The sequence below is a fragment of the Crocodylus siamensis genome, chromosome 1 (assembly GCF_052110815.1).
Source record: "Crocodylus siamensis isolate JL-2025a chromosome 1, ASM5211081v1, whole genome shotgun sequence".
Classification (NCBI taxonomy): Eukaryota; Metazoa; Chordata; order Crocodylia; family Crocodylidae; genus Crocodylus; species Crocodylus siamensis.
Genome location: NC_143395.1, coordinates 184,828,394 through 184,900,482, shown reverse-complemented (window position 1 = coordinate 184,900,482; position 72,089 = coordinate 184,828,394). Strand labels below are relative to the sequence as shown.

At 43.2% G+C, this 72,089-nt stretch overlaps 1 long non-coding RNA gene across 1 annotated transcript; it reads left to right on the top strand.

The window, feature by feature from the left end:
* Nucleotides 1-28,442: 28,442 nt before the first annotated feature.
* Nucleotides 28,443-38,032, top strand: LOC149873764 (uncharacterized). Its single transcript, XR_016439881.1, has 3 exons — nucleotides 28,443-28,962; nucleotides 32,603-33,607; nucleotides 36,507-38,032. It is a non-coding gene; the product is annotated as an uncharacterized LOC149873764 (long non-coding RNA).
* Nucleotides 38,033-72,089: the final 34,057 nt, after the last annotated feature.

Below are 72,089 nucleotides of genomic sequence, written 5' to 3'. Positions count from 1 at the left end.
TACTTTCATACCAATAAAGTGGTTCTTAGACCAGAGTTCATCCTAATAAGCATCTTGAGAATTGCACCTGATCTGAGAAATATTTTTCCCCTCTGTGTGCCCTATGCTTCAGAATATCAAGCAGCCTATATGTTTTGAATCTAAGACAGAACTTACAGTCCAACAACTTTTTTATCACCTTCCATCAAGCAAAAAAGCCTCCAGGTGGATTAAGCTGTGCATGTAAGAAGCTTACAAGGTAGCAGGTGTCAAGTCTCAGTAAAGGTCATTCTGTTAGGGCTATTCTCTTCCAAGACACAGCTTTCCTTGTGGACTTTTGTAAGACTGCCATATAGAGGTTGGTGCACTCCTACCCAGTGAATGAATGTCCTGCCAAGTATTGAAGTGTGCATGGCATATTTGCCCTGGGATTACAGGCCCTAGCTTATCTTTAAAATGTACCACTATGGTAAGGTCACAGAGATAGAAGGGGAAAGGGAGTAGAGGAAGAGTCTTTCAACTCTACAGACTATAGGCACTTAAAAGGTGTCATTTCCAGACCAGACAGATGGGTGTAGGTGACTCACCACAAAAATTTAATACCATGATAATTTCCATTAATTGATGGTATTATTGCAGCTGAAGGACTCCATTGTTCCTGATTGAAAGAGAAAGGACTAATCAAAAAAATTATGCTGCTTCTCTTTCTGTTGGAGGCTGTTTGCAGACTTAGGCCACATGCAAACATTGGGTTTCTACCAGGACAATCCCCATTCTCCTGGTAGAAAGTACAAACAACAAGCATTTGTTAAATTTATCCCACAGAAAACATGCCTGATTTGGGAGGAAGGTCTTCCTCATTTAGTAAGAAAGATCTTGTTTGTAGAATAGTTTCTCTAGCAGAAATGAATGCCTGTAGAATAGTTTCTCTAGCAGAAGTGAATGCATCCCAGGCACTCCATTCCTTGCAGGCTAGGAGGAGTCGAGTGACAGGGAATGCTTTCCATGCCTTCCCAAAACTGGGGTCATCCGGATCTGGAGAAGCAGGACCAGGAGGAATCAAGGGGCTGAAGAACATTCCCTTTACATTTTCTGCTGGGGTATCTGCATATCATGAGGGCAAGGAACTCCTTTAAATGTCTGTATGCAGCTGGGGATGAGGGAACTTCTCACTTCCAACTGAATTTGACCATACTGCATACAGAGCTGGGGATAATGAAACTCACTGTGCCTCTTTAAATTGATGTGTGTAGCTGGAATATCCCTGCATCTCCCCACACTGCTGCCAGTCAGCCTGGAGCTGTGCAAGGCAATACACCTCAAACTTTGCTATCGCAGCAAAATGCCCCTCCCTCTCCCAGCGCTCTTCTGAGTTGGCCCAGAAGAGTCTGTTCTCCTGCAGCAGGAAGTGGGAGGTCCCTCTCTCCCCTCCTTCCCATCCCACCAATCAGCATTCTCCTGGGGCTGGAACTCTTCCTGGGCTGTCTGTGGCAGCTGCCCCCTTTCATTAGATGCCAATTGTCCAGCTTTCCCTCTACCTGTCTGCCCCACAGGATGTCAATAAATGGGCTCCCATTTGGACAGGGGTGACTCAAAAGTGAAATCAACAAGAGTTTTTGCCTTTTGACTTCCTGGGGGCCAAGATTTCATCCTCTCTCTCAAAAAATAATGTAACAAATGCTAACTAACTACTACTAACAAATTACTAAATTTGGAAAAAAGTCATACACTCAGAGTGCATTGACATGTCTGTTTACTGTAAGTAGATTAATTAGCTCTGCAGTAAAGCATCACTCTCTATATGTGTACCTGTATTAGGGCACAGTAAACTAATTAACTCTGCTGTTGTTAGACAGTAGTATCTTGTGGTGGAGTAATTAACTGTACTGATATGCATGTGTAGATGGTGACTGAGCAGGGGCCAGACTCCTACCTGCTGCCTAGCCACACAGCTGCTCAGGGTCAGCACACTTGTGACCTGGCCAGCCCCTCCACTGTCCAGTGCCACCACCTGGAGCCTGGGCACCCATGCCCTCTGCCAGGCTGAGCCTTCTCTGCCCTGGCTCAAATTGCTACTACCCCGGACAAACATGTAGACACTGCCTGGGAACAGTTTACTCTGGCTCGAACTGTTCCAAAGTTTATTGCTTCACCTTAATTTCATATGTAGATGCACCCAAAGAGACTATAAAGAATGTGCCTGTAAAGTGGAAACATAAATGGGAGGACATATAAATAGAGAGAAGGAATATAAATAAAACATTCCTGTTTATATTTCTTTTAACTATAGGGAACCAGAATGTATTCAATAATATTAAAATGCAGCAAATAAAAAAAAATCATCAAAGAACTTTTAAAACAATGCATAAACAAGCTTTTGAGCATACTGAATAAGTATTACTGAGGCAAAGAGCTTGACAGGATTCATAAAATTGTTTATATGGACATATAGACATTTATATAGATAATGAAGTCACATTAGATAGGGTTAAAACAAAGCTGAAGGCATATAAACCTTCATACGTGACATAAACTATCTTCTAACTGGCTGAGCAAGGAAAACATTTTCTCAGTGACACAGACCATGATTGTTCACTAGGTTATTTCTTCTTCCTGTGATGTTTGTGGAATTAGCCACTGTCAGAGACAGATTACTGGGCAGGATGCATCGCAGGTCTGATCCAGCATGACAATCCCGGTGTAACCTCCCTGCATGAAATAATCACTGTTATTTGGATCCTACTTTAGCTCATGGTGCCACGAAGTACTTGCTTTTACCGTTACTGAACTTGACATTTCAGTAGTTTCACTGGCTCCTGCAGTTGCTAAATTTCAAATTCCCAGCTGGTTTGATGGTGGAGTTTTCCATGTTTCCAATGATTATGCTTTTCATCCTGATCCTAGTTGGCAAACGGTAGTGAGCTTGTGAGCTTTGAAGGCTGGCTTAAAAACTGTGAACTCTGAGGATATTTTACCTTTTTTTGTTTTAAATATTTTATTTTCTAGCCTGGAATTATTCATTGGTTTAATGTACGCACAACTCCCTTTGGAAAGAGTCTGGCTGTGAGAGAACTTTTCCTGTGTTTCTTCTTGAAAGAAGATCATTTTTGCTAGGAAGTGGAAGGGCCGGGGGGGTGTCGGGGGTGGCACTCTTCTAGCAGCAAGGCTGGTTTTGAGAGAGCTTTTTCTCCTGAGAGACTCTTTGGTTGGGAGCAGCTGCTGGTGGCAAGCCCAGCAATAAGTGATCTTGTCCTGAGTGTTCAGACTGAGAAGGGACCCTGTTGCTGGGAACTGCCGCCGCTGGAATAGAGCCAGAGCAGAGAGAGAGAGAGACTCTTATAGTGTGAGCAGCTTCTGTGGCTATGGCTGGCTGACAGAGAACCCATCCTGAGTGTCTTTAATTGAGCAGGACTCCATTGCTGGGAGCTTATGCTCCTGGAGAGAGTGTGGCCAATGGCATCTCCCTGGAGAGGGATTTAATTGCTGGGATTTGCAATAAAGGCTTTGTGTGGCTTTGTGTGTGTTGAGTGTTTGTTTACACTGTCTAATGATGATTTGTATCACACTTAAATTATGTTTGATTTAGTTCAGCTTCTGTTATTGTGTTTAATATTTTAGCTTGTATTTAATAAACAGACTGAAACCTGCACTACAGGCCACCTCCGTTGGACAGCCCCTGTCTTAAGGAGCCACTTTAAGGGATCCCTAAGGTTTCCCATGCAGTTTTGTTTGACCTTTAGTTAAAGACAGTTTCAGCTAGGCTACTGATTTTTTTTTTTTCTGGTCCCTTGGGTGGGTTGCTTAAGACAAGTTTCAGTCTGTTTCACTAGTAATTGTCTGTCAATGGATTGTTTCCCTTTTCCTTGTGTGTGCATGATGTTTGTGGATATTGTCTCGCTATCTGAGGGGATTTGTTTTTCCTTGCTCATGTTTTGTTGCTGATGTTTGGGCATGTTGCCCTTTTTTGTTTTTAAATTCTATTTTTTTATCTTTGCTAAGACTTTCAGAGACCTTTGGGTATCTGGTGCTGACACATCAAAATGATATAACTACTAATTCTTATCATGCTTGTCACCCTTTTTGGGTAAAGGAATGATGTGAATCTCTTCAACGGTGTTCACTAATAGATATTTTATTTATTGTTATTAACACTATTATTTACATCAGCTTTATTCTAGTCCTTACAATTCTGCCTTCCATTGTAGCTTTTGCATTATTGCCCATGATAAATATCTAATATTCCCTTTGGACTTTACTCCTATGCAAAAAACTTCCTTTCTTCATATTTTTTTATTAACACAAGTAATGATAGCAACACAAACTGAGATTAGGGCCCCATTGTGCTTGGTCCTGTACGTATGCATAATAATATACTTACATTATACCCTATAACTATTTTAGCAAGTAAGGAGTTATTGTTATTGTTCTTCACATTTGATAGGGAAATTGAGCCAGAGAGTGATAGAGGGCATTTTTACATGTGCTCCAGGAGTTGCACTGGTAGGAGCACTTTAATTAGAGCAGCTCCAAAAGCCACTCTAATTAAAGTGCCTGCAGCATCTTGTGTATCAGCATCCCCATGCTTCAAAGTGGTAGTGGAGGCACTTTAACTAAAGCTCATCTGATGAACTTTAGTTAAAGAACCCTGTTTATAAAGCACAGAGACACTGATACACGAGACATGGAGGCTGCTGAAGCACACTAATTAGCACACTCCAGCTGACTTAATTAATTGAGTCTGCTCTGATGTGCTATAAATAGCATGTAGGATCAGCCTCCCTGCATATCTACAAGCACCCTAAGTGTCTTGTCTATAATCACCTAGCAGGTCTGGGTTGGAGGCAAGATTTGAACACAGATCCCCCAAGTGCTAGGACAAGGGCTTAATCACAAAGCCATGCTCATGTTTTTTTTGTGTTATGGCTGAGCAGCTTCATTTTAAACTTAGTTTTCATCTTGTTGCTCATGTCTGTTCTAACCAGTCCAGTTCTTCAGTTTTCAGGAGTCAGTTTTGCAAACTGAAAGCAAAGGGTGGGAACATGTAAAAATAATATTCAGACATAATATTTGTACATACATATATAAATTGAAAGTGTTGTATACAATACTGCAGACAATGAAATGGCAGCCACTTCACATTCTCTGTCTTATGTCAGTTGAGTTAAACTAACTGTTCATTGGACACTGAAAAAATCCCTCTTGTTATGTTTTTAAGCTTGAATCTGATTCAGTTTGTACATGGGTTTATTTAGGCTTTCCAGTGGCACTTCCCCTGGGGCATGATTATTGGGAAGTAATGAGCATCCACTGTCCAGGGGAGCTGCAGTTGTGCAGTATTTGAAAAATCAGACCATTTAAGTAAGTGCCGACTAGGTAGTTGGGTGTCTAAGTAACTACCCATTTAGGAAAATCTTGACTGCAACCTCTCGGAATTATATTATGGCTACAAATGTACCACTTATGTATATCTTTGAAAACCTTCCATGAAGTCCAAATGATAAAATGTAGAGGATGTTTCTGTATCCTCTAGAAAGTCACTGATTGAACACTCCACAGGTTCTACCCCTAAAGCAATAATAAGGCATATTTGGTCTCTACATGTATATGTATGTCTGCATACACTTCCTCATGGATGAAGAAATTGTTCTATTAAATATGAACCTATATATATATATATATATATATATATATATATATATATATATATATATATAAGAATATAAGAACTGGTTCACTTCAGAGAACAGGAGCAGATTATAGATAACGTGGGGTCCCTACAGGATAGGCTTAGCAATCTGGTGATTGCGGCAAACAAAAAAGCTGACCTCTTTAACAAATTCTTTGCCTCCATATTCCTGAAAAGGGACCAGGACATCTCCCCCACTAGAATTGCTGACAGACCCAGGGGAGGCACTGACATGGCTAGGGTCAGGGATGACCTTGTTCGGGAACTTTCGGAGGGGGCAGATGTGTTTAAATCAGTAGGTCCAGATACTCTTCACTCAAGGGTGCCGAGGGAGTTGGCGGGGGCCATAGTGGGGCCCCTGGCCTGGCTCTATGAGTGCTCATGGGGCACTGGCCAGGTACCAGAGGATTGGAAAAGGGCAAATATGGTCCTCATTTACAAGAAGGGGAGAAAGGAGGACCCCGGCAATTATAGGCCAGTCAGTCTTACCTCGGCCCTTGGGAAGACCTTTGAGAAAATTATCAAGGAGCGCATCGGCAAGGGCCTAGCAGGGGAGGTAATGCTCAGGGGAGGTGATCCTTCCCCTCTATACAGCATTGGTCAGGCCACAGTTGGAATATTGTGTCCAGTTCTGGGTGCTACACTTCAAGAGGGGTGTGGCTAGCATTGAGAAGGCCCAGAGGAAGGTCAAGGGGCAGTGGGACAGGCCCTGTGAAGAGAGGCTAAAGAGCCTGAACCTATTCAGCCTCCACAAGAGAAGGCTGAGAGAGGATCTGGTGGCCATTTACAAACTCACCAGGGGGGACCAGCTGGAATTGGGGGAGGCTCTGTTCCCTTGGGAACCACCCAGGGTTACTAGGAATAATGGCCACAAATTGTTAGAGAGAATGTTCAAGCTGGACATCAGGAGACATTACTTTACAGTTAGGTCTGCCATGTTCTGGAATGGGCTCCCAAGGGAGGTGGTGCTCTCTCCTACCTTGGGGGTCTTCAAGAGGAAGCTGGACAGATATTTGGCTCGGGTGATACGACCCTGGCACCTGTTCCTACCCCTAGCAGGGGATCAGACCTGGTGATCTGTTTAGGTCCCTTCCAACCCTAAGCACTATGATACTATGATAAGGGTTGGTTGCAAGTAAATCTATTTCCCCCCTGGTAAATCTCATTGTAAAATCATGGTCAAGGGCACGTTTTGCTGATTCACTAGAATTGAAACTAGAACTAGTGGCCATGTGCACATGAACATGAACATTTGGTTCCCCAGGAACAACTAGCAGCAGCACACTATGATACCCAGGGGTCAAAAAAACCCAAACCCTGCTCTGTTGCCTTGTGGAGTATAACTGAATGTGCAGTATGTGGCATGTCTGTGGTGCCACATACTGCATGGCTTAGCTTGTTTGAATGCAGCCAGTATGTGATCGCCATGTCTTTTAATATATGACCTACCATATCCAAATAGAAGAATGAATTGAAAAAAAGTCTTTAAAAGCATGCTAAAATTTATATCAAGCATGAAAGTTACAAAGAATTTAAATGAAGATGCCCCAATGTTAAAAATCTCTAACAAATCACTGCTAGCTTGCAGACATGCATTAACAGACTAAGCGTGCTTTTGAGTGCGCTCAAGGTTCAAGTCAAACCATTTGCATGTCTCCTGTTGCAACGCACATCACAATGTATAAATTATTCCTGCTTTTAGCAAGCCTAGAATGCACAAAGAAGCTATATCTCTGGTAAACTGCAGTGCATTGTTTTCTCTGCTTTGTTTCTTCATTAGAAGTAGCCAATATTTTATCCTACTTTGTGCACATTGTTTGTATATCATTTTAATTAAAAATAATCATTTGAGTCAAGACTTTCCAAAATGAACAATGATTGTGGAACCCTTCTTGAGACATCTTCAAGAAGCTTATTCTTAGGAAAGGTTGAGCCCCCATTGCTCAGCATGCTTCAAGCTAAGCACCTGACTTTTCTGATCATTTAGGCTAAGTACAGACAGTCAAAAAGCCTGAGGCTGAACTGATTCAGTCTTCACAGGTTAATCTAAGCTGCATAGATTGAACTGATAGGTAGGTGAACAGGCATTCACTTTTGATTCCAGAAATGGTGCCTGCAGTGGCCCAGGCCAGAAGCATGGGGGTGCTAAAGCATGCCTCCCTGCTCAGCTGGAGCACATGGCTTGTGCCAAGGCTAGCCCTCCCACCTTTCAAAACAGGGTTTACAGGGGAGGTGCATAGCATCTTGGGATGCTGGAGGACTGTGAGTTAACTTGAACCTAGAGAGGATCTGGGACAGAAGTTCAATAAACCAATTTACCCTATATCAGTTAGGCTGATACTGCATCTATCCAGGTTTATCTTTAACCACTTACAGCCATTTTGAAAGCATTTTACATGCATTGAACTTCTGTTGTGTTACAGCTTTGAACCAGGCTCCTATCACTTATGCTGGTTTATATGTAATTTCTGTGCATAACCTTAAAACAATCTACTTTTGTATTATGATTTTTTTAAATTAATTGCTTAAAGTGTCCTTGAAGACTTCATATAAGTGTGGAGGGAAATAATATTAATAAATGCTGATTGTTTTGGCTCCTAAAAATGCCTCTTCTCTGTGTTGCATAGTTGTACTAGAGGGGAGCTACCCTGCTCATAAAATAGCCAGGGGCCATTGAATTCTGTTAAGATTTAGGTCCAGCATTCTTTTGAGCATTAAAATAGGGGTATGGTTAATGCCCACTCTCTTGTTTCAATTGAATGTGGTCTGCCAGTTGGAAACATCAAGCTTCCAGCCTTCCTTCACCAGTGTTGGTATTGATTAAAAGGTAATAGGAGGGAAGTGCTGCTTCTTTTGTAAGGGACACTTCATAGAGCCCTCTCCCCACATTCTCCTGAGCCATTTAGCTCCCCTTAAGCCTCCCCCCATCAGCACAATGGTCTTGCTCATGCCATATGAAGCATATTCCACAATGCATATATAACAAAAAAAGGAAAAGGACAGGATTTTGCTCAGTTTTCCTTCAAAGATGACTAAATGACAGGGGGGTTTTTTTATCTCTCTTTCTCTCTCTCTTTAAGTCTCTGAGGCTAAAACCTCATAAGAGACACCCCAGAAAGAGTTGTTGCACCAAGGTATAAATCTGAAAATTGGGATTAATCATGAAAATGTGGACCAACCCTAACTATTTTGTCATGGCCAGTGACATGACAATAAGTTAAAAATAATATAGGAAGCCATCAGAAATGATCTCCTTTCCCCCCCTGTAACACATGTTAAATTAGCCAATAAGCCTTGAAGCCATGCATACCTGACGATTAATTTATGTTATTTCGTGTAAAAAAAAAAAAAAAAGGTTCTATCATGCTAGATTTACAGCACTGCAGAGTTTCACAATGTTGCAATGCTGTCTTCAATTCAGCCGCTTCATATTGAAATTTCACACACAATAATTGGCTGACCTTCACAGCTATGGCAGAAACTAATTAAAGCTGTAAGGCTTTGCTAGCTATGCTTTTGTGTGAAATGTGAAGTTTGGTGATAATGAAATATGGGGTGCAGATGTTATTGTCTCAGATAGACTATGCCCTTGGTTCACACTAATGAAGAACAGCAATTATTAAACAAAAAGTATTTTTAACCATTAATTATTTGTGTTTCCATGGAGTAAAATCACAGCAGCATCTCCTTCTCCATGTCTTCAAAAAGTCCTTTAATGTCACCTTATAAGCTGATGGCAGAGCCCCCAGAATGTTACATGACACTAACTTTATTTGTAAGGACAGATCTTAGACTGAGCTTTCAGTGCTTTGCACAGGTTACCATGCCAGAGATGGGAAAGAAATTTTAGATGGGAAGACATTTTTGGAGTTTTCCCTTCACTAGGCAGAAAAAATATATTAATAGAAATCTATCCCTTTACTGTCGCATTGGGACAATAGGGAGAGAGGATATGAAGCTTAGAAAAAAAGCAGATATGTCCTGAAGCTGTTGTTGATTTTCAACCTGTGAATTTAGCCTCTCTGTTCTATTTAATGGTGTTAACAATGTAGACTAGGGGTGTCAAACTCCTTCCACAGAAAGGACAAAACTCTTTTTTGAATTGCAAGTAGTGTGCCATGATAAACATTTAGGACTGTCTGTTCTTCTCACTCCAGAGCAGAATACCCATTTCACAGAGATGAAGAGCAGAATATGTTTTTTATGTATTAACACTTTCCCCTTATTATTATTATTAAGACTTGATTATTATCAAGACTTTAGCATGACATTCACTGGGATGCTCCTTTTAGGACCATTGCTATTTCTGCTGTTTGTTTCTCAACCTTGCCCACTCTCATTTCTTCCCCTTTCCTTTCCTTGCCATCAACTTATTCCCATTCTCCATGGGCCTCGTGCCGGCTCTTTCCCTTATCTATCCAGTCTTTCCTTAATATCATCTGCAATGAAATATTTAACGCTAACATACAGTGTCAGCATTGTATTTTGAAGTTAACACTCATGTGAGATTAATTAGATAAACTACTTCACACTTCTCACAGCCACTGTACCAGGCAGTTTGAAGACTTAGGAGTATAATGCTACACTATTTTATACTTGCTTCACATTTTCAAGATTTCCTTTGCAAATGGGTTGGTTAGAAACATCCCCTTAAAAAAAAAAAAAAAGACAGAAGCTAGTTTTTGAATTTATAACATGAGCAACAGAAGTAAAAGGCTGGGTGTTTTTTCTGAGGACCTGTTCTCCACTCAGTGGAGGTGCATAACTTGTCTAATTGTTAACAAGAGTAGTAATGTGGTTAGTAAAATGGATGTCAAAGATATGGTGGCCAGTGTTCTTCCAGAGTCCTGAGTTTGCAGGTAATTCAGGTATATATGCCATAGCATACCAAATGGTCGTTTACCTAGTGTGTATAGTAAGATGTAGCATGTTTACTGTGCTATACATATGCTAATTTACAGGCATAAAGAACAATGAAAATCTAAGACTTTTGTAGATTTATAGATTCTAGGGTCGGATGGGACCTCAGTGGGCCATCTAGTCTGACCTCCTGCCCCTGGCAGGCAAGAAAAAGGGTCACCAAACCTGGGGTCATGTGATCCCAGCCAGATGCCTGTCCAGTCTCCTCCTGAAGACCCGCAAGAATGGGGCAAACACCACCTGTCTTGCAAAGCCCATTCCAGAGCCTGGCAACTCTGACTGTGAAGAACTTTTTTCTAATATCCAGTCTAAACCTTCTCTCCAGTAGCTTATAGCCATTGTTCCTATTTCTTCCAGGGGGTGCCTTGGTAAACAGATCATCTTCTACTTCATGTTGCTCTCCCCTTATGAATTTTGTATGCTGCCATGAGGTCCCCTCTCAGCCTTCTCTTGGAGAGGCTGATGAGGTTAAGATCCCTTAGCTTTTCTTTGTAGGGCCTTCCCTGCATGCCTCTAATCAGATGAGTGGCTCTTTTTTGGAGCCTCTCCAAGTTGTCTGCATCCTGCTTGAATTGCGGTGTCCAGAACTGGATGCAGTACTCCAGCTGCGGCCTGACCAGTGCCACATAGAGAGGAAGAATCACCTCCTTGGACCTATTTGTGAAGCACCTATGGATGCACAATAAAGTGCGATTGGCTCTGCCGACTACTTCAGCACACTGATGACCCATGTTCATCCTGGAGTCTCCAAAATCTCTTTCTTCCTCAGTGGTGCTGAGAAAGTCGTCCCCAGCCTATAGGTATGATGGCAGTTTCTCCCTAGATGCAGCACCTTGCACTTGTCCTTATTGAATTGCATCCTGTTGCTCTCTGCTCAGTTCCCCAACCTGTATAGCACAGCCTAGATCTGGTTCCTCCTCTCCAGAGTGTTAGCTTCACCCCATATTTTTGTGTCATCTGTGAATTTGAACAGGATGCTTCCTACCCCCCATCCAGATCACTGATGAAGATGTTGAACAGCATTGGCCCCAGAACTGAGCCCTGAAGGACTCCACACATCGTTCCAGGTTGCCACTGACCCATCCACCACCACTCTGAGTGCAACCATTGAGCCAGTTTGCTACCCAGTCTACTGTGTAGTCATCCAAGGCAAGTCTCCTCAGTTTATTTATAAGGATGGAATGGGATACCGTGTCAAAGGCCTTCTTGAAGTCCAGATAGATAACATCCACTTTGACTCCTGCATCAACATTTGGTGGCCTTGTCATAGGTTAGTTAGGCAGGACCTGTTTGCTATAAACTCATATTGGTTACCCCTCTGCATCACATTAGCCAGCAGCTCCCACAGATGTGTTCCTTGATAATTTTTTCTAGGATTTTCCCAGGGATAAAGGTAAGGCTGCCTGGTCTATAGTTCCCCAGATCCTCCTTCCTCCCCTTCTTAAAGACTGGGGCTACATTGGCCCTCTTCCAATCCTCTGGGACCTGACCCGAGCACTGTGAGTGCTCATATATCTTTGCCAGTGGTTCAGCTATGACACTCGCTAATTCCTTCAATACCCATGGGTGGAGTCCCTCTGGTCCTGGTGATTTGAACAAGTCCAATCCCTCCAAGTGTCTTTTTACTGTGTCAGCACTGACTGTTGGTCAGCTGATGTTCCCCTTGTTTCATAGATTTCATAGACATTAGGGCTGGAAGGGACCTCGGGAGATCATCGAGTCCAGCCCCCTGCCCAAAGGGCAGGAAGTCAGCTGTGGTCATAGGATCCCAGCAAGATAAGCATCCAATTTGCTCTTGAAGGTGTTCAATGCAGGTGCTTGAACCACCTCCGCTGGCAGACTGTTCCAGACCTTGGGGGCTCGGACAGTATAACCTTGGGGACTCGGACAGTAAAACCTTGGGGGCTCGGACAGTGTTGGTATCTGTGATGCATAATGGGGGTTTGTCCAGGTTCCTATTTAAGAAGACAGGGGCAAAAAACTCATTGAAGAGCTCTGCCTTGTCCCTGCTGTTCGTCACTAAGCCCCCCTGCCCATCCTGTAGAGGTCCTATGCTATCCTGCACCCTCTTTTTTGCTCCCAACGTATCTAAAGAAGGACTTTTTATTGTCCTTAATCCCTGCCACTAGCCTGAGTTCTAGAGCTGCCTTGGCCTTCCTGACTGACACTGCAGGTGTGGGCCAAAGAAATGTACTCCTCCTTGCTAGCTACCCCGTGCCTCCACTTTCTGTATGCTTCTTTTTTTGCCCTTAAGGTATCCTGGATGACCCTAGTTAGCCAAAGGGGTTTCCTGGCCCCTTTGCCCCCTTTCTTCTGCCATGGGATTGTCTCACTCTGAGCCCAAAGGATGGTTTTGTTGAGGAATGACCACCCATCCTGGACCCCCAGAGCATCTAGTCTCTTGGTTCCTAATACCCTGCTAACCAGTCCCCTGAGCCTGTTAAAGTCAGCCTTTTTAAAGTTTAGCACCTGTGTCCTGCTGGGTATAATGTCCACCCTTCTTTGGATAGTGAATTTTATCATTTGGTGATCGCTGTCCCCTAAGTTGCCTTGAACCTGCAGGTCCCCCACCAGGTCATACCCTGTGGTCAGCACCAAGCCAATTTGTCATAGGAAGGTGTCACAGGGTGCTATTGGTACTAGCACTTCTTCATTTTCAGACCCTAAATTTTTCTCTGCCACTGTGTGACTCATCTGCCATGTCTTGATGATTGTGTAGGCTGGAGAAAAGGTATATCTCTGAACAACTGATCAGGTATATTACCGGCAGTGCTGACCCCGCCCAGGGCTTCTCCACCCCTACACTCTGGTCTGTCTCTCACGTGTTGATCTTAACGATATTGGCCATCAAATAGAGAGTTATAGTCCTCCTTTCTCTCTCTCTTTCATATATCCAGTATGTTGCAATCAGGATTGGGACACACCTAGTGCCATTTCATTTGCTCCCCACCCAAAATCATATAAACTGAAAAATAAATGTAATGACTCGGGGTGGGTGAGTTGATCCTCTCACTCACTTCCTTTTTGTGGGGCCCTCTAAACTCAGTGGACCCTCATTGCATCATCCACAGGGTCTTCTGCCTTTATATCTACAAATTAAATTAGAATAAACAAAAAATCACAGGTATAACTCCACCAGTCCTCAGTTAGTTCCTGGGGGCCTCCCCTGCTTTTGTAGTTGCTCTGGCCATAGACGGAAACTGGCCTTGGGTTTTTAACCACTCCTAGGACATTGAAGCCTGTATGGCTCTGTTTCTCTCACTGGGTGAGAGTGCTCTTGGCTAATGGTAGCCATAGCTTCGGTCCATGTGCAGCATCAATCAGAACTCGAGCCGCTTCCTTGGTCATGCCTGGCTTCAAGCTGGGAACTCTGATTTCCTTAACAGTCTCCATCTGCATCTCTTCTTCCCATAGTTTTGTTCCTCCTGGAGTTTTGTTCCTTTCTCACAGTTTGCTTGCATCTGGAGTTTCTCTCCTATGTCTTCCAGGTCACAAGATTCTTCAGCCTTCCATGTCTCCAGCAAAGACAACAAGACTTCCTCCTCTTGCTACTGTTCTTCTGGGATGCTCCCTCTGGTTGCTTGCCTGTGCCTCCACACCAACACCAGATAAGTTCTCCATGGCTCCTTCCCCCTTCCAGAGGATATGCTTGTCCTTGCTTTAGTCAGTTCAAGGCTTTTTGGCCCAGGATGCCAAAGTCCTGTTAAAATTCTGCTTTCCCCCTTCTACTTGCAGAACCCACTAGTCTTAAAGGGGTACCTGTGGTCAAAGAATCTTGCCATGGCACTTCTGGCTCAGGTCTGTCAGGGAGGATGAGCGTAGCAGGGTCAAGCCCCAACTCCCTGCTACATACATACCTTTCCTCCCACTTTGGTGCTCACTGTCATCATTCCTATCCTGCTGTTCATATAATAAGTTGGGTTTGTCTTCTCTTCATCTATCAGTTTCTCTGCAGGCAGATCCATTTCCTCCAGTCTACGTGATAGAAAATGTGCAGATATGTTCAGTTTTTCTGCTCTGTGTTCAATTGAAAAAGAAAATGGTTGCAAGGCCAGGGCCCATCTCATTGGCCTGGAGTTTTTGGTTTTTGTTGACTGTAGCCATTTTAACAGGCCATGATCAATCACCAAGATGAACTTCTGGTCTAGTAGGTAATACCTAAATAATTCTACACTCCACTTGATTACTAAGCAGTCTTTTTCAATTGTAGAGTATAGAGGTTCTGGCCCCATTAATTGTCAGCTCGCATAGGCTATGGGCTTCTCTAGAACTCCTACTCTTTGTGCTAACACTGCCTCCAGGGCTCAACTTGAAGTATATGCCTGCAATATAAAAACCTTGGAAAAGTTTGATGTAAGGAAAATGAAATTGCTACATAAAGCTTCCTTGAGTTGGTCAAAGGCCTCGAAGGCCCCGGGGACCAGTGTACAGTCTCCTGTCTGCCCTCTTTTGTCAGATCAGTCAGTTGGGTGGCCATTTCGGAAAACCATCAGACGAATCTCCGATAATAATTAGCCAATCCTAAAAAGGCTTATAATTGCTTCTTGGTTTGGGGGTTCTTGCATGTTCAAATCACTTCTGCTTTCTCAGCCATGGGTTTTACTTTTCCTTGCCTCACTTGAAACCCTAGGTACTTGGTTTTCTTCTTTGCAAAAGCATATTTTCCTCCGTTAGGGGTGAGACTTTCCTCCTTCAGTTCCCTGAGCACTGCCTCAAGAAGTCTCATATGTTGCTCCCAATCGTCCAAGAAAATAATAATATCATCTATATAAGCAGCAGTTTATGTTTGAGGGGCTAACAGGAGGTCCATCAAGTGTTGAAATGAAACAGCTACCCCATGTAGCCCAAAGGGCATCCGTGTGAAGTGATAGAGTCCCCAGGGGGTGCCAAATGCTGTTTTTACCCTATCTGTCTTTGCCATTGGAATCTGCCAATATCTCTCTGTGAGGTCTAAATTTAGCATTTCTGATCTTTTCTAACAGTTTATCAACATTTGGCATAGGGAAAGCATTGAAGACCAAAACAGCATTCACCTTTCTAAAATTGATGCATAGTCTAATAGAGCCATCCAGCTTCAGAACCACTACTATACAGCTGCATCACAGGCTTTGGGTTTCCTCAATAATTCCCTGTGCCAGCATTGGTCCAGCTCTTTTTTATGGGGTCATACAAGTATTCGGGGAACCTCCTTCACTGAGCTCTGATAGCATACCTTGGGGCATAATGATCTTAGTTCCACCCCTTGGGCTATGTCTGGCTCTTCTGTCAGCACATCTTGGAAGTGCTATAGTAACCCCTGTAGCTGCTTCTTTTGGCTGTCAGACAACTGCTCTCCCACCATCAGCCTCTTATCCCCCATTATACTTCCCCTGTTTGGACCTAAATCTGAGTCCCTGGGAGCTGAGTCTACCAAATAAGCCTTTGGGCTCCACCCACAGCTTCAGTAAATTGACGTGATAAACCTGTAAGGGTTTCTTCTGCCCTGCCTGCTCCACCTCATAATTAACAGGCCCAACTCTGAGCAATTTTGTAAAGTCCCTGCCACTTTGACTGTAATTTACCTGTCCTCTCTAGCAGCAGCACCAACACTTTATCTGCCTCTCGGAATCCCCAGGTCTTAGCCTGCTGGTCATAGAGGCCTTTCTTGTGTTCCTAGCTTTGCTCAAGGTTCTCTCTTGCTGCCTTCCTTACTCTTACCGTTCTTTTCCTCAGTTCTTCTGCATACTGAGGCCCCTTCCCATTGGTGGGTTCTATTTCTTGTCAACCTTCACAAACAACATCCAAAAGATGCTGAGGCTTGTGGCTGTAGACCAATTCAAAGGGGTGCAGCCTGTGGAGACTTGGAAGGAGACTTCTGTCTTTTCTAGGTCACAGGAGGCTCTTCTCCAGCCTTCCATGTCCCCAACAAAGACAAAAAGGCTTCCTCCTCTCACTGCTGTTTTTCTGGGATGCTCCCCTCTGGCTGTTTGCCTGCACCTCTGAGCCAGCAGCAGGTAAGTTCTGCCTGGCTCTTTCTCCTTTCCAGGGGAAATACTTGTCCTTGCTCTAGGCAGTCCAGGGCTTTTTGGTCCAGGATTTCAAGGTCCTTTTAAGTTCCATTTTCCTCCTTTCTGTTCACCAAACTCATCAGTCTTAAAGGGGCCACACCTGCAGTTGGGGAATCTTGCCATGGCACTTCTGGCTCAGGCTCATTCGGGAGGACAAGCATAACAGGGTTCATTCCCAACTCCCTGCTACAGGAGGGCTGCCAGCAAGACAGTGAAAAGTAGTGGCTGGAATTTTTCCAAAGCATCTAATGGAAGGTGAGTGTCCAACTCCTACTGGATTTTGGAGGGAATTAGGTAAGCTCTGTGAGAACCTGAGCCTATATGGTTAGGCAAACAAGACTTATGCGTCACTAAAAGGGAGCTAAGTATGTTTGAGGAAGTGTAGTTGAGCTGTTAGAGTCCTCAAATATGAGCCATTTGATTTCTGATTCAATTGCTGACTTGCATGTGACCGTTTTACTTCCCTGCCCCTCATTTTCTAGTCTGTGAACAAAACCTGAGACTTGACTTTACAAGCACTTACAAATTTTCTGAGATCTTTCACTGGAAGGGCTTAAAGAAAGGGAATGGAATATTGAGAGCAGACTATAGACTTTTCAAGCAATGTCATTCTATGAAACAATTCTTAAGCTAAGGAGTACAGAGGACATTAATAACATGTTTGTAGGGGACAAATGACCCAGAATCTTGCCTGTTTTCCCTGTGTTCCATCTATATCAGGGACGGGCAGTTATTTTTGCTGGAGGGCCACTAACCAAATTTTGGCAAGTTGTCAAGGGCCACATGGATATTCCCACCCCTTGACAGTTGCCCTAGCCCCTTGTTGGAACTGGAACTGGAAGCCCCACCCCTAACCCCTGACCTTTGCCACTGGAAGTTCCTCCCATTGCCCCCCATTCCCCCCAGCTTTTGCAGGGGGAGGGGGCATCTTAGAACCAGAATAAAAACAAATCATACACTAAAAGTCAAATACCTACTATAACATACTTAAATTTTATTATAAAAAAATTGTTGTCATGATTTATGTTTGTGTAGTGTATATAGAGGTGATTGCATAATAACTAAAATATAAAAAATAAATGCTTAGTTTTGTATATGGTGTGGTATGTGTACGTGTGGTGTGTGTGTTTGGTGGGTGAGGGTGTGGGTGGTGGGTGTGTATATGGTGTGTGTGTGTGTGTGTGGTGTGGTCTGTGAGGTGTATGTGTGTATAGTTGGTGTATATGGGTGTGGGGGGGTTGTGTTTATGTGGAGGCAGGGTGTGGGTATGAGAGAGGGTAGGGAGTGTGGAGACCACCACGGTCCCCCCATGGCACAGCAGCAGCAGGACACTCAGGGCACAGGCACCTGGTGGGGTGCAGTTCCAGCCACTGCTACTTTCTGTATCACTGGTGCTCCCTGCCACTTACTTGCAGCCCCTGTAGTAACAGAACAGGGAGGGAAGACCCCGGGCTGCTGCCTTCTCTGCCTGGAGTGGGGAGCTGAAGCCCACTGGACTTCTACTGGAACTGCGCAGCACCACAGAGGGAAAGCAGCTGGCTCCAGCACATGGGGCTTCCCTCCCTGCTGTGCTATTGCAGGGGGTGCACGTGAGTTGCAGTGAGTGCTGGTAATACAAGCAGCCGTGTGGTGGCTGCGCCCCTCGCTGTGATATATGGCACTGGCCAGAGCCACACCCTACCAGGCACCTTCACCCTAAGTGCCCTGCCTGCTGCTGCACCATGGGGGGGGGAGTCCCTACACCCCCCTACCGTTCTTCACACCCACATGCTTCCACCCCAGCTCTGCACTGCTGCTGCCTCCTGAGCAGGCTCTGCACTGCTGCCAGTCCCAGTCCCATGCTCCACACTTCTGCCCAGCTACTTCCCTACCTGCTGCCAAGAGCCAGCAGGAGATGCGGAAGTGGAACAGGTTCCCAGGGGCTGCAGCAGGAGCAGCCCCACCCAGAAGCTGCATGCTGGCTGGGCAGGGCTCTTCTGCCCACGAGTGTGGGAGCAAGGCAGTAGAGTATGTTTGGGGGCACAAGTGTACACATGTGTTCTTTACTTCCATCCTTGTGGGTGGAAGGGCTGGGCAGGGCATAATTTGTCTTTGTAGCTTGAATATTCAAAGAAAACTCCCTAAAGCAATACCCTTGCTAATATTTAGAACTGCTTAGCTCTTTTTATTTGATATGTCACTATGAACACTTCAAGAGAGATGTTTCTAGAATAACAATTTGAGAAGGCTTTAGTGTATTAAATGTATGTGAAAATTTGGGGGTTTTATGTTATTTATAAGGCAATAAAAAAGACTGGGTAGAAGACTGAGTGAGGGAGATTCCTTGCTCTCCATCAATGCTGACCTCCTGGAGGAACACCTTCAGAGGCTGGGCACCTTCAGGTCAGCCGGCTCTTACAGTCTGCACCCCAGGGCATTCAAGGAGCTGGCTAGCATCATAGCTCAGCCCCTGGCATGGATCTTTGATAATTCCTGGCACTCTGGTGAAGTGCCCGAAGACTGGAAGAAGGCAATGCGGTGCCTATCTTCAAGAAAGGGAGGAAAGTGGATCCAGCAAACTACAAGCCTATCAGCCTGACATCTATCTCAGGGAAGGTCATAGGAAAGATATCAAAGAAGCCATTCTTAACAAACTGGCCGATGGCAACATCCTGAGGGATAGCCAGCACGGGTTTGTTGCAGGTAGGTCTTGCTTGACCAATCTTATTTCCTTTTATGACAAGGTGACTTATCACCTGGACAAGGGAAAGGAGATGGATGTAGTTTATCTTGACTTTAAAAAAGCCTTTGATCTGGTATCCCTTGATCACCTCTTGGCACAGTTGGCCGGTTTTGGCCTTGGGTCCACCACGATCCGCTGGCTGGGGAATTGGCTCTGTGGTCGGACCCAGAGGGTAGTGGTTGGTGGAAGTCAATCATCATGTTGCCTTGTGACCAGTGGGGTCCCCACTTGGACCTGTATTGTTCAACATCTTCATTAATGATGTAAACACTGGAGTCAGAAGTGGACTGGCCAAGTTCACCAATGATACCAAACTTTGGGGTAAAGCATCCACCCCTGAGGACAGGAGGGTGATTCAGGCTGACCTCAACAGGCTCAGGAAATAGGTAGATGAGAACCTGATGATGTTTAACACTGAAAAATACAAGGTTCTCCACCTTGGGAGGAAAAACCTGCAGCATCCTTATAGGCTTGGCAGTGCTACGCTGGCTAGCACTATGGATGAAAGGGACTTGGGGGTCATGATTGACCACGAGATGAACATGAGCCTGCAATGTGATGCTGTGGCTAATAAAGCGACCAAAACGCTGGCTTGCATCCATAGATGCTTCTCAAGCAAATCCTGAGACATCATTCACCCATTGTACTCGGCCTTGGTGAGGCCACAGCTGGAGTACTGCATCCAGTTTTGGGTTCCACAATTCAAAAAGGATGTGGAGAACCTCAAGAGAGTCCAGAGGAGAGCCACATGCATGATCAGAGGTCAGGAAAACAGACTGTATGACGAGAGGCTGAGAGCGATGGGACTCTTCAGCTTGGAAAAGCGCAGGCTCAGGGGTGATCTGATGGCCACCTATAAGTTTATCATGGGTGCTCACCAACATCTGGGGGAATGTCTGTTCACCAGAGCACCTCAAGGGACAACAAGGTTGAACAGTTATAAACTCCTGCAAGACCGTTTGAGGCTGGACATAAGGAAGAATTTTTTTACTGTCCGAACCCCCAAGATCTGGAACAGCCTGTCATTGGAGGTGGTTCAAGCACCTACTTTGAACGCCTTCAAGAGAAAATTGGATGCTTATCTTGCTTGGATCCTATGACTCCAGCTGACGTCCTGCCCCTGGGGCAGGGGGCTGGACTTGATAATCTTCCAAGGTCCTTTCCAGCCCTAATGTCTAAGAAATCTATGAAACACTATTAAAAAAGTACTATGCTTCATGTTTCCTCTTTGGATTCCAAGTCAGTTAATTAGTTGTTAAGGATTCTGGGCAGTGTAGTCCAATGGGCATTTCTTTGCACTAAGAGTTAGTAAAATTAGAATTAATAGCAGAGAGGATTTATAAACACAGTGGTCCTCCTTCAGAGCTCATTGATATCAACTTGTCTGTTTCTTTTGAGATCAGTAGACTCTGGATTGAGCCCTTCATGGACCTGTGACAGTACTTGACCTTCATATCTATCTATCTATTGTGCACACGTGTGTGTATGTGTGTGTGTGTATGTGCATGTGTCATCAGCTACTGGCCACAGCTAAAGTATAAACTTAGGGGTACAGCAGAATGCTGTAGTATCTAAACTGTAGGATTCATAGTTAGTAGGTTTTTGCAGTCATCTCTCTTCCTGACTCTTTATTGTCTTAGGTGGCCTCAATCACTAGTCCATACTTTAAAGGTATTCTATAAACAGAAGTGCAAAAACACAAAATTACATATATTTTGTATACGCTTTGGGAGGATTTATGCAAAGAAAAAAATGTTTGTTTTTATCTTCTCTTTACTGCTTCTAAATATTGTTCTAAGAAATTTCAGCCAATATATTTGAAAGAAGAAGGCAAGAATGGGTTTCATTTGCTGATTTATTTGTGAAGCTCACTGTGTCATATAATATAGCACATAATATGCACTTTACTTTTGAAAAGCAGAATGAAGAAGAAAAGATTTTTTCCAGAGTTCTGGCTGCATAGATAAGATACAGAGCCTAATATTCAACTGCCGCACCTTCCCTTTCCTACTTGACTAAAGCTGAAACACTGCTGTTGCTGAAGACTGGTCTCCATGGGTGGGTCTGTTATTTTGAAAAGGACTAAAGCATCTCCAAGGCTTTAAATAGGAGGAGAGAGACCAGAAGCAGCCAGCAGACACTAACATTGCCCTAAGAAAGGTTAGTGTGATTAGTGAAACATTAAGATAATTAAAAAGGAGAGATGATCAATTAACACCTCTGCAGTAAAGAACAATGTGCCATTAAGTCAACAACTGACTCCCTCAGCCGCCTGAATAGCGATGCACCAGTTGCTGGACTATGAAGCAAAAATCAAAGAAGGGTGCTTCTATTTCAGTCAGAAAAACAGCTTCCTTGCTTAATACTTGCACTCTAATCTTGTGCAGGGTGCGGAGTCAGCTTTTGGGAAAGAAAGTATGTGTTCTGTGCGAGAAAATATGGTATGTGACCAAATCTGACAAAAATAGAAGAAGCAGCACTAACACTGTTATTTCCAGTTTGGGCGACATGATACTTTGTTATATTTTAAAGGATAAGATGGTTTTGTTTTTCTGTGGGAGTGTGTGAACATACACATTATGCATACACGTTATCTTTATCTCTCTTTCAGTTTCTCACACAAACACAAAAATGACACATAAACTGCTGTTGTCCATGACAACAGATTTTAATTAATTTAAGGCCACCATTTTTGTTCTGTGTTAGATAGTTCATATATGTAGCAGTGCCCAATCATGTGTTTGAAACCTCGTGATTACATTTATTGGTTCAACTATATCAGGAACTCAGTCTCTAAAATTCACAGCCCCTCTTTCTTAAAGCGTTTTGACAGTTCTAGAGTTAAGTAATAGTATCTTCAGAAAGCTCTACTGTGAAGCTGAATTTTAGTAATTGACACAATAACATAACAACATTAAATCATCCACATTTTTTATAGTGGATAAGCCAGTCTGCTTGTAAATATGTTAAAGGATAGCATGTAGGTGGCAGAAGAATTATGCTACAATTTTAACAGCTAATAAATCTTTATTTAAGCAAGGGACCTCTAAAATTTAATTAGGCATATAAAAGCAGAGATCATTCTGAGGGTAAAAAATATGCCAGTTCTCACAAGAAAAGACATCTGGTTCATGGAAAAATTTTAAGTTAAAATTTACTCTTTTGTTACTTTGTCAATAGAAAAGCTTTCCTTGAGGGACTGCAAATGTCTAACCTTTTAAAAAAAACAAAACATTCTTTTTTCATGGCAAGTACATGGGTATAAAATAGCACTATACTGTTTGTGAGCCCTAGTCTTAATTGTCTGGTTAACAGTCATTGTCACAGCCTCCTTTTCTCTCCTGAAAAATGAAACTTCCAGAGGTATTGGTCTAAAACCAAGTATGGATCGTTGTTGTTAGCAGGAGAGGCCTCGTCTTGCACTATATAGAGTGTTAATGAGATTTAGGATAATAATAAAAATAATTTTAGCTGCATAATTGCATGTCCTATAAAAGGAGTATTGATCATTAAACCCCTTTTGAACAATGTGTCTGACTTCAAAATTCAGATAAGGTAATTTGAAAGATGGAAAAACATTATTAGCTTATATTTCTGGTGACAAGCTTTCCCAGGCCCACCACAGACATTTGAGGAGCCCATGAGAACATGGGATCGCCATTGTTCACACATGGAATAAGTTATTCCTATTGTGTAAGCAGTTTCAGCATTCATTTAGAAAGTCAGAGAGTCTCCTTCTTGCTCACTATTGCCAGGGTCCCTGAAAAAAGTTCTGAAGATGTTATTTAATTGTAATTATTGGTTTCATATTTAGAAATTAATCATTGTCATTGTTTAGATTTTCACTGTGTATGTGGAAGGTGCAACAGACAGGCAGGAGGACTGCGCGAAGCTTTGGTCCCTAATCCAATTCAGAGGAGATTCGACCTGATTTGGTGGCCAAATCTTTGAATCTGAATTGAATCAGAGGACCCTTTAATCTGTCCGAATTGAATCGGAACCCTCCAAATTGATTTGGCAATTCGGACATAGACACAGCTTTAAGTGTTTTTTCTATATACCTAAAGGTACCAGGCAACTCGTGAATGCTGTGATGCTGGGGCACATGGAGTGTCCCACAGGAGCACAGGGACCTCCCCAATGCACTCAGCAGCAGACCCAGAAGTGGATCAGAAGCACTTCCGGTCCAATTCCGGGTCTGCCGGAGAGCATACGGGGGAGCCCCCTGCACCCCTTCACTTGGTGACTGGTGCTTCCTGGGTCTGGGGGGGCACCCAGGGTCCCCCCATGGCTGATTGCTAAGCATGGGGGAGCCCCCTGCATGCTCCCTGGCAGACTTGGAAGTGAACTGGAAGTACTTCTGATTCACCAAGCACACCGCCACCCCCCCGACCCCTGTTCCCGTGGGATGCTACATCTGCCCCAGCATTGTAGTGTTCACGAGCCACACTTGGTACTTTGAGGTACATAGAAAAAACATTTAAAGCCGTGTCTATGTCTGAATTGCTGATTCTCTGAATCAGCATCGAATCTTCAGCTTCGGATTTAGCCGAATTGAATTGAGGACAATGATCTGAATCAATCAAATCCCTATCACCAATTTGGGCCAAATATGAATCAAATACAGTTAGTTTCCCACACCCTTAACAGGTACTATTAGGCAGTGACAAATCTTGGACAAAGCTGTGTGCCTCCTGCCTCCCTTGTCATTCTTTGTCTGCGTTGCATTTAGATTGTAAACTCTTCAGAGTTACTGTCTCTCTCTCACTAGCGGCATGGGCAGGGCCCAGCACAGTGGGGCCCTTATCTGAACCAGGGCCCCTCAATACCATAATAATATAATTACTAAAGAACATGTTGTTTTATCCAGTTGGAGCAACTGGAATATACTATTTGATCATTTTTACTCTTCCCACTATGTGCACCTCAAAGCTCATTTAATAATTATAATAAACAATGTTTATGTGAGAGGATTATTTGTTTGTTTGTTTTTGTTTAACTTGTTTGTTTGTTTTGCAGAGTGATAGAACCCTTGCACAGATTCCAGGCCATTAAAAAATCCCCTTTCTCAGTAGTAGATGTGTGTGGGTGTGTGCTTGTGCCTTTTTGTTTTCTTTAAGAGTTCAGTGGAATTCAACAAAAGTCCCCCATGGGGCAGGCATTTTTAAGTACTGTGGACTATGCACATTTTAGAGGATGTGGGCAATAACTCAGCCAAGGTAAGGACCTCTTATTTCTGCCCTTGAAAATTAATTTATTCTGGCAAAGATGCTATGAAATGCCTTGTCTTTGATTTTAATAATGTAAGGAATTGAACCTTTGCTCAGAACAAAATTGTTTTACTCTGACTCAAGGTTGTATCATTCTGCATCAATTAGGCATCTGCATCATCATGGCTAAATCAAAAACGTACTAATTTTGCACACCTGATGCTTCTAATATCCTTGGAAATTATGAAAGTTTATTAGTAACAGTTGTAAGAGTCAGCCTTCCGTGTTACAATACCAAACTCAGTCATCCTTAGCGTCTTTATTTTTTGCGAGTTCCTGGGACACTGCAAACTATTTTGATTATCAGTGTATGTCTTCACACAAACTGATACTGAAAGAACTCTTTCACCCAGTTTATAATCTGTTTATATGAGCAGAATAAATTATCTATGATCCTGGACAAAAGCAGATGTTACAAACCAAATGTACCAGGCATAATGGCCAACTTCTGCCCTCTCCCACCTGTGCAACCCCACACTGGACCACCAGGTTTGGTTATGACATGGTGGATTGCAAAGATTTTTATTCCAATAAGGTAATTGTTTTAGTAAATCAGAGGATTTAAATGCATAAAATGCTAGCCAGATGCTAGATCCCAAAATGGATTATGTTACCAGGAGCCACTGAGTTAACTGGAAACAATGATTGTAGTGACTTCTACTAGGACAGTGGTATGCCATCACTCTCATCATTAATGTAACAATGACTCTCCTTGCTTTATATCTATCTTTATTCCTTCTGTACACATGTATAGCTGGGGGTAATTCCACCTCTCTGGAAGTCTCTGATTTTCCCCCCAAGCTACTAGTTTCTCCATTATTTAAATCTCTTTTTAACCCATAATTAGGTTTCACTGTAAACTGGGAAGGCACTAATAAAACATACATTGCATGTCTAAGTAACATACTAGTCAGAGGGGACCAGCAGGCACTGGGGAAGTCCCTGTTCCCCTGAGCACTACCAGGAGTGACCAGGAATAACAGTCACAAGCTGGTAGAGGGTAGATTTAGGCTTGATATCAGGAGGCACTACTTCACTGTCAGGGTGGCTAGGATCTGGAACCAACTGCCAAGAGAAATGGTGCTGGCTTCTACCCTTGGGGGTCTTTAAGAGGAGGCTAGATGTACACCTTGCTGGGGTCGTTTGACCCCAGTACTCTGTCCTGCCATGGCAGGGGGTCGGACTTGATGATCTGCTCAGGTCCCTTCCGACCCTAGAAACTATGAAACTATTCTCTTGCATTTCCTGGACCATCACAGTTACAGCACTTCAACACATACTCCAGTAAGCAATGAGTATTGTTCACTGGGAAATCCATGTAGTTGACTTCTCTGCGGCAGGTGTGAATAGCAAACAGGCACTACCATATAGGTGATGACAGCTGAAGATTTCAGAATTTCCAGGATAGCAAACACAGTATCTGAGAGAGAACTCTGGAAAGTCCAGAAGGGAAGAAACTGGGATTAGGATTGATATTAGTCAGAAGTTATACATTTCTGTGAAAGATCAGTAGGAATTGGGGCCCAAGAAAAAACACTGTTGAGAGTTATCAAAGAGAACTTCTGGGGTTTACTGTACTGAGAACAGTCAGGACTAAAGTTGCTGTTGTCATTATGGAGAACCAGAAACAGCAGATAGAAGATAAAGCTGAGAAAGAAGGAAGTTGGGAGCTGAGGAGAAAAGGTCAGTCTTGGCAAATTCCAGGGGGAAGCCTGAGGCAGGATTGGAGTTGAGGATGTCAGAGAACAAAAGCTGAAATAAGGAAGTTTGATGGCTAAGGTACCTTAAAGCCTGGTCTCACGCCATTGGGTTAGTTGGCCACTGGGGGTGTTTTTAAAAATGCTTCAGGGATGGTGGCGGTGGGGAGAAAGGGGGAGGCATCACTTTAATTACAGCAGCTCTGATAACTGCTGCAATTAAAGCACCACAGCATCTCATGTATCAGTGTCCCCACACTTCAAAATTGTGGCAGGGATGCATGAACAAGATGCAGTTAAAGCACACCCACTGCCATTTTGAAGTGAGGGATGCTGATACACAAGACACATAAGGCTGCTGGAGTGTGGTAATTACCATGCTCCAGCAGACTCAATTAATCAAGCCTGCTCCAATGTGCTGTAATTACATCCTGGCAATTCTGAAATCTTCAGCTGTAATGACCTACACAGTAGTGCCTGTTTGCTATTCAAACCTGCCACAGAAGAGTCAACTACATGGCTTTCCCAGTGAACAGTACTCATTGCTTACTGGAGTATGTGTTGGAGTGCTGTAATTTCACCCCTGTGTATAGGCACCATAGAATACTGAGCATAGTTTATATATAATATGACAACTTAAAGCTCAGGTCATGGAAGAGCCTGTGCACTTTTTCTTGTTGACTCAGGGCTCTGATAGATGACCATTAAGTTAAGGCTTTAGCTTTTACAATCTAGTACCTTCAATGGTGAACTTCTTCTAAAAGGTTGCATATCCTGATGGTAACGAAAATCTAAATATAGTGAAAGGAAAGGAGATTACTTGGCTAGATTTTGGCCAGGTACAAACATTACACTGAGACCAATCTAAGTGACTGGAAATCGAGCTGAACCCATAACAATACAAAAGTTTAATGTAAATAGATGGGTCTAAAAATGGCAGAACCAGGTCAAAGGTAGACCTGGTTCGGTGTGCACTCAAATCAAATCAATCTTAGACCAGTGAATCAAACTTCTGTACCAGTTCTCCTGTCAAGTGATCTAATTCAATGACTCCTGTCATAGTGATCTAATTCAAGTTAGTTCACTATCCTCCTGCATCCCAGCCGCCTTTGCATCCACCCACTACCCCTCCCTTGCAGGGAGGCATGCTAGCATTCAGCACACACTCAGCTGCTCCATCTCAGCGTCGAGTAGGCCCCATACCCCGAGCTCTCCCAGAGCTGAGCCAGCACAAACTCCTGCCTCTGGCTATCTGTTAGCTGCAGACAGCCAGTGGGATGGAGTCGGGGTGGGGGGAGAGAAGGGAGGTGTCTCTGGGCACCCAATCCCATGTCCGTGACCCCACACCCCATGAAAAAGTGATCCTCAATGTGCACACAAGCTTGACACTGAACCCAGGAGAACCCCTGCACTTGGGCGCAGCCCCACAGACCATGACCCTAGCTCCCACACACCATGACATGGTCAGAATACTATGGTCAGAGTACTATGCCCCTGTCCTCAGGCACAGCCCCACAGATCCAAACCCTAGCTCCTGCATACCACTTCTCAGAGGAGAAAGCCAGGCACTCTGCCACCTGGACCACAGCATGGATGCTTCCCACCTCCTGGGCAGCAAATGGTGCTGGTGGCTTGCCCCTGGTGTGTCAGAGTGGCAGGGGGCAGAACACAGATGGCAGAACATTGATACTAAACCTTCATGGAAACAACTCTGGCATGCTACAAGGCTTTTTTGATGTGTAGTTATAGGGTGTCAGAGTACTAGGGCAAGGAGGATGTAGAGGTAGGGGCACTAAGCATCCAAGGTGGGGCAAGCAGGTAGACCCTGGAAACTTCAAGAATAGGTTGTTCTCCGCCATGCCAGTGGCTAGCTGTCTCCATGTTGCAGGTAGAGGATTCATGGTGGGGTCAGTGGCCCCTTGCCCCCCTGTCTGTGGGGGGGCTCAGTGGGGTCCTGCGGGGGTGGAGCCTGGTGGTCCCCTTGCCTGTCCCTCCTGTGCACAACTTAGGGCCCTGGAGGAGCAGGTGAGGGAGCTCCAGGCTGAGGTGAGCAGGTTGAGGGGCATCAGGGATGCAGAGGATGAAATTGATGCCTATGTCTGTTCTCTGCAGGCCCGGTTGCCCACTGTACAGCCCCCACAGGAGACGCATCCATTGCAGGAGTGGCAGAAGGTGTCCAAATCCAGAGCTGCTAGGCCTAGAGTGGTGGAAGCTCCCCAGGTTCACCTGGGGAACAGGTTCGATGCCCTGGAAGCTGTGATGGAGAAAGAGAAGTTGCCTCCAGTGGGGAGGATGCCACTCCCCACATGACAAAGAATGGGCAGAGAGTGAACACCAGCAGGAAAAAATGCCTGGTCCTCGTCATCAGAGACTCCATCCTACGAGGACTGGAAGGTCCCATCTGCCAGCCTGACCCCATGATGCAAAAGATCTGCTTCATGCCTGGGGCTCGGGTTAGGGACATCACAGAAAGGATCCCAGCCTACATCTGACCTGCAGACCACTACCCCATGGTTGTCATCCATGTGGAAACGAATGACATGGTCAGGGGCAGCCCTGACCGCACCATGAAGGAATTCAAGGCTCTGGGGACAAACTTAAGGAGACAGGGGCACAGGAGGTAGTCTCCTCTCTTCTTCTGGTGAGTAGGCGGGGACAGCAACATGAGGCATTCATGGCGAGGTCAACCGGCGCTTACGCAGTTGGTGCCACCAGGCAAGCCTTGGGTTCCTAGATAATGATCCATGCTTTCAGGTGGAGGACTTGCTGGGGTGGGATGGGCTTTACCTCTCTCCTAAAGGCAAGCGTGGCTTCTCTTCCAAGTTTGCTGAACTCATACAGCGAGCTTTAAACTAGCCTCGCTGGGGGAGGGAGCCACAAGAAGATGAGGAGACACCACCCAAGCAAGTCAGGTGACAAATACAAGGAGTGCCCAGGTAATACACAGGGGTCCAGACAGTCTCCCAAATCGGGGGGGTGGCACACACAGCTAGGCAAGGCCTTAAATGCCTATATACCAATGCTCATAGTATGGGGAACAAACAGGAGGAGCTCACCCACAGAATAGCCAGCTCAGACCCAGACATAATAGGGCTTACAGAAAAGTGGTGGGATTCATCCCACAACTGGGCAGTTAGCATTAGGGGCTATAGGCTTTACAGGCAGGATAGAGAAGGAAGGAAAGGTGGGGTTGTGGCACTCGATGTCAAGGAGCAATAGACATCCTCTGCCAGAAGAATGGGGTCAGAGGAGGGGCAAGCTGAAGTGCTCTGGGTCAAGATACAAGGGGGCCATGGGGAGAGCGATCTAACGGTGGGGGTCTACTACAGACCTCCCAGCCAAGGGGAGGAGCTGGACTGGGAATTTTCAGGCCGGCTTGCAGAGGCACTTAAGGCAAGGGATGTAGTTGTCATGGATGATTTAAATTACCCGGACATCTGCTGGGAGGAACAGTCAACCAGGTTGGACCATACTAGGAAGTTCCTGGCTGAGATACAGGACCTCCACTTAATTCATTAGGTGCACAGTCCCACCAGAGGAAATGCCCTGTTGGACCTGGTCCTGGCCACGGGCAATGACCTGGTAAGGGGCCTTCAGGTCTTTGACCACCTGGGTGACAGCGATCGTTGCTTGCTGGAATTCACCGTCCAGCGCAGGGTGTCAAGGGCCTGCAGCAAGGCGGTAGCCCTAGACTTCAAGAGGGCCAACTTCAATGAGTTGAGGAGATTAGTGGGAGAGACACTGGGGTTCTTGAGAGCAGAATAACTCAGTGCCCAAGATGAGTGGTTGTTCCTTAAGGAGACAATACTCAGGGCCCAACAAGAAGCTAGCGGGGCAAGAGTGCCCAAAAATCTCCCTGGCTCACCAAGGGCGTCCGGGAATGCCTGATTGCCAAAAAGACAGCGTACAAACAGTGGAAGGGGGGTGCTATCTCCAAAGAGGAGTGTACCTCTTCTACTCAAGCCTGTAAGGGGGCTGTTAGGAAAGCTAAAGCAGACATAGAGGTAGGACCAGCATCCAAGATCAAAGATAATAAAAAGTTCTTTTTCAAATATATAGGGTGGATGAAGAAAGCACCGGGAAATGTGGGGCCCCTGCAAGATTCTCTGGGCAATCTGGTGGTTGCGCCAGAGGAGAAAGCGGAACTCTTTAACCAATTCTTCACCTCCATTTTCTTGTGCAGGGACCGGGACTCCCCTACCGTGATGCCAGACAGACTCAAGGGGAACGTCTCCAGACCTCAGGTTGGGGAGGACCGGGTTAGAGAGCTTCTGGAGGGGCTGGACGTGTTCAAACCAGTGGGTCCAGATGCTCTCCACCCCAGGGTGTTGAGGGAGCTAGCAGGGGTTATTGCAGGGCCCTTGGCATGGCTTTACGAGTGCTCGTGGTGCTCAGGTGAGCTGCCAGATGATTAGAAGATAGCCAACGTGGTCCCCATCTTTAAAAAAGGGAGGAGGGAGGACCCAGCACGGTTTCATTAGGGGCAGGTCATGTCAGACCAACCTGATTTCCTTTTATGATCAGGTCACAAAAGTATTGGATGCAGGTTTCGCCGTGAACATAGGCCTTGCTGAAGTCCAGAAAGACTTTGACACTGTCTACCACCCCATCCTCATTAAAAAACTACGCAACTGTGGCATTGATGTCTACACAATGGATGGATTGCAGATTGGCTGAAGGGTCATACTCAGAGGGTGGTGATGGATGGGTAATAGTCCACCGGGGGGGAAGTGGGCAGCGGAGTCCCCCAGGACTCAGTCCTTGGGCCCGTGCTGTTCAATTTCTTTATTAGTGATTTGGACGACGGTGTGAAAAGCAACCTTTTTAAATTTGGTGATGATACCAAAATTTGGGGTGAAGTGAGCATACTAGTAGGGAGGGAAAGACTTCAGCAAGACCTGGATAGATTACAGGGGTGGTCTAACAAAAACAGGATGTGTTTCAATACTGACAAGTGCATGGTGCTGCACTTGGGCAGTAGTAACCAGCAGCACGCTTAGAAGATGGGAAACTCCCTGCTTGAGAGCACGGAGGCAGAAAGGGATCTTGCAGTCATTATTGACTCCAAGATGAACATGGGCCGACAATGCGAGGTCACGTTTGGCAGGGCTAACCAGACCTTGTCATGCATCCACAGGTGCATCTCAAGTAGGTTCAAGGAGGTGATCCTCCCCCTCTACACAACACTGGTGAGGCCACAGCTGGAGTACTGTGTCCAGTTCTGTGCGCCCCATTTCAGGAGGGATGTGTACAACATTGAGAGGGTCCAGAGGAGGGCCACCCACATGATCTGGGGACAATGACAGACTGCGGGACCTGAACCTTCACAAGTGAAGGGGGACCTGGTGACTGTCTATAAACTCACTAGGGGGGACCACAAGGGTTTGGGAGAGACCTTGCTTCCCCTAGCGCCCCCTGGCATAACAAGGAATAACGGCCATAAGTTGTTGGACAGTAGATTTAGATTAGACATCTGTAAGAACTACTTCACAGTTAGGGCGGCTACAATCTGGAACCAACTTCCAAGGGAAGTGGTGCTGGATCCTACCCTGGGAGTCTTTAAGAAGAGGCTTTATGCCTACCTGGCTGGAGTCATTTGAGCCCAGTTTTTTCTTCTGCTGAGGCAGGGGGTCGGCCTTGAAGATCTACAAGCTCCCTTCCGACCCTACTTCTATGATTCTTTGCTATTTGGCACTGGTGAGGCCACAACTGAGTACTGTGTCCAGTTTTGGGCCCCCCACTACAGAAAGGATATGGATAAATTGGAAAGGGTGGAAAAACTGGAGCAGAAGGGAACAAAAATGGTTGGGGGACTAGGGCACATGACTTCTGGAAAGCGTTTCAGGGAACTGGGCTTACTTAGTCTAAAGAAGAGAAGACTGAGAGGGGTTTTAATAGCAGCCTTCAGCTACCTGAAGGGGGGTTCCAAAGAGGATGGAGCTAAACTGTTCTTAGTGGTGACAGATGACAGAAAAAGGAGCAACGATTTCAAGTTGCAACAAGGGAAGTTTAGGTTAGATATTAGGAAAAAATTTCTCACTAGGAGAGTAGTGAAACACTAGAACGGGTTACCCAGAGAGGTTGTGGAATCTCCATCCTTGCAGGTTTTTAAGACCCAGGTAGACAAACCTTTGTCTGGGATGATCTAGCTGAGGATGCTCCTGTTTTGAGCAGGGGGTTGGATCAGATGACCTCCTGAAGTCCATTCCAACCCTACTTTTACTATGGTTCCATCCATTCACCTTTTCTGCCATCCTTTCAGCCTTCTTCCATCCTTTCAGCCACCCTCTTGCAGCCAGAATCTCACCCACCCATGGATACTGAGACCCCATGGGCACCACTGTGGACCATAGAAGACCCCTGTCCCATCTTCCTCCACTACCGACCCTGGGACTATGGGGAGATGAGGAATCTCATTGCCACCTGGTGCAATGAGAAGAACTAGCACCAGCTCAAGAAAGGGCACCAAAACAGGAATGTCTTCAAGTGCATCACCTAGCAGATGTAGACATGGTGCAACAAAAGGGACTGGGAGGAGTGCTGTGCCAAGACTAAGTGGATGAAGTTCCAGTATAAGTGCATGTATGATGCCAACAAAAGGTCTGGGGCCTGGAGGTAGACTATGCCCTTCTATGAGGAGCTGTCTTGCTTCCTTGCCAAGAAGACTCCACGCACCTATGGAACCACCAGAGGGTGGAAGAAGTTGTTGACAGGAACCCCACCAGAGTAGGAGGCACAGGGAGGCCCCAGGATGAGAGGACAACTGGGTGATTAGGACCAGGTCCCTGAGGGCCACAGGGCAAGAGGTCAGGTGCTGCAGTTGCCCACGAGGAGTCCACCCTGCTGGTGCTGATCTTCTCATCATAGGATCTGGGAGCCAAAGTGCACATGCAGTTGGACTGGCGCTCCCTTGGTGTCTTGTTGGGCATGGCCAAGAGCAGGGAGCATGGCATGCAGGAACAGAGGGAGAGATCCAATGCCATGGACATTGCAATCCAGGACCTGGACCCTGAGCCCATGCCCTCCACCTTTCAAGAGCCCCCTGCACCCCAGTCCTCACCCCCACTGATTGTGGCTGTACATGTGGGCCCCTGGACACCCCACACTGCTGCCACACGTGTTTCAGACCCACTCTTTTTCTGGCCCCTTTCCAGATGCACAGAATGCCTCCCAGCCATCCCACTATTAGCGCACTGGCTGCTGCTGCAGCACAGCTCACATGACTCAACTATCCCTCTTCCAACTTTTGACTCACACCCCAATCAAGGATACTGCATCCCAGGAAGGTATGGTTCACCCCCAACTCCACATGGCTATAACAGGGACCCAGACCCTGGGGGAAGGGAGCAGGGAAGCAAGCGGGAGTGTTGGTGGTGGGGGGCTGCAGGTGCTACAGGCCACCCTCATGGTCACAGCCCTCACAGTTGTAGCCAAGGAACTCAGATGGAGTTGGGGTGGGCAGTGCAGGGATGGTGGGGCATGAGAGGAGAATGAATCACCCCACCCTGACCACTTATAGCATGGGCCCTCAGGTCACTATGTGCACAAGAGGTTTCATAGTTTCATAGGTTTCTGTCTTTCAGAACAGTCATCCCCTCCCTCTCCCCCCATTCCCATCCTGGACCACAACTGAAGTGCCATATCACCCCACCCCCCTCACCTTGAGCAGTTATCAGCCCATCTGCCATTCTGTGGGAATGGCATAAATATACCTCGTTCACACCTCCCTTCCTTAACTTGGCCCCAGGGGAGGCACACCCAGGCCAAGGGTCAGTGAGGATCTAGTCGGGGAACTTCTGGAGGGACTGGATGTATTTAAATCAGCAGGTACTGATGGTCTCCACCCCTGAGGGAATTAGCTGAGGTCATTGCAGGACCCATGGCATGGCTTTATGAGCACTCGTGGTGCTCTGGTGTGGTGCCAGAGGACTGGAAGAGGGCCAATGTGGTTCCCATTTTCAAAAAAGGGAGGAAGGAGACCCAGGAAACTATAGGCCAGTTAATTTTACCTCGATCCTGGGTAAGTTTTTTGAGAGAATTATTCTGGCGCATGTCCACAAGGGGCCAGCGGGGGAGGTTATGCTTAGGGGCAACCCCCTCTATCCTCCCCTTCTATGCGGCACTGGTCAGGCCGCAGTTGGAATACTGCGTCCAGTTCTGGGCACCGCACTTCAAGAGGGATGTGGACAGCATGGAGAGGGTCCAGAGGAGGGCCACTCGCATGATCGGGGACAGCAGGGCAGGCCCTATGGGGAGAGGCTACGGGACCTGAACCTTTACAGCCTCCACAAGAGAAGGCTGAGGGGGGATCTAGTGGCCTGTTATAAACTAGTCAGGGGGGATCAGCAGGCATTGGGGGAGTCCCTGTTCCCCCGAGCACTACCAGGAGTGACTAGAAATAACGGTCACAAGCTGGCAAAGGTTAGATTCAGACTAGATATCAGGAGGCGCTACTTCAGTGTCAGGGTGGCTAGGATCTGGAACCAACTTCTAAGAGAAGTGGTGCTGGCTCCTACCATGGGGGTCTTTAAGAGGAGGCTAGACGAACACCTTGCTGGGGTTGTTTGACCCCAGTACTTTTTCCTGCATGGCAGGGGGTCAGACTTGATGATCTATTCAGGTCCCTTCTGACCCTAGAAACTATGAAACTGTCAGGACCATGTTTATCTCCAGGGACAAGCACTGTCCTCCCAACTGGCCACAGCAGTGGTTCTGAAATGCCCCCCTTCTCCCACACCCTTGGACTCATGGAAAGGCACTGAAACAGTTCATTGAGCTCTGCACGCAAAGTGTAAAAACTAGGTACAAATGTGGGTGCTTTTCACCCTGCCCCATTTGGCAGCTCCATGGGCCTATGTGGCAGAGAAGACACCGAGGTCAGAAACAGAAGACACTATGGGAACCACTAGAGTTTATAATACCACAGGAACAAGAAAAGTTTCCCAGTTGCTAAATAGCCCTAGTACCTCCCTCCTTCCCATTTTAAGAAAGACACTGATGTGATGGCAGGAGTCCTGCATGGGAACCGTTATCTCAGACACTGCAGTTCCACTGCCAGGGTGACTCCTGCATTATGCACCTGGAGGAGCTTGCAAGTGGCACTCCAGCACTGTCCCTCTCCCCTCTGATCTGAACTCTGGGGAAAAATCTATGAGTGCCAAGTAACTCCAAATTTCACAGTGTAGGCAATCACTGTACTGACTCCTCCAGGCAACCCCTAATTCCCCTCCAATAATCATGGCCCCATTCCAGTCCCAACAGTCCACTTCCCCCACCCCAACCAGACAGCAAAGAATTTCACACTCCCTCCTCCCCACTGGAGTATTCATAGTAGAAGAATGGTGCTGGAAAGCCAAGGGCAGCACATGGCAGGGCTCTTCTTAGGCAGCCAAGGTCTAGGAGCCTTTCCCAGGATCAGGTTACAGGTTCAGCAGTGTCAATAGTGGTGCTGATCATGAACTTATCTGGGGGTGTCAGCACATCATTGCAGAGCCATAGGTAGTGGTAGCACTTGAGGGGGATTCTCATATTGAATGGCAACCTGGGCTTCCCTAGCACACCATCAAAGCAGATGGCCCCCCTCTACCTCTCGAGTACCTCCCAGGGGATCAGCTGCAGCAGGAGCATAGCATATTTAACCACCCAGGAGCAGTGGTTAAAGCTCATAATTCTCATGAGGGCTATCAGGACATAAGTATTGCTCCTGCAGGGACACAGCACTGAAACACCTCTCCTGTAAATAAAGGATGGGGAGAGAGGGCGGTGTAAGAGCTCTTCTGGCATTCCCAAAAGCAGTCACTCCCCACCCACTCCAGGGATGATCCAAGTTCCCATGGGATCCAGAGTCCCCGGGTGCTCTGAGGGAGAGAAACAGGTGCCCACCACAGTGCTTGGAGAGAAACCCATCCTCTCCCTCCTTGGCAATCCATCCTAACACTGCTACAGGGCCTGCTGTCCACCTGCAGCACAGCCAGGACCCCCATCTCCACTTTGCCCAGTGGAGAACAGTGGCACAGCTCCCAGCCCTGGGCAGGGGCAGGACACAAACAGGAGATTTACCATAGTTCCCTCACTGCCTCCATGTCAGTGCCCAGGTGAGTGCTTGGAGGGTCTGAGATACCTGTTTTTATACTTCATTTTTTAAGTTTAACACAAACACTCTGTGTCTCCCCTGTCTAATTGCAGAGACACCAATTGTATGAGGGAGGACAGCATGTGGAGGATGCGATGGTGGCCAAGGGCTGGGGGCTGCATAGCTGCACAGCACATGAAGGATGTCCATAGGAGGCACTGAAGAAGCAAAGAGGAGATGCTGCAGGCCTTGGTCACTTCCTCCAAGCTCTGTACATGTACAGGTGACTCCTGGCACTAGGAGTTGCTGGACCAGCGTGAAGAGAGACTCATGATGTGGAGGGGTACATGGCCAGGATGGGAGACATCTATACCCCGGTTGCTGAGGTGCAGGAATGGGAGGTTCTGATGGTCACCTACTGTTTTGAGGCAACCTGCACCTCTGCAGAGCTGGCAGAGTTGCAAAACCTAGAGAGGGGATTTATGGACAGAGTTGTGGACCGCTTTGGGCATTTGTACACATGCATGCGTCGCAGTGGTGAGGGCTTTCGCCTGGTGCTGTGGTACACGAAGTTTAAGAGGCAAAATGTGTGCCGGAACTGAGAAAATTTCAGTGGCATTCCTTTGAACTAAAACACATTGGAAGTGCTTTAGTTCAAAAGTGCACTGCCACCATTTTCTGCACACTGATGCACATTTCACCACTTATACAACTGAATATTGCACAGTACAGTTTGCATCAGCTCATGTGTCAATGTGACAGATCTCCAGCACACCATGGAATGAAAAGGTATGTGTATAAATGCCCTTTGCATCCACCAATGTCACCCCTGACTAGCACCAGTGCTGCTTTTCACAGAAAGCCTGTAACCCTCTTGGCTAGGGGACTGTTCTCTGGGCTCCATGGAAGGGGGGTCCAATGGGAGTCCCATGGGAGGGATTCCTGGTTGCCAACTAGTGGGGGAACATTCCCGACCACACCCTGAGTGGAACCCCTGAGTGGGAGAGGAACTTGGACCAGTAGGAGTGCTATGAGGAAGCCAGTGACCTCTGGCCCAGGGTAGCAAAAAAGCAGGGAGGTATTAGGGCAGGGCCCACTCTGGTGGGCATCAGTGGGTGTGGGGAGTGGGACTGCGGTGTCTGCTGGGTGACGTGAGTCCCAGGCATGGCTGAACATCACAGGGCCAGGGTCCCCGAAGGGGGAGACTGGGCCCTGGGGGTGGGGGTTGAGGGGCTGGGTGTCAGAATGTAGGAAAGCCAGGAGCCCATGGTCCCCTCTGTGGCTATGTCTCCCTCTCTGCAACCTCCTCCCCCCACCAAAACAGCTGCCTCCTGACCCTGACCATGCACCCACACCACAGATCTCTCAGATGGACAGAGGGTCTGGGATCACCTACCTATCCAGCTCCTACATGGAGGAGTCCCTGATCTTCACTGCTGAATCTAGGCATTAGTGTGCTGTGTCAAAAGCCCCCATGCCTCCCCTCCAAGGTTTTCTGTTTGTTCAAGTATGGCTATGGTGGCATTCTTCCTGATCGCAAGCCCCTCCCCCTTCACCATACTAGCTGCCCCTTCCAGGTTATTTTGCTCCTTTCATAAACCTCCCCTACCCCTTCCAAAGGTTTGCCAGTTTGTATCAATTGAAAGAGTGACCAAGCTGAGACATGGGCAATGTTCAACAGGTTTTGTGTATTAAAAATGATAAAAGTTTGCAGGTGTAACGTTTTAAACTGAGGCACATCACTTCCTCATGCCGCATTCCCCTCCATCCTGTGTATGTCCCTGGGGAGAGTGGGGGTGGAGAAGGGGAAGGGGAATGATGTCCAGGCAGCCTGAGTTGTTGGCAATGCAGCCTGGGACAGTCTGGGCCAGGAGATCCATGGCCTGGTGTCAGGGCATCAGTACTTGAAGCCCTCCAGCCCTACCCCCTGGGGGGAGGATGCCCAGTCCATGATTGGTGGTCTCTGTGAAGAACCCTACGAGGAGAGGTTGAGAGATCTGGATCTCTTCAGCCTATACAAAAGATGCCTGAGTGGGTGACTGTGTAGCTGCCTATAAATTTATCATGGGAGGACATGCGCTGTTTACCAGAGCACCCCAGGGAGTAACTAGGAATAGTGGGTGCACACTAGTGGAGAGTAGATTTAAATTAGACATTAGGAAGAAATTTTTTACAATGAGGGTGGCCAGAGTCTGGAATGAGCTTCCAAGAGAGATGGTGCTATCACCTTACTTGGAGGTCTTCAAGAGGAGGCTTGACAATCACCTGGCTGGGGTTGTCTGACCTCAGTCCTCTTTCCTGTCCAGGCAGGGGGTTGGACACGATGATCCATTGGGTCCCTTCTAACTATAATCTATGAAATCCCTGCACTGCATGTGTGCACTTGTCATGCCTGGTCTATGCTGTGTTCCTCTCCTGTCCAGGCTTCACAGATGACCTCACCCCTGGTCTCACATATGTTTTGGAGGACAAATGTGACAATGATGAGTCATGGCTGGTTCTCCTTGTCCACCTCAATGCACATGCTGAGAACCTGCCAGCTAGGGGTGTGCAAAATGGGCCGTATTCAATTTGGATTTGGATTTGGCCCAAACTGGGGACAGTGATTCAATTCATTGATTCAGCTCACTGTCCCCAATTTGATTCAGCCAAATCCAAATCTGAAGATTTGATGCTGATTCAGAGAATCAGCAATTCAGCTATTAGACACAGCTTTACATGTTTTTTCTACATACCTCAAGGTACCAGGTGCAGCTCATGGATGCTGCAATGGTGGGGTGGATGGAGCATCCCACAGGTGCACAGGGGGGACCTCTGCATGCTTGGCGGTGGACCTGTAAGTGGACAGGAAGTACTTCCACTTCTGGGTCCACCACCAAGAATGCTCAGTGATCAGCCTCAGGGGCACCCCAGGTGCCCCCCAGGCCCTGGAGGCACCAGTCACCAAGCCCCGCCCCCCGCACTCCCATGGGACCCTCCATCCACCCCACCATCTCAGTATTCACAAGCCACCTGGTACCTTGTGGTATGTAGAAAAAACATTTAAAGCTGAGTCTATATCTGAATCGTTGAATCTTTCCAAATCTCTCCAAATTGATTCGGAGGGTTCTGATTTGATTCATAGAGATTAAAGGGTCTCCTGATTCAATTCAGATTTGTAGATTCGGCCACCAAATCAGGCTGAATCTCCACCAAATTGAATCAGTGACCAAAGCTTTGCACAGCCCTACTGCCTGTCTGCTGCACCTTCGTACTGCCAGTGCACCTTGAGGAGTGAAGGCAAACTCCACCATCATGCAGCACCTGCTCAGGCAGTAGTTGAAGTGCTCTTTCCAGTCATCCAGCTGTTTCCCACAGAGTTTTATCAGCCAGGCAGGAGAGGATGAGCTGGGTTCCAAACAGTGAGGGAGTGGATGATATCTCTGATGATGAAACTGGGGACCCCAGGAACATAGTGCAGGTCTACATCATCCTGGGGAGTGGGGATTTGCAGAAGATGCAGGCATCGTGGGCATTGCCCACCCAGCTGGCAAAGATGTGGGTGAAGTGACTGTGGTGGTCAACAATGACCTGCAGGATGATGGAGAAGTAGCCCTTGCGGTTGATAAATGTCTGGGCATCCTGGGCTAAACAAAAAATAAAAATGTGGGTGCCATCCATGGCCTGCATACAGTTAGGGAAGCCCATGCAGTGCAAGCCAGCAAACACCTTATGCAGGTTGACAACGTGGATGAAGCACTTGACTAGGACATCCTGGATGATCAGGCATAACTCGGCTTTATGAGCACTCGTGGTGCTCTAGTCTGGTGCCGGAGGACTGGAAGAAGGCCAACGTGGTTCCCATCTTCAAAAAAGGGAGGAAGGAGGACCCAGGAAACTATAGGCCAGTTAGTCTTACCTCGATCCTAGGCAAGCTGTTTGAGAAAATTATGCTGGCACACCTCCATGAGGGGCCAGCAGGGGACTGCATGCTTAGGGGCAACCAACACGGGTTCATCAGTGGCAGGTCCTGTCAGACCAACCTGGTGGCTTTCTATGATCAGATTACCAGGTCATTAGATGCAGGGGTAGCAGTGGACATAGTCTTCCTGGACTTCTGGAAGGCTTTCGACACTGTCTCACCCCGTCTCATTAAGAAACTGGGGGACTGTGGTGTCGACACCCACACAGTCAAATGGGTCGCCAACTGGCTGGAGGGCCGCACCCAGAGGGTGGTAGTGGATGGGTCCTTCTCAACCTGGAAGGACATGGGCAGTGGGGCTCCGCAGGGCTCGGTCCTCGGGCCCGCGCTGTTCAACATCTTCATCAGCGATTTGGATGAGGGGGTAAAAAGCACCCTGTTCAAATTTGCTGATGACACTAAGATGTGGGGGGATGTGGGCACACTAGAAGGAAGCATCAGGCTTCAATCAGACCTAGACAGCCTACAAGGGTGGGCAGATGTGAATAGGATGGGATTCAACACAGACAAATGCAAGGTGATGCACCTGGGGAGATACAACCGGCACCATACCTACAGGTTGGGGAACTCCCCTCTTGTCAGCACGGAGGTGGAAAAGAATCTTGGAGTCATCGTTGACTCCAAGATGAACATGGGTCAGCAGTGTAGGGATGCAGTCAGGAAGGCCAACCATACCTTGTCATGCATCCACAGATGCATCTTAAGCAGGTCCAGAGAGGTGATCCTCCCCCTCTATGCAGCACTGGTCAGGCCGCAGTTGGAGTACTGTGTCCAGTTCCGGGCGCTGCACTGCAAGAGGGATGTGGACAGCATGGAGAGGGTCCAGAGGGGGGCCACTCGCATGGTTAGGGGACAGCAGGGGAGGGCCTATAAGAAGAGGCCACGGGACCTGAACCTGTTCAGCCTCCACAAGAGAAGGCTGAGGGGGGATCTAGTCATCTGTTATAAACTAGTCAGGGGGGATCAGCATGCATTGGGGGAGTCACTATTCCCCCGTGCAGTGCCAGGAGTGACCAGGAATAAGAGTCACAAGCTAGCAGAGGGCAGGTTTAGGCTAGATATCAGGAAGTGCTACTTCACTGTCAGGGCGGCTAGGATCTGGAACCAACTTCTAAGAGAAGTGGTGCTGGCTCCTACCCTGGGGGTTTTTAAGAGGAGGCTGGAAGAACATCTTGCTGGGGTCGTTTGACCCCAGTATTCTTTCCTGCCATGGCAGGGGGTCGGACTAAATGATCTGCTCAGGTCCCTTCCGACCCTAGAAACTATTAAATTATGAAACTCCCAAATGGCCTCTCTGGCTATGGTCTTGCCTACTTTGAACTAGCTAGTGATGTAGCAGTAACTGCTGGGGGTGGCCTGCTTCATGACAGCAATGGCCAACCACTCCTCTGGAGTGAGGGATCACTGTATGCAGACATTCTGGCACATGTTATGGAGGAAAGCTGGGATACAATGTCCATGAAGGTGAGGGTGGAAGGTCTTGACCCACTGTTCATTGTCCCAGGTACCCAGGACAATCCACTCCCACAAGTCAGTGCTGGTGGCACGGGCCCAGAACTCACGCGCAATGGTCTGGAGGTGGTGTCAGAGCACCTTGGCATCCAGGGCATCCTGGATGGCCTCAGTCATGTGAAAGTCAGTGGCCCAGTCCAGGATGCTGGATGGATATAGGGTGCAGTGAGTGGCTCTGGCCGGTCTGTCTGGCGACTGGCTTGGGGTATGAAGTCATGTGCCATGGTGACCAGCTGCCACTTCCTGTCCAGGTGGGTGTGCATGATGTCCTGCAGCCTCCGACAAGAGTTGTGCAAGGCAACAAGAAGGACACACCACAGCTACTGGGTCTCCTTGTTTGGCTGCAGGTAGTGGGACGCCATGGCAGGTTGTGGGGCAGGCCAGGGCACAAAGACATGTGCAACTCACAATGGAGGGTGCTTGCTCTGGCTCTCTTCTGGAGTGCCGGGGTGTCAGGGGAGAGCCAATGGTGATGTAGCAGAGGGTTGGAGGTGTGTTTGCCCATGCCTGGCAACCAATCAGGTGTGGCCCAGGTGCTCAGCTGCACTTGACAGTCTCCAGCAGTCCAGAGAGCCTACACAGCATGCTGGGAGGCACACAGGAGTGCCGCCAACCTGCTGCCCTCGGCCAATGCATACGTCCTGCGTGCCGCTCCCCGCACAGGGTGAACGTGTGTATTGTTCACCAATAATCTAACCTAGGCCACTTACAGAAAACCATATAGGTTTGATCGATTCCTCCTTGGGCTTTTTGAACATCTGGACTTAGCCTTTGTGTAACAAATTATTACACATTCCCTTCTGCTGACAGCCCCTGCTGACTAACAGACAAGCAAAGTATCCTGTACTCCCTTCCTTCAAGAAGTCTGCCACTGCCTCTCATTTCACAGAGAACAGCCAGCGCAAAGGACAAAAGTTGAAAGGAGGGGTATGACTCTACTCTAGTAATGTGATCCTTTTACAACTGTATTTAATGAAAACTTCATTCCTTTTCCCGCTCAAACAGAAGGGAAATGTTTATGTTTGCTACACAAGTTGTATTTAGATAAAGGAACAAGGGGTGACAGTGTCTTTCGTTCACTTAAAATAGAAGAGGTTAGAGGCTAATTCAGCCTCTTATTAATTTGTTGGTAAATATAATTTTACTATTCAACTGACACTAATAAATGTTCTGAGGGATGAAGTTTTGACGTTGTTTCTTTACCCTTGTGCTGCATATAAACAGTAATTGGCTAACTGGCAGCCTCATGACTAGATATAAAACGTCTGTTTATATAGTTCAAATGTCAATTTCTTTTCTGCTTTGTCTGCAGAATAAACAGAATGAAAAAATGTGACAGTAACAAAATTTTGCAACTTTTGAAAAAGCGTTTGGACCACTGGACAAGCTGGGAGAAAAAAATCCTTTCAGTTTACATTTTTCTGGCCTTTGTTTTGCATACAGCTGTGTTATAGCTTATAGCAACTAATCCTTTTTTAGTTGTTAAAGGAGCCTTTAAGTTGTTTGGACACATTTCGCAGGAAACTTTCCTGCTTTTAACTTCTCTACAGAATACACAAATACATTTCTGCACAGAATTTCTGTTCTGTACTTGATTTAAGAAATGCTTTCTATAGCACACTCTATGTGAAGTGTTTAAGATATTTCACCCGATTTATAGAATTTATTGAATTACAAACTAAATTTGCTGTGTCTCAGTTTTATACTTACCAGGAAATCATTTGGTTTTCTGCAATTTCATGTTACTATGTGGCTCTTTTAAATGTGGTTACCAACTGCACATAAACACATCACAGCCACTTTCAAACTCATGTCCTCACTTACGAGCTTCGGAGAGTTTTTTTAACTAACCAATGGATAATTTAAATGAATTGATACCCACCATTTGATAATCCTTAATTTCTTCTCAAATGATGAGGCTAGGCCATTTTTCAATACTGTGTACCAGATAGATCTCAGAAACTGGTCTAATTGAGGAAAGTTTTCATAATGATTAGCTGTATATATTCTCCATGCCCTGTACTTTATGCCTAATGGTGTAAAAAGTCCTGGGACTTCACAGCCCAGCAGGGGGTAGCCAAGTACTGGCAACTAAGATTAAGTCCAACTTCATAGTCTCCTTCATTATAAGGACAGCTATACAGAGCATTCATTCTCTAAACAGATTTCACTTTTTGATGGCTTGGATTATTTATCCTATCATAGATATATTGTGCCCCAAGAGGAATCCGTGCCATGTGAATCCTCAGCACAGAATATTGTAATAGATTTTCCCCTCTAATGTTTTAAGAAAGCACTCAGGTTAGAGTTATGTAGCTTAGACACATATCCCCATCTTTGGGGGCTTATGGGTGTGTTTTGAAAAACATTTGAAGATTTTCAAATTTTGTTGTCTGATATTCAAAATGTTTTGCCAGACTTGTATACAGATTATCATGACATGGAAAACCAGAACCGTCTGGATGGCCAGAGACTTGCCATTGGCATGCATGAAATATCAATGTGTGATGAAAGTCATACAAAAAGTAGGCACACAGAGAACATCAGGGGTGTTCCTCTGATGGTGCTAGCATAAATGGAATCTATGCTCTTAAGATCTGGGTCCCATTGACCTTTGTGTTTAATAGCTCAAGGACCTGAGAGATATATTTATCAATAGAAGACCCATTGCAGAGACAGGTATCATTGCTTTGGTAGAAAGATGTTGGAGAACATTCACCAAAATATCTGATGAAAGCAATTGTGAAATCTTGCAGTTTGGGTGCTGTGCTGCAGATTGAAGAAAGATACCTGTACCTGTAGTGTATGAAAGGAAGTGTTGGAATTAAATAATAATTAAAGAATAGCAGCAATAATAATACAGTACCACTCAGAGACCCTAGAAAAGATCAAGGCTTTCTTTTGCTAGGCACTGTACATACAAATAAGAGTCCATGTAGGAGAAATGAGAAAGAATTACTATTCTTGATATGGTGAAAAGAAATAGTGGCTAGTTTAGAGCCACAAAGGAAGTCTGTGGCTGAGCAACAGGACTCCTCTGAGTTCCAGACAGGTGCTTTAACCACCAAGCCATCCTTCTCCTCCTAGAACAGAAAAAATTCTTGGTTGAGAAATATGTTGAGCAGAATCTTCATTCTTATTTTTTAAAGCAAGTAAGAGCCACTCACTAACTATACTCTTGCATGGAAACAGCACAGTTAATGCCTCTTTAAAAGACTGCTATTGAGGATAGAATAGTTCATTTCTCTTAGCACCTACTCACTTTGTTGCCTTCCCTCACATACCAGTCTGGTTTTACATTGCTTTTCTTTGTTCTGTTTTCTTTAGTGCAATGAACCTTTACATTATGACTTTCTGCTGTAGTTTTAACCTCTAATATGCAACCATTACAGCTTATCTTGTCTCCTAAATTACTCTAAAATCCAATTATAAAAACCTCTTTCCTTCAATAGCATACAACTTGCCACATTACTAAGATGCTGGTTTGCGCTTTTGTTTTTCTAAATTAATAATAACCACAATTTTCCGTCCGGTCTTAGTACTGAAGACTTTACATTGCCCTAGCACTTTCCCATAATATATATTATGTTTATTTTTATATTCTAGTTGTGTTAAGAAAAAATGAGAAAGGTCTTGAAAAAAAATCTACAGGTCAACTTTTATATATAAAAGTTTCTAACATTATGAAAGACCATAGTGGAAAGATTTTTAACTTAATAGGTAAATCCTCACTCAAAAAAATATTCTCCCATAGTAGAATAGTAACCCACCATTTTCAGTAGATTTTTTGTTGGCAATACTGTTGCTAATTTAAGATATTATTTGTTGATTTCAAAGTAAGAGTTCTGCTATATGATAATCTGCAAGGAAACTACAAGACACTAATGTAGTATAATATAGATCCACTGAAGTCAAAACAGCTATATTCCTTTATGCCAAATGAGGTTCTAGCTCATAATATCTTATTAAGAAAAGGACCAGAGTACCATAACATAATAGACTGTTTGTTTTGGAAGTTTATAAAATATATATCCTGATTTACCATAATTTCTGATTTTGCTCTCTGAAATGCCATGGTCTCCAAGTTAATGTTCCAAACATAGATAGTGTCCTGACATTAAAACCTTTTCTCCTGGATCACTAACAATGTTAATACAACTACCAGCCTGTTTTTAATAAACCTTTTAGTACTGCAAGCATTTTCTGAAACCCAGTGTGATGATCCAGTAATAAAAGGGATACTGTGGAAAAGAAGATGCTCCATGTAGCTTGCAGCTTGAGTGAAATTTACCAGAAGGGCACACTAATCAGTAAATAACATAATCACATGCACACACAAAACAACCCACCACCCCATAATCACAATCATGTGCAACAAATTAGCAATGAAAGAAGCCCTCAGAAATGAAAGAAGACTTACAGGGAGAAGAGGTGTTTCTTTTTACAATAGCTGTCATCATGATAATAATTAACAACAGGAGATGAGCCCATACTTAAAAAAAAAGCATCTGATTATGACAAAGGTGGTTTCCAGTTTTAAAACTAAGTGCGTGCACAAAAGAATATGATGTGGTCTTTCCAGATCCCTTAGGCTAGGAGCAGCTGTTACATTTGTCTTGGGACAAGTGTTACTTTCAATAATAGTGAACTGCACATACAGAGAGATCCTGCTCACATATAATTCAATGGCAAAACTGATCAACTGATACAGGATCGAGATCTAAATTAGAATGGCATTTCTAGAGGACACTGGAACTGTAAAAGGCAAGCCTTGTTCAAGGAGCCCTGACTGTACCGGGGTTGCAGCAGTTTTTAAGAAGCCAGGGGACTTTCTTCTTTTCTGTAGTGTGAAGAACACTGTGAATTTAATTAAAGCTTGCAGAGCTGATACATTTGCAAAGCTATTGGCTAATCAGTCATCTCAAACACTTAGAATTCATGTTTTTTGTTTTATTTTTTAATCATATTGATCATTGTATGATAGCTGCTTTGAGAAATATTTCTAACTTTTTTAAAAGGAGCTAATATAAATTAACTTGTACTAGTGGATCTCTAGAAGAAGTTGAAGACATACATCTATACATGTATATATAGATATATAATTAAAGTTCAAGGTAACATTGAAATGAATAATTATTTACTATTTTGTTAAATGCTGACATGTATGACAGCAATCGTATATTAGTACAAATGGCTCATTAGTTGCTTTGTAGGGCTGCACTGGTTTTAAGATTCAAAATCTCTTCTGATTTTTGCTGTTCAATTTTTGGCAGTGGGCCAGATGCAGATATGCATAATATTTCACTGTTAGACCTTGCAAACAGAATATCCTGCTGTGCTAAAGAAAACATTGTGTTCCTTACCACATGAAAATAATCCATCACTTTTCAATCAGCACACACACACACACACACACACCCACACCCAAAATCCTCTACCTGTTTTTTCCATCAGACTCAAGAAAAATTAATGGCTACGATGTGAAAGGTGGACTCTTTGTACATGATCCATTAAAGTACAAACTAATCAAAATATATCTAGTATCTGATTTGCTAAGCAATTTGGACCCAGAGGCAAGCTGCAGAAATGCTATCCTACAACTTTTGCCATCTTTTTCTATCTGCATTAACTTGTTTGTTTTAAATATCACATGCAGAGAAAAAAAATAAATATACAGCAATCTAGAACATCCGTCATGCCGCTCACAGTTATTATATGTACTACATTATATGTTAAATAAATCTATAAGAAATTTAGCAATGTGCTAAACAAAATGCACCCTATGAAATGCAGTTTTGTGCACAAAGTAAATATGACCCATAGAGTCCCTTATTTCCAAGTTTTGGAAATAGACACCCGTCAGCACAGTAAGCTCATTCTTCGTGGAGCTAGGTCAGCACAACATACACTTGGTTTCAACTCTGTGGGGGGGATAAAACATATCCTTCTGTTGCATTTTATCATGTATTGCTGTGCTTCTATGACCTTTTGCTATGCGATGTATACCATGAAAATCTGGATATTTACTAAATATAAAAGTTAACTTGACTTGGATAGCTAAGGCATTTCCCATGAAAAATTCAGGGAATATAAATATGCCATTGGCTACTATATTGTACTATATAACGTATACCTACAGTGACTACTTTTGTATATCTCCTCTGTAATCATACTTAAACACTCTAGCTATCCTAGTACACAAGCAAAAGTTTATTCATTTTCTGGCACTAGAAAACTAGTCCAGGAACCAGTTGCCTTTCGTGGACATACCGTGCTCACAAACAGGATTACTTGCAGTCACGATAGCCTACCACCTTACCTTTTCAACCCATGGGGCACTAGGTGTCCACCACACTACCCAACTCCAGGCTTTGACATTTTAGGAAAGTTTTTGTTTTTTTTTAAACTGACTAAGGTCCCGTGTCTTATGTACACTTGCAGCCTGTGAATGCCCTGAACCTAAATGGAGAACATCAGGTTTGGTGGCTGCCAAGCCAGGTGAGGAAGTTCATAAGAAGAGTGTTGTTGGAAGTGCAAATTTGAACAGAAAATCTGAGCATGACAGGTTCATCAAACTGGGAGGCACCGCCAGGCTCATGGCTTGTGATTGCTGAGCATTCTTCATTGGTCCCCTTTGAAGAATTTTAAGTAGTGCATTTTTAGACCATTGAATTTTGAACTTCTGATCACCCCTTTCCTCCAGTTGTGAAAACAAGAGCTTGTCAGTCGAAAAAGGAGTTCTCAACAGAGCTGTCGGAAGGTGATGTGTGACATGTGTCAAAATGAGAGCTCTGTTATGTAGCCGTGATAGCATTCGATTAGGATGACTTGCCAATCCACAAATACAGTGGGTGTTTTGCCACCCACTTACTTTGCTTTTTTTCAATCTGTTTTTAGAGCAGGTTTGGGATGTGGCAGATGGGTATTACATTTCCTATTAAAAGTGCCCATTCCTCCCAAGACTAAAGCATAAGTGGGAGGGGAAAATTTGGACAGATTTCAAATGATCATTTTGCAAAAGAAATGATTTCCTGATTATTTCCTTTGGAATCACATGTCTATTATCATCTCTGTTTTTGTTCTTTTTCAGATAGGAGAGAAAAAACAAAAAGAAAGTCCAGTGGCTAGAATAGAAGAGTGTCAATTTCTGGCTCTACCACTGATGTATTCTCTGATGTTGGCAAGGCACTTAACCTCTTGGTACTGATCAGTTCACTCATATATAAAATAGGTAAAATCACTTTGTAGATACTGATTTTGGTTGAGGTGAACTTAAAATGTGCATTTATCTATGATCAGTGATTTTGGTCAAGGTTTACCTTGTAGAACAATTAATCTTTTTTTCCGGTAATAGAAAATCTATTGGTCTGATTTTATAAAGTGTTTAGAACCCACCCATCTAGTCAGTCAATCAAAACAGTGGGTACTCAGCACCTCCAAAAATCAGGCCACATTTTACAAGACATGCCATTTACACCTCTATAATTAATAAATGCAATTTCCCTCTAAAGCAGGCATACAATTTCTTTTTTATGAAAACCTCAGTTTACCCTCCCTTGAATTACTGCACATACAGTTTGGCTAGGGAATGAGTTTGTAATGATTTGGTATATTAATTAATTAATTTACAGCTAAAATTAATTTTAAAAAAACACTCTAAGAAATCTAGCTTCTGGTGTCAGTCCTTTTCTTTGTCTCTAATAATCCGAGTTACAGAATAATATGAATGTTTCAGACTTTTCATATAGTTGATTGAAATATTTTACATGGGTTTTGATTAAATCATTTTGGGATATGTAGTTATTTTTGGCATTACATTTTAGAGCTTCACTCTTCTCTTTCAGCAGAGGCTAAAGAATAATGTCCTATATCAAATAGTCCTGTAGAAAGCACTTTCAAAATGGCTCCCATTGTATTCAATAACATTACCAACTGGAACAACTAAGATGGTGCATTGCATGTCATTTCCCTTTCTTCTGCTCTGCCCCCTGTGTGTATCTTGGCTTCATGGTTCCCTTCTGCTCCATACCTCCGTTCAGTGTTATCTCCACTTGCTACTGGACATAGGAACTAATTTAAAGGCTTAACCATAGTCTCTTGCTTGTAGGAAGCACTACAGAAACAGCCTCTTTAGTGCATACTAGTAGAGGGGATACCACATGTAGCAACTTCTTTAGCCAATTCCACGGATCCAGCACTAGCACTGGCAGTCTACAGAGCTTTCCTTGTCTTGAAGGACAGTTGGCATGACACAAAGGCCTTTGAAAGCGGTGGAGAAGGAAGTAGAAAAAACCTGGAAAGTCTCCTAGGAAATATTGCAGCAAGAAAAAAAAGGGGAAAAGAGAAGCTGAGAGACTAAATCTGTAGGGAAAAAATGTGGCGGGAAATATGTAATAAAGAAAATACTGATCAAGCATAAGGAGTAAAAAAAGGAAGCAGTATTTACAGGGTTGAGAGACCTATTGGGGAGCTTAAGAAACAGCTGATACAAAAAAGAAAAATGCCAACAATTCCTAAATGAAAGGCAGAGAGATTAGCCAAATGTAACCAACATTAAAGTAAATGTAGGTTTGTCAAAGCACTACGAACAGTACAAGGGAAAAAGCCAAGCACAGTCAGCTAGTTTTTCCAAACATCTAAAGGTGCCAGCTGGCATCTTCTGGAGGAAACATCCATCAGCAATGTGATAGAGTGTTTTTTCTTCTTCTTCTTCTTCTTCTTCATTGACCATAACAATATTTACCCAGGTATTTGCAATGTCTGCAACGTGATCATTAGTCCAGGAAACGAAGGCAGATATGTTTGAAAAGCAGTTTTAAATTGCCTCCTACAAAGATACTCACTGTAGTGACTTTATGAGGAAAACAGGGAGTGGATCCGAAGAGTGTGCAGCGGCATGGCTGTACTCTACTTTTGGATTGGAGCTCACCCTGGGAGCGACTGGGGCTTTCTGAAGTCCCCAAAGCAGGGAAGAATCCACCTCCTTTCCCTTCCTGGTCAGAGGCATTTGCTTTCCCCCACCCCTCCTTGCACCTGCTGCTACTACTTTCCTTGCCATCCCAAAGCCAGAGAAGCTTCAAAGTTGCTCCTGCCCAGTCCAGCCAGGCTGCACAATGGTGGGTTCACCTGGGAACAGTGACAGCAGCAGAGGCAATGGGTGGCGGGGGCTGAGGGGGTCCCTCTTTCCATGCCTGCTCCCAGGGGGACTGGGCGGGGTGGGGGAACCTCCTCCATCCCACCTCCACTGCTACTGCTATCACTGGAGGGAAGCGGAGCATCTGTTGGCCTGCTTCATTCCATCCTGTGTGAGATCTAGAAATATCTAGGGTACTCTTTCTTAGCTCTCTACATTTGTATGTCTGAAGACTGGGAACAAGGGTGCGCTAACTAAACTTTTAATGTTTTTAATGTTATTTATTGCAAAATGTCTGTGAAATTAGCAGTATAAACTGTTTACCATTAATACTTAACTAAATATTGACCTAACTTATTAGGCAGAGCAAATATGAGTAGGGAAGGAAAAATGCTGATGAGGATGTTATGCCTTGGACTTATTATTATGTTGAATTTGAACTTGGAACTTTTGGCCTACCCTTGTTGGCAAATGTCATGCCAGCTAACCACAAAGGTTAATACTTTATTTGACTATATACTTGGATCAGCATAAGTACTAAATTAATATAATTGAGACTGTGAGAGTAACCCAGTGTACCCACGTGTGCAGGATTGGCACAAGTTTAGTTTTAACTAAAAGTCCCATGTATGTCATCTCAGTTGTTCAGATTTACTCCAGAATTACACCGATGTAACTGTGAGAAAAATAGGATCTGCACTGCCCTAACTAGGAGAATTTAGCTGTGTAGCCACATTGTAATACAAGGTTGAATTTAATCATAATAAAAACATTTTACACCAAAAATAATATTTACTTCCCTTTTCTGCCTCTGTTTTGAGTGTTTCATATTGCCTATTGATTACAATATGAATTACAGTGTACCCTATTTGGCCTATAGGTTAATGTGTCATTGATGGCGATGTTTTATTTACTGAATTAAGTTTGCTATTGAGGTCTTCTTTATCTCCAAAAGGTTGTTAAAATCTTCCCTTGGTTAGATCCTGATGACACTAGTAACCTCTTCTTTTTTTCTCTTTGTTTAAAGAATTTCATGACATGCTGATACATTAGGAAATTTACTTGTAAAGGCTGTGGGAGAGGGAGCTGCCAATAATTTAAGACAGTTGATGATACAGTGCAAACTTTATATTCTATGCTTTCACATTCTCTTCTCATCCACCTGCTGTTTTTATGACCTGGAAATCACAATATTTTGTTTATGATGGTAATTTGTTATATGGCAATAATACAGCAAAAAAAAAAAAAGAATTTCAAATTACTGAAATAAAATGTTAAAGACTGCTCAGGACTCAGATTAAGGGAGAAATGGTGGAATGTAATTCCCTTTGATGAAACAATGCAATTAGTTTAATAAATAAAAGAAGAACAATTAGATTAATAAATTAAGGCAATCCCTTTCTTCAGTGGTTGTGATGAGCCAGTTCCTTCTTTTGAGCATAGTTTGGGCAGGAAACTATTGCAATATAGATCTATTGCAATATAGATGATTCCTGATTCAAAGGTATGTCATGCGATTCTTTCATATCATTTCAATTTAACTATAGGCAAATGCTAATCTGAAGTATTTCAAGTATGTATTTTTCTGTGTTACTAAATTTACAAATATTCTGGCAAACCACAATGAGATCCCATGGCTTATCATTGAATAATGGTATTTCTTTGTGTCTGACACTATAAACCGCCACTAATAATTTAGTAATTTAATTATTAGTCTAATCAGTTAACATTCAGGATGCAGAAAGATGCAGCTCTCAGTCATGAATTTTTTGGGTGAAATTTTCAGACGGGGTGAAATATTGTGACATTTGTGCATACACTGTAAGTAGTGAGGAAACAGGCTTTGAGCATTCACACACAGGTGTAGTCCCAGAGGTCTACTCTTCCCATGGTGCTGGCCTGTTCCTGTTTCCTTGTGAGGGAAATTGAACACATGGGAGTGTAAGAGGCAATGACAAGTCATAATGTTACAGTGCGATGATTAACTTTGCGAGTCAGTATCATTAGTTGTGTAACAGGGAACCCCAACCCCGTTAACTGCAATTGGGTGGGGCATGACTTTTGTAGCCTGCAGAGCCAGACTGGTGCAACTCTTGCCCCAAGAAGAACTCCAGCCTTGAAACCTCGGCCTGCTAACATCTTCGGGAAAACTGCAGGACAAGAGCAGCCCAACAACTCATTGGAAAGGAGGTACCCTGGGGCTGGGGGAATCAAGGCCACCCCTTATGGAGGTGACAGTGGTTATGGCCCTGAAGGGGTTGAGCTTGAGTTAGAAGCAGGTGGTTAACTCTTTGTGTGTTGGTTTTCTTTTCTTTATTTAAATTTGTGACTGGACGTCTGGGTTGTGGCTGTAGGGGAGGTCTGGAAGCCATGGAACAGGATGCCGGGGGTACTCTGTGAGACCAGCTTTGGTCAGAGACATGGGGCTGGGCCTGCCTGAGTCTGAGGCAGTGGACCTGGGCTGAGGGGGCTCAGCCACATAAAAATGGCAGGGGCGAAGAAGGCTGAAGCCTGGACAATGGTTGGGACCTGAGGGGCCCAGTGTCTATTTAGGACTGAGAGATACCCCTGAGAGGGGCAAATGAGGATAATTGGCGAGGCACAGACGTGACCATGGGGGTAGGTGGAAGCCATGATTTTGGTCCTGAGGCACCTAAGATGCTCTTAAAGAGGCAGCATACCCTTGGGCTGAGAGCAGAGAAGTAAAGGCACCAAGGAATAGACTATCCCATCCCCCATGGGCAGCCTCCCCTTTATATATGCAACATCAACTTGTGGCAGGAGAGAGAAGGCCTATGAGGTGGAGGAAGTCAGGGAATTTGGGCAGGCCAGTCTGGCCAGTAGAGGCATCAGACTCAGGGGAGGCCAAAATACCCAGGTGTGTCACAATGAGGTTGATGACTGGGATGGCACAGGGGATTGAAATAGAATATTTTACTTGTAGGACAATGCTTATATATAGCTCAAATAAAGCACAATCAAAACTTATGTGTAATACCTACCCTACGTAGTGGTATGCAGTCATCACTATTTCAGTTTCAAGTAGACAGGTACCCACATCACACAAAATACCATCAAAGCTCTCTGTTTAGTTTGCAGTCCAAGTACAAGAGGCAAGAACTGTATTATCTGACCTTGTCCTCTTTCTGGATATAGCGCATCTAGTGTAGGGTTGAGGCACTGTGGAAGAATGAGGCAGAAGCCTGTTTTGCACTGGCTTATGGTCTGTAGATAAATGAGAGTTTTCCATTTTGTCAGCCTAACACCTTTCTCCACTCAAAGACACTGGTCAAAGTCTCTTCCCTGGAGACAAGAAGAGCCCTGCTATTAGAATTTGGAGAAAAGAGAAGGTACTATTGTATATGCACCACAGCGCCCTGGAATGATGTCAGTGTTGGCAAAGTAATCATTGCAGTCAAACATGGAGCCACAAGTACCTCACAAGGATTGCTGTGTTCTCAGTTTGCCTAAAGAAGTCAAGAACAATGCAGGTAAAGGCAGTGCAATTGCACCAATGTATAGAACCCCTCCCCCACTCCTGCCCAACTCCCCCCCAAAAGAAAAGTTAAGAGGACTCGGAGTAAAGTCCAATGCTTCTAAATTTAGTAATAATTATGTTTCTCTCTGTTTTCTGTTATTTACTTCTATATTTAACTACCTGTAGCATATGGGGAAGGTTACTCTGACCTTGCAGGGAATAACTTATTGTGAAGATATCACTATCAGCTAACGATATATATACAACTATCTATGAACAGATGTACAGGGCACACACATTTGAACATTAAATGTATATTAAATAATCACATATTTTGCAACCTATACATTATTCACAATTACCATTTTTGAACTTTAAAATAAAAAAATTAATTAAAAAAAAAGAAAGGCAGCCACCATTCCTCATCTTAAGAAATAATAACTGTTGTCACATAGTCACATCACATACATTCTCCAGCTCTGCTTCACTGACCAGTCTTTGGCAACTTATGAAGCATTCATTGGTAAGTCTTTGGCAAGTTGTGTAGTTCACATTGCCTTCTTTTTCCTAGCTTCTGTCAGGAGAAACAGAATAAATGGGAGTGAGATATGGTGACAAACAAATGTCACACCACAATTAAGACCTGTTCACTCCTCTGTTTTCTGCACACAGGGCTCAATAAGTGAACAATTAATAAAATAAAATCCCTGACAAACAGCAACCACATCATGTGGTAATGACTTTCAATCTTTGTTGACCTTGGGAGAATTTGAATGGACAACTCAAGTTGCACAGCTCCGCGTTCTGCTACCTATGCCCTTACTCAGCTCAGTCCTGTGATTTGTATTTTTATGGAACTTACCACGCCTGCCACCAATTGCCCTTCTATTTCTGGTCTTGCAGAGTTTACCTTGCAGCATTGGCATACACCTTTGCAATCTTTTTTCCTTAATTTGCTACTTGTGACAATGGTGAAGCTGGCATAGTGATTCAAAGACTCGTGTTTCAGGTTTATATATATATATAAAAGCATAAAAAAATATATACAAAAATATATAAACTATAAAGAAATATTGTAGATTTAAATGAAATGTAGCATGGGGTTTGAAGAATGTAGACACGTATTGTAAGAGTGTGGGAGCTGTAAAAACCATTATCTTTTAGCAAACAATAGTATCTCCTGAAATAAAGCAATGTTTTTAATGAAGAATCATTGTAACTGTTATACTGGATAGGGATAGAGTAGCTCATTGATTAATACATACAGCAACGTCCCCTGAAACATGACTGCATTAGGTCTTTACTCTTTTGCAATGATATGCAAGCTGTAATAAAGCTTTTACAGTTATTCAATATCATGAATAGCATTAGTGATCTGATCAGAGTTGCTGGCTGAGGTGGAAAACAAAACAAAGACTACAGATGCTGGACATTTTAAAGTTCTCAGCAGGGCTCAATTTTTGTTTATGTTTCTGGTTTATTAAGGTGATAAATAGAGGTGAGGAATGACAGGGAGATCATTTGACCCAACTCCTATTTTTGGTTGCTGTATAAAATAGCTTAAATTTGTCTGAAGGCAATTAAGAATTTCTTGATTGAATTCACAGTAATACAGTACAAGAAGGCACCATCATTTAATCTGCAGTTAAGTGTTTGGCCTTTTTAAACATGCTGTAGTCTAAGGATGTAGAATATCTGCACAAATTCATGTCTGGTCCCCTGAGCTGCTCTGATTAATTTCTGAATCCAGAGCTATTGTTAAACATAAAATTATTTTCTGTTTCTTTGGCTGGATACCATATATCACACTTCTGTCATGCAAAAAAATATATATAATTTCTGGGGTAGCACGTCACCATTTTTCTATAGATATTTTGGTAATTGACCCCTGATGTAAAAGTGATCCAGCACACACCAGCTTGACACATGGAGTATGCAATACCTTAAATGCTGAAGTATATTTTAGATATGTTTTAACCAGAATTTGTATGGTAAAATTTATTTCCAAGGGATGCTGTCAAGTTTGATTGACATATAAAAAGAACTGCTGAATCTTATTGGCCCTGCATTAAAGTTCTTGTCTTAGAACCCTCCATAAGTTTTAACAAGCAACTATAGATCAGTTCTGCAAGTATCATTCACGCAAATACTTTTACCATATAAATATTCCTACTTGAGTTTATTCCTATTTAAGAACTATTTGCTTAAGTAAGTATTTTCAGGAATAGGTCCAGTGCTTAATAAAGTTATCTATTTATTTCAGTCTACTTCAGAAACAGAAGCAGCACAAAAGAGTAAAAGTCTCACCATGATAAAATTGATGCATGTGATCTTTGAGAAACATGGAATACATTTATGTCCTATCTAACATATGTAAGTAAGTAATACCTCACACTTTTATATGATTATTTGGTACCAAATCATGGATAAATATGAACTTTTAAAGGACTTTTGCAACTGTCGTATTGAGGGCATATAAACACATGAGTATTTATATTTGTACATGTTATATGCTTCCTTTACCATAGTTTTAAAGCCATATTAAATTGTGTGCCTTTAGAAGCATTTCCTAATTGATTGCATTCACAATTTAAAAAGTGAGAAATTAAAAGTATGTAAATAATGTAAAGTGGTCCTTTCTCAAATGGTACCAATTGAAAGGTTCCAATTACAAGACAGTTAAAAGCATCACACTGTTCTTGGTAATGCAGTATGGCACTCAGTCGGATTGTTGTGAAAGAATGCAAAATAATAGTCAAAGGGTATTAAGAATTTTGTAAGAACTTAAAGCGAAATGCAAACTGCTGAACTCTTCCATTCTTGACTTTTTGAGAGTTCTGGTTACTTGGCATCCCTTGGAAGCACTCAGGATCATCAATGATCAAACCCTAAATTCTTCCCAAGAGATACATTTTAAAAGAAGTCTGATTTGAAAGAAGCATAAAGTGAAGGTCATCCTATTTATATAGCCTCTCCCCACTCCCCCAAGAAATAACTAGTGTCATAGAAAGGTCACCTAGCTTTATTGTCATCTTGTCCATGCATAATAAATATTTCTGTTCTTAAAGCAATCACAAAAATTGTTTTGGTCTTAAAGAATGTGATTTAAATCGAATAAGTGTTGTAGTTTCCAGATTCTATCCCTAATTAGTAAAAGGGGTCAATTATCAGGTCCTTCAATGAGCTGTAGTATTTAAGTGTTCTCATCAGTAGGAGGTCATTTATTGTAGAAGACAAAAGGGCTGAGAACTATTTTCCTGATACTGTTCTGGGGTTGTTTTTCTTTCTTGTATTCTTTATATTTTAACTTGCCTCTGGGTAAAATTTCAGTAGCCCCATCATTCCCTAGCTTTTTCAGTTGCTTACCAATATTGTCTCTTTCTTCACATTAATGTAAGCCTGAATACCCCAAATCTTTGAATTGCAATTTATATGAATTTTCTCACATGGTCTTATCTAACTTTCCACTATATTTTTAAAATCTTATTTTAAATATGGGGAATCTCTTTGAAGTTCTGCCCTCCTCATCTGCATTCCTTTTCCAAAATATAAATAAAGCCATCCAGGTAAGTTGTAGTCATATTCTTACAGGGGAATAATTAAATTGCTTTAGGCCTATGATTTGTAATAACTTTACAGTTGTGTGGGACCACAGCCTATGGTGTTCTGTACAAATAATCAGAAGGGGCCAAATTCTCCTTTGAAGTGGGATATTTTAGTAGAAAAGTAGCATGCTGTACCAAAATACTGTTTCCTGTTAACTATGTCCTTTTTACATAAATATCATTTTATTCCTGTTTTCTTTTCTTTAGTTGACTCCTACCAAATCTACATTCCAACTGATTAACATAAAATGTTTTCATTCCAACCATACAATGATTCATCCATGTCCGTAGCTGAATAGTCATAATTTATCAGATTTATAGAGTCCTGGTTGTTAAATTTATATGGTCAATTTGTTTTACAGTAAAGATTTTTCTTCTTTTTTTTCTATTTCAGTATTCGGTGAATACCACAAAACACTGAAATCAGGGCTAATGTGTTCCAACACTTCCACAAAACTTGGCCTTGTATGGTTTCGATTTAATCAAGAGAAAGATGAAAGTAGGTGTGTGTTACTTTCAACTCCTTAGCCATTTTGCCATCCATCTTAGTCAATGTGTGGTTGCCCAGGACACGGCATTAATGATAGCTGTCAAAATAATAGTCTGAGGGTTAGAGGTCAAGAAAAATATGTAAAAGACTTCAGGGTGAACCAGATGATAAAGTAACTCATTTAGGCCATTAAATGCTAGAATAGTATAGACTTGATGGGTTCAGGGGTTACAAGAAGCAAGAAGAGTAAATGGGGACATCTTCAAGTAGTTTACTCTTGTTAAAAGATGAAAAAAGATGATAATAGCATTACCAAACAAGCGCACTAAAGGCAATTTTCTTAATTATAGTGCTGACCCAGCAGTGCACAGAGAGAGGTCTTGTTATTAGAATGAGAGCTTTTACTTTCAAACAATATTAACCCTTCTCAGTACTGTATGACTTAATTAAGAGTATTCTTGGAAGTTCTGCATCTGTCAACATTTTTACATTTCTGTCTGCATTTGCAAGTCAGTGGTTCAAGATACAAGCAGTTTCAAATGGCTGTGTGGTTTCAGTGACTTTTATTTCAATTTAGGTATTTTCTTAATGAGAGCATTCAAACTGTTTATAAGTCAAACTTTAACAGTCCACAGCATATTTTACATGCACTTATACATCCATCTTCTCACCTTAATATTTTGTATCTTCTAGTATTCACAAAGACAATGTTACATGATCCCACACTGGTCCAAAAAAATTAAATCAAAATTGTGCTTTGATAAAATGGGTCTCATGAAAATGCTTGTGAAAACTGTTTCTCATTATCCAACTAGTTCTAAATATGATTCATTATAGAAAACAGAAGCCAAATACAAATTTACTAGTTAAGCTTTCCAGAATAATTTACAGAGGACAAGAAGAGTAGCATGTCCTGGTCATTATATTACCTAAAAAGCCAAAGGGAGGATGTTCTTTAGTGTAGAGATATTCAAAGGTGCCCTGTAGAGTTAGAAGCAGAAGTGTAATTGTGGAACTACTGCTCTTAACTTTATTAAGTGCTTTTGAAAGTTCCAGCGAGGTTGACTCAATATGGAGATGCTTCTTGACCATCTTTACCAGGAATAGGAAACCTGATGATCTGTAAGACTGACAAATGGAATGCAAATGACTTCTGTGGAAAGAGAAACTAGTACAGTTGTCTGGTTTCTAGAAGTGTTATTCCCTTCTTGGTAGCATTTCTTTAGTCTTGCCTGGACTGAGTTTCAAACAACTGTTCCCCATGCCAGGTTCTGATTTCTTGCACTCAGTACAATATATTTAGTTGGCTTTAGTTGCATTTGTTGAAAACAGTTTTTCAACAACCTATAAAAGAACCATTTGTTTATGATCATCTTTGGAGTCCTGTTTGAAAGGAGTAACTGGAGTTACTACAATACTTTACCATCTAATTTTGCTCTATTATGTGACTAGGACAATAGAACCCTAAAGCCTGTGTTGATGGATCCAGGGAGATAAAACAGTACAGATATGACTTCAGTCCATCATCATAAGAAGATCACTCATTAGTATTACTAGATCTGTTTCTAGGAGGAAAAATGAAAGAGTCCTCTACTTCCATGTCTAGAAAATGAATCTTATGCAGGGCTGAAAAGATCTAGAACCCTCCCTTCTTAACTTAGGCTCTTCCTCACACTGCTGCTTTCAATGTTTGTTGTCTCAACTAGTAAATTGTGTCAAGCAAGTGTCTGGGAAGCTCAATGAATCAACTGGACACTTTAAAAGATAAAGTAAAGTATACACCAAATTGCTAGTATATTTTCAGTGTGGTGTTTCACAGTGGTTATGGTATCATTATTATGGCTATAATATTACTATCTGTATTATAGGAGCACCTGGAATCCAAAAGAAGTTCAGACTCTCATTGTACTTGGCACTATAAATGCACATCATAGTCTACACAGAAGGCACAACTACACGAGGTGTGGAGTTGCCTAATTATCTCTGCAGCAAAGTCTCAGCATAGATATGTGTGGCCCTACTAGGTTGCAGTAAACTAATTAACTCTGCTGTAGGTTGGTACTTGTCAACACAAGTACTATCCTACGGCAATGTTATTTAGTGCCCCACAATGCATGTGTCAGTATTAAAAGGGCTGTCTGGGGCACAAGGATGCATCAGTGTGGGGGTGCCTGCCATCTAACCCTGCACTAAAGTACACTCATGCAGCCCTTCCGCAGCGCATTGAGCCGGGTCAGAGCAGCCCTGAGTTGGTAGGCTGACCCGCCCGGCCCTTTGCCAGCCAGGGCTGCTCTGACCCGACTCAATATGCTGCTGTCCCAGATGCATGTGTAAACAAGGTGCCAAAAACCAATAAACTCCGGTGCAAACTGTGCCAGAGTTTTTTTTGGTCAAATCAATTTCACATGTAGATGCGCCCAGACTCTGCCCCAACAATTTTACAAGATAGAATACTGGACAGAGAAAGGAACCGTCACATGCCTCTTTACCAATGAGGTACTGAGTCTCAGAGACTTGCCATGGTCACAGAGAAAGCCTCTGGGAAAGCCAGAATTTTAACTGAAAGTTGCCAAGTCTCAATTCTGTGCCTTACTTTCAAAATCTCGTATTGGTAGATACTGTTCATAGGGTATTGCAATATATTATTGCATTATGTAGACTGGAAAAAAATTAACTCTAACCCAAACCAACATAGTCCATGAATGTGTGCACATGCTCATACTGCAGTTTCACATTAGAGTAATGTATTCCACCATTAAAATCAGTTTAAAATCAAATGTGCTGATGTCTGTTTTGGAAAACTTGCTAGCTGACCAGGCAAAGAACATCACAATGGCTAATGGAAACTTTTTCTTCTACCTAAATGGTGCAGTTGTCTAATTTGTTTAGCTAAACTACATTAGCCATACTGAAAGTTTTATTATCATAGTCAAAAGCAGGAAACAGGTAGCAGACATGCTGTATTTTTAAAATTAAAGCAATTTAAAAAAACAAACTCAGTTTTTTATTCATTAGATCACTTGTTAAATTAGATGCTCATTACTTTTAATAACAGGATCACAGTAACTAGAAATGGAAAAGACCTATTAGATCATTGAATCCATCTCCATTAAAAGGGCAGGATGTAGTTATATATATATATATATATATATATATATATATATATATATGGATGTATCAAATATTAAACTCAGATGACACTGTAAATACTTCTGTTTCCTCCATAGAGTGCTGATGCTAAGAGCTTTGACACTGAGCTGTTTACTCTTAAAGGAAACTTAGGGCCACCTTCTGACCCTCCTTGATACATACTGGACTCGATGATCTCTCGAGGTCCCTTCCAGCCCTGATGTCTATGAATATATATAGAGAAAGAAGAGCAGGAAAAGCAAAACGAGGAATAGCGTACAATTTCACACAGAGTTGTATAGAGGCTTGTAACACCCCTGTGTTTTCTAGGGGAAATGTCAAGACACTGCAAGAAAGCTGTGTTTAAGGGTGTTGTAATGGTAGTTAAGCTTTGGGCTATATAAGAAATGGTTTTCTTATTCCACAAAATCTTCTGCAATTTTGAAATATTTTTGTTCCACATCAGGACAAAAATCAAGAACTTTCAAAGTATTTCTTCAGAATCTACAGCTAGAGAGATCTACCCCAGTAGCTATTCTAAGACCTCATAGGTGTCTGCACAAACTATTGGTCTGTAGAGTCAGTCTTTTTCATGATCTCTTTGACCCAAGGAACCTGAGATGCAGAAAACCAAAGGTTGAGTTCTAGTCCAATGAATATTTAGTTGTTTATGAAAAGTGGAACAACTCCAACAGGAAGTACTGAGAGACTATCCCCATTCAGTGGGGCACTCATCTCTAATATAATGGCTGAGGATTAAGGTTTAGTGGTCTGAATCAGACAACACTGTGACCTCAGTATTGGTCTCTCACATCACAGGTTAGTAGTGTGATCAGTATAATTTCTGGACTCAAGATAACTCTCTCATTGAAAGGATTCTGGTGCCATTCCTTTGAGTGGTCTGGTTTTGAAGACTCAAAATTTCCAGTGAAAAGGCTTTTCACTCAAAAGTTCACAACTAGCTTTAGGTATATGTGTAAGGAATCTTTACTGTGATCCTGTGAGGCTGAATATAAATTTACTTAACAGAAATATATGTTAGGAGAAAACATTTGGTGTAATCTTGAAGGCTTTTTTTTCCACTTTGCTGAAATTATTTCAGAGTAGACAGTCCTTTACTCTTTTTTGCTGAGCTCACAGTTTGACCTATGAATTTTCTACCCCACTTCTCTTAGTTGACTACCTTGAAGGACATTTATTTTTGAGATCAGCAGATAGGAAAGAACAGGGACTTGACCAATACCACCTGGGGACAAGCAGGCACATTAGAGGACAGGTCAAGGATTCAGGAAGGCCTTGACAGGCTGGTTCTATGGACTGAACAGAACCAGATGAGGTTCAGCAGGGACAAATGCCAGGTCCTTCATCTGGGTAGGAAGAGCCCTCACCATATCTATACAATGAGTGGTGGTCCACTGGTTGGCACTGCATTTGAAACGGACCAAGTGGTGTCAATTGGCCAGAGGATGACTATAAGCCACCAGTGTGATGAAGTTGCTAACAGAGCAAATAGAATTGTGACGTGCATCAGCAGGTGTGTCACCAACAGATCCAGAGAGGTGCTCCTGCCCCTCTATTCGACGTTGGTGAGGCCACAGCTGGAGTACGTTGTCCAGTTCTGAGCACCACACTTCAAGAAGGATATGAACAAGCTCAAAGGGGTGCAGAGAAGGTCTACCCACGTGATCAAGGGCCTGAGGGACAGGCCCTATGAGGAGAGACTTCTGGATATGGGTTAGTTCAGCCTGAGCAAAACAAGGCTGAGTGGTAACTTGATAGCCACCTACAAATATATTAAGGGCGAACACCAGGATCGAGAACAACTTTTCAGAAAAGTCCCCTTGCCCCCCCCACTGGAAGACACAGACCAATGGACACAAGCTAGTCGAGGAGAAGTTTCGGCTGGACATAAGAAAAGACTTCTTTTATGTACAGGTAATTAGAATCTGGAACACACTTCCAACAGAGGTGGTGCAGTCACCATCTTTGGTGGTCTTCAAGAGTAGGCTGGATAAATACCTCATTAAGCTCATTTGAGCCTAATTACCTCTTGCCCATGGCAGGGGACTGGACTTGCTGACCTTACAGGTCCCATCCGGTCCTTCTTTCTATGATTCTATGGTTCTATGATTCACTTATATCCTTTTTCTCAGAGTACTGGGAAAGGGAAAAATATTAATATACTGTAAATTATGCATTGAATGATACAGTGCTTATTATTACAGAGCCACTCAACAATCTTAAGGTGCTGCACAAGAACCATTTCACCCAGTAGATTTATGGGAAACAACCAACACTATTTGCACTGAACAATCAAACACGTTTCCTGTAAGAGACAGATCCTAGGGGAAAAAAATCAGTGATGAGAGGTGCACATGGACAGGAGATAAATGCACACCAGAGCAAGTGGTATTAGTACTCCACAGCAGGCTTGACAAGTGTTGTGTCAGGTAACAGATATTAACCTAAATGACTACTCTGCACATAAATATTACATCAAGGATGTCCACTTGTGGCTACTAACCATCCTCTCCTAAAAAACGTTTTGCAGTTATATTCCATGGAGCCTATTTGGGTTATGACTAAGCTTTGTTTATGCAGTTTTAAAAACAGGGGCAGAATTGGAGTCCGCAGTGCTGAACTTGCCCAACCACTTATTTCTGTGAAGCCTGGCAAATATGGAAACAGGCTGACAGAGCTGATCTCCCCCAAGTAAATGCCCTTTTCTGATTAATTGGATTCAAGACAGTTAATTAGGTGTATTTGTTCATGTTAATTTATAAATTTTTTGTCTTCATTTATTCTGAATTATACAATTCTGATGGTCAAGGCCTTCAGTCTAAAAGTCTGTTTCACCTACAAAAAATATACAGATCATATATGTGAATGATCACAATTTCAAAATGCATTGAGAAGAAGTGATCAGGTTACTTTTAAAATGTCTGAGAGAAAAACATAGGGCCCAGTCCTGTAAACTTTACTCACATGAACAGTCCTCACTTCAGCAGCAAATCCCATTGTCTTCAACAGGATGCTTCAAGTGAACAAGAAAGAATCACTAACTTTAGTAGATCTACTCATATGTGTAAGGAAGGAACATTACCTTCACTGTCACTCCTTGCAGAAATAAAGAAATATAGACCTCCAGAAGGAGGAGTCTTGAGCATAAAGACTATTCATATCAGTAAGGGACTGGAAGACTTAAGGAGAAAGTCAGACCTCTTTATTCTGTACTAATATTGATTTTAGTAAATTGCTAAATTTAGAGCAATTAAATAAAATGAAAGTAATTAAATGCAAAAGTGCTGTAGGAATGGAGATGGAAGTCTAAGCTTAATGTAGAATACGTCAACATTGTAGTGCTTCTGGATTTTTTAATGTGCAAGGATTTTTTCCAGATTGAGACTTTCTGAGATTATGTGATCCCTATTTGGTTCTTCACTATTGTTTCACAGTCTCCTCAATGGTTTCCATTGTAAAGTGAACTCCACCTTTTAAAAAAAAAAAAGGGTATAATAATTTTAAGTCACAGTGCACTGCTCGTGCCCAGAAGAACCTCGATCACTTCCAAATTCAAGGTCTAATAAAAATTGGAAGCACTCCAGTAATTTTAAATTACTTTGCACATTGAAGAGTGATTTAAAATCACTGAAGTGATTCAATTTTTTTATATATGCACTTCAATTTGGAAGTGAGTCAGACAGACAGCATCACACTGTAGAGGTTCAAGACATATTGAACTAATTTAAACATTTTTAATTCAAAAAGAAGGAAGAAAAGAAACAAAGAGTAATGAGGATGCTAATAGGAAGCTGGAGAACCCACTCACTTATTGTCACTGGTCAAGCAAAGGCCCATTACCATTAGGAAAGAAAAACAGTGGATGGGTACTCCAATGTGATCAAGAAGACATAGGCTCCTTAATGTCATAGCAGTGATCAAGATAAAGGACCACCAGAGTTGGTGGGGTCAAGGCAAAGCACTGTGATTATGTAGATTTTTCAGAGGCATTTACACGACTGCTACATTTGTGTTTTTTCTCTCAATGATCTAGTCTGGCTCAGTGAAATAGCTGACAGACGGAGGATCTATTGGCTTGGGGGAGGTTGAAAGAAGACATGCATACATAAATGCGCATGCACATGCAGTGCACAAAATACATGCATGTATAGGCTGTATGTAGGCTTCACAATATTGTCTACCTGAGAATGGTATATATGATGAAAGAAAAAGCTGGCATATGGATCTGCCCAAAGGCTTTTGAGCACTTATTTCAGCATCTATGCATTTATGCATAAATTTAAAATATGGACATGAGAAAGGGCCTCTGTTTCCACAGCACAAAGGCACTGGATCATTTCAACAGTTAATGTTGCTAATCTTCAATGTGATACGCAAATAGCAACTGACACAAAAATAACACACAAATAACAAAAAGAGATCATGTTTTTCTATCAAAGTATTTGATGAGAGGTTGCCATCCTCTTGCTTAGTGTATCTATTTGGAATCTGTGATATTCATTTGGTTGAATAGGGATTTTGAAGCAGGTGACAAGTTAAAGCTTCACATAGCAAGCTCATGTACAGACAGCAACAACAACAACAACAATGCAGTGAGTAGCTTGCCTGAAAGGGGATAGTTTTTACTTGACTGTGAGCACAGAAAAACTTGTCTCTGTTAAAGGACCAAAAAGAAAATGTCAAGAGAGAAGTGTTCAAGGGAAGCTTAAAATTGGACGCAAAATCACCCACTCTGGGTAGGTTTTTATTGTGGGGCCTCTGGTTTAATCCAAACTGACATCACTTTGGCACTAGTCTCCAGCTGCATTCCTTCTATGTGCTATTATAGGCAGCAAGTTCAAAACGCCAACAATAACAAAAAAGGCTTGGATTTCCAAAGGCACAGAGTTGCCTAACTCTGGCTTTGTTGTGTATGTGTGTGTGTGATGTGTAGCAGGGGGGAGGAGGGGGGTGTCCCATTTATTCTGCCTCACTGTCTAGCTAGCACAGTTCCCTGTTTTTTTCTCCCCTTCCAGGGTTTGCCTCCCTTAGAAAATTAGGATGCATTAGAATCCATCCTTGAAGAGTCCTGTAATACATTATAATAATGTAAATGGTTTAATCATCAGTGTAGACATGTTTAACATTTTTAGCTGGTCTTCAGTAAAATGCTGCTAGAATCAATGATTTCACCATGACTAGTTGACAAGATGTAAAATATTACTCGTCTCTTCCTGCAACCACTAAGCCATGTTTAACTTTGTATTAATTTATGCAACTTGTTAAGATTGTGTTCTTACCTAATCTCCTAGTAAAGACAAACCATGAGAGAAGCATTCCTCTTTGAAGCATTGAACCTAAATGGGTTTAACTGTGCTTAATTGATTCCCAGTGGGTACAGCTACACAAAATGCTTTACTCGAGATTAGAGCAAATTACTGCGCAGTGGATGTGTCTACACAAGACATGTTAATGCACAGTAGCCTAATTTAATACACATTACGGGTGCACATTTACACATATGCATCCATAATGCTCATTAAAAATGGTGAAATTAGGCTAATTGTGCCTAAATTTGATACCTGCATTTGCAGGTATCAAATTTAGACATGATTAGTTAAAGCGCATTAACTCATATATACAAGTGATCCGGCACTAACATTAATGCCCGGTCTGCCCAACCACTGGGGCACATGGCAGGGACTTCAGTGCCAAGTGAACTAACTTTAGTGCCAAGTCTCTGCAGGCAAAGAGGCTTGTCAAAAATCACTTAATACACATTAGTTTAATACACATTAAATGTCATCACACTTAAATGCACATGTAGATACACCCAGTAAGTCTCACCATCTACATGTACAGAAATTTACTGCATCATAATTTGCTGTAATCGGGAGCAAATTTGCTATCTGTAAATACAAGTAGCAGATTTACTTGGGAATAATTATTGAGCAGTATGGCAAGTGTAGACTGCCTACCAGAAGCAAATGTGCTTCTGGTCAGCCAGGCAGCAGGGGGCGGGAGCTTGCTCCCTGCCCCTGGGAGCTGCCTGCTGCTAAGGTAGGCTTTGCCACTGGAGCCCAGATAGGGACAATGTCCCCCTGCCACAGCAGCTGAGAGCTCCCAGCCCCAACTCCGCAATTGCAAAGCAGGGGCTTGGAACAATCCTCTCCCAGCCCCTGCTCTGTGATTGGGCTGGCAGCTCCCTGCTTCTGGGGCAGGGGGACATTTTTCTTGCTTGAACTCTGGTGGCAGAGCCCTCCCCAGCAGCAGGCAGCTCCTAAGGCCTGGGAGCAATCTCCTAGACCCTACCAGGAGACAGCTGTCTCCTGGCCATATGCTTCCCGCCAGTCCCTGCATTAGCACTCAGAGGGAGCCCAGACCTCCCCCTGGCTGCTGCAGGGCGCCAGTGCAGGGCTGGTGGGGGTGAGTTCAGATTGCTGCCTTGAGCAGCAAATCTGCTTCCACTTCCCTGCACATGTAGACAGCTGCCTGGGGTGGGTTTACTTTAGAGTTTTGTGTTTGGCCTCAAGTAAACTAGCTTTGCTGTGGAAGTCAGAGACCCAGCCTGTCACCATGTTTGCTTGTCTGCATACCTAAGAGTCATCCTTTGCTTTTAGCTATAAACACCAGGCAGTCAACTTTTTAAAGATGGAATAAAATCCTCCTTTACATTCAACATTGCAGATGTCAATTTCCTTCCCGTGGATTTAACTCTCTTACTTCTACTTTAGTCATGATCATTTTATTTTCTATAATCATTTGTGAGCACAAGCCCCATGGACCTCAATTCCTTTGATGTCTTCACGGTTGTCTCTGTAATAACAGTGCAAGTGTCCATCTATGGTTAGGAACTGATCAGATTTATTATGCACTAATGGCAAACCCTAGTCTCCTCTGTAGGTTACTTTATTTCTTTCAAAAAGGAAGCATGCATTTTATTCTTGTGGGATGAAGATCCAGTGCTTCCCCTTGGCACATGCTTGACACTGGGTTTACCTGTGTCTTCTCAGGCAGCAAGATTTTAACACCGGCAGCAGGTTATCTTGTCTTCTATTGCCTGGCAATAGGTAAAAACAGAAGAACTGGGAAAATGGATCACATATAGGAAATCAAGACTTCCCTAGTAATTTTCTGGGTGCACACAGAAAATTAATGTAGACTTAGTGGAGACCATTGTAGGCAGTCACAAATTGCTTTTCCTGTTTGAAGGACCAGAACTTAAAAGTGTCTACAGACAGCTTCCAACATCTGTGCTGCTCTTTTACATTCCATTTTCATTCACTAAGTGTGCAGTCTTTCCTCCTTCCCCCCCTCAATTTCATCTTCCATAGGGGGTGATTTCTAGTTCTTTATCACATCCTTGAATCTCTAGGGCTTTGATGATATGTTTTTTCATTTATATCACATTGTAATAGGATAGCCTCTCAGACACAACTATAATTATTGACTTGTATAATGGCCACTTTACTTGAAGCCATTGGGGAATTTTAAGTCCAATACAATACAAAGGAATGACCCACTGGCAAGCCATTTTAATGAAGGGAATTTCCTTTTCTTCTGTGATCTCTCTCCTAGCTATACTATCCACACACTATCCACAATTATACTATACACATCTACCAGCCACTTTGCTGGATTTTATAGAAGGTATTCCTGTAGCACTTCTTGCTTAACTAAAAAAATTTTTGTGCATAAATTCCCCCAAACATCATTACAAAATAGGAGTGTGACTATCTGTATATTTACTAGGGTGGATTTTTTTCTTATCATGCTAGAAGCATTGAATCACTTTCTGAAACTGGCTAGGGTTTCTTTAAGATAGTACTGTCTGTTGCAGAGGCAGCAAAACAATGCCATTGATATGGTAGCTATTCATTTTCATTTAGTAGGTAAATCAATATTCACATAAAGCTTGAGTAACTTGTTGGCACTAACCATTGAAACCCTATTTTCATCTAAATTTGTCAAGATTCAAGCTTGTCGGCTTTTTTATTTTAAAAAGGGATGCATATTTTCATCTGACATTACACTGAATCGATACAAATAATAAATTGTAATAATGGAATTATTAGCTTTGCCTATATATTCTCAAGGAGAGGGGTGTTTTGGAGGGAGAGGAAAAATAAATCAGTTAAAGGCAAAGCAAGAAACCTTTGTGTGTGATAGAAAGAGGGATATTTCCCCCTCCACAGATTATAGACGTATGTTGTACTGTACACACCGTCTGTAAGCACTTTAGAAAATCCTGGTTGCTTAGCGTAGTCTTAAATCAGGCATATTGCCAATTGTGGATTTAAGTAGAGGATAGCGGGGTCATTTTCCTAGGAGTTCCTTTACAGTTCAGTCTTTTCTTGGTGTTAATGCTTTTACCGCCATTGGGTAAAGGGAGGGGAGGCTTGGAATACCCTGCCCCAGGGCCTCCTAAACTGTACATCTGTCATGGATCATGTCATGGAACAGAAATGTTTGTTTTTGCTCCCATTCATTTCAGCTGGCAGCCAGTTATTATTAGAATGAAAAATTAAGCTATTATGCAGTGGAAGCTTTGCTGGCTCTATCAAATTTATGGAGTTAATACAACAAAATTATCCTTTATAGTGGGTATAAGCAGCTGTATGTATAATGCAGGCCCCTTCTTGATCAGTTCAAATACAAAATGGCAGCCTTGTTTTCATTATCATTGTTAAAGCTCCCTTACAATGTCACCATATTTCAGAGTTGCAGTGGAGCAGTTATTCAGTTAAAAGCGGTATTGGTGAGGTGGTTAGGCATACAACTGACTAGGCTACCTTACTGTTATACGCTTTAGACTTAGACCCTCCCCACCTCCCCGATAAAACCCATAAAAATGTAAGAGCTGCCATTTACTGGATCAGACCATAGGTCCACCTTGCCCAGTATCCTGTGTCACATGACACAGTATTTTTCATGAAATAAAGTCTATAGTTCCTTTCATGATTTTTTACACATACTAATCTCTATTTATTTACACAAATGGCAAACTCCTTCAACCTTTGGTTAGTGAATGAATGCATTGGCTATGGTTGTTATTATTATTTTAAAATAAAATATAGAGGTGGCTCAATTGTTTTATCAAGTATCATCTGCCATTGGAAATTTGGGGGTTTGAAAGCTTGACTCCAATTCATATACTATCATATGCACAACCTTCTTAGGCAGGAAAAACAGATGAAAATATAAGGTAAAAGGTGAAGCAAACTGCGTCAAGAGAAGACAAGCAAATACAGAAAAAAATATATGGAACAATAGCTATATAGATATAAAGATACTATAATTCTATGTATATACAGAACACACGTCATACAAGACAAACACTTGTGCTCGTGACATTCTGGTTTATGAAGGGTCGCTTACTATCCTTAATTCATAGCGCAGATTTGACTTTAGTTAAAAATGTTGTAGATCCCTGCTGAGTTATGTGTTACAGTAGGGTAACTCTGTTGAAGCCAAAAGACACATGTAATAATGACAGTTCAGTCCATTCTGTGTTTTTTTTTAATAAGTACTTTAGTAAAGTGGCCACGAAAGGGTTAACTGGGTTACCAAAAGTATTATGGGATGGAGGCATGCTTTACCTCTCCTTCTCCTGCCTCCTGTTTTGCTAGGTGAGCTTGCCTTATCATCCTTCTGGAATATAGAGTTCCTAGTCTCCAGTACTGTGAGTAAACTGTTTTTTTCAACATGGCAATATTTTTTACAAGCTCAGAGTTTTGTGAAAATGTTTAGGTTCATAATACTTTGAATTCCATGGGATTCAAACATTTCTGATGAAATCCTCCATATGAGATTTATTAATCTGGGTTTATCAGTATCACAAAACACCAATTAATTGATTTTTGAGTTGCTCCTTTGGAAAGAAGAAAAACATATTTTGCTCCTGTGTACTGCTTAAATAATATTGTATTTAATGCATAAGGTGCAGATAATCTATAGTGAATAGAAAGTAACATTGTGCTTTGATGGCAGTGAATCATGGAGAAAAGTAGATGTAAGAGAAAGCTTGTAGCTAAATACAATATACTCTCTTAATAAAACAAAAAATGGAACATGCTGTAATCCAACATTTCTATCTGGAGGATCACATAATCTGAGAGAACATTGATATCTACATTTCGGTTCATAAATATAGTGTTCAAGGAAAAATCCTGAGGAAAGGAAATTCCCAATGTTTAGCTGTGACAACAAGTGATCCTCAAGTAAAAAAAATGCCACGTGAAAGGTTAAGCTCAAATTTAGGACCCATCTGAAGTCATGTTTGGTTCAGATCCCAACTAAACCAACAATCAATCAGCCCAAGTGAAGAAAAATTAATGCAACTTAGCTCAGGTGATTAGCACGCTCATTACCACCTACATTGGCTCCAC